The sequence below is a fragment of the Serinus canaria genome, chromosome 7, assembly GCF_022539315.1.
Source record: "Serinus canaria isolate serCan28SL12 chromosome 7, serCan2020, whole genome shotgun sequence".
Taxonomy (NCBI): domain Eukaryota; kingdom Metazoa; phylum Chordata; class Aves; order Passeriformes; family Fringillidae; genus Serinus; species Serinus canaria.
In genome coordinates, this window is record NC_066321.1 from 10,987,761 (window position 1) to 11,055,112 (window position 67,352).

General features: G+C 43.1%; 1 protein-coding gene across 5 annotated transcripts; it reads right to left on the reverse strand.

Annotated features, from left to right (window-relative positions):
- Positions 1 to 6,574: 6,574 nt before the first annotated feature.
- Positions 6,575 to 58,473, reverse strand: SLC15A2 (solute carrier family 15 member 2). 5 transcript variants are annotated; one of them, XM_018911350.3, is made up of 23 exons: positions 58,176 to 58,473; positions 44,903 to 44,949; positions 41,921 to 42,008; positions 41,177 to 41,318; positions 39,275 to 39,367; positions 38,087 to 38,186; positions 32,962 to 33,052; positions 30,856 to 30,933; positions 28,171 to 28,253; positions 27,163 to 27,249; positions 26,758 to 26,847; positions 26,375 to 26,419; positions 24,106 to 24,138; positions 22,952 to 23,040; positions 21,084 to 21,165; positions 19,011 to 19,136; positions 18,483 to 18,647; positions 15,837 to 15,883; positions 13,648 to 13,758; positions 12,489 to 12,585; positions 9,898 to 10,044; positions 8,755 to 9,117; positions 6,575 to 7,897 (listed from the first exon to the last, which is right to left on the reverse strand). In XM_018911350.3, the coding sequence occupies exons 1-23, from the start codon at positions 58,240 to 58,242 to the stop codon at positions 7,721 to 7,723; spliced, it is 2,448 nt and encodes an 815-aa protein (XP_018766895.3). In that variant the 5' UTR covers positions 58,243 to 58,473; the 3' UTR covers positions 6,575 to 7,720. The 5 variants fall into 5 exon arrangements, 4 of the variants coding, with proteins under 4 accessions (XP_018766895.3, XP_009086087.3, XP_018766894.3 ...); XR_007778020.1 differs by lacking the exon at positions 58,176 to 58,473 and having other exon boundaries at positions 7,714 to 7,897; positions 8,755 to 8,859; positions 9,029 to 9,117; positions 44,903 to 45,035; XM_009087839.4 differs by lacking the exon at positions 58,176 to 58,473 and having other exon boundaries at positions 8,755 to 8,859; positions 44,903 to 45,035.
- Positions 58,474 to 67,352: the final 8,879 nt, after the last annotated feature.

Sequence of the window (67,352 nt, forward strand, 5' to 3'; positions counted from 1 at the left end):
CAAGGGAGAAACAAAGAAATCCTCCAGTAGGGATGTAAAGAGCTCTGCTGGCACCATTAGTGGAGAGGGATTCTTCATGGCACTATCAAAGTTTTGGTGGAAGATGGATAAAACATCTATCTGAAAACAGTCAAGGCCATTTATTTATTTTATACAGAGAATGCAGGTGGTCTAGGACAACCTTTGGGGAGAAAATGTAAAGAAAAACAGAGATATTAGCTCCAGAAGGAAATTCACAACCAGCAGACAGCAAAGGGTAGAACACAAACATTACCCAGGCTGGCTAATTGCCACAAAAGGACAGACTGGTTAAAAACATGTCAAATCCTTGGTCTCATGAGGAGTGCTCTTTGGAGAGATGGAGGACCTGAATTTGAAGAGAGCTTCCAGGAAGGTGCTTGTGGGTGGGCAGAGTGGGAAAGCCCAAACCTTCCCTTGCTCCAAGTAATGAGATGGGGGACTGCACAACTCCTTGGCCATCCCCAAAATAAGAGGGCACTAATGGTACTAGCTATGGTGAGAAAGAAGCAGGAACACACAAAATAAATACCCTCTATGGAAAGAGGGAACTGTCTTCTTGCTCTGCAGATTTTGGGCTGTACAACGTGTCAGGAAGCACATCTGGCACTGACAGCCCGTGGCTGGCCCACACCGGTCTGGCCAGTGCTGGACCTGGGAGCTGCAGCCCCCAGAGAGGCATCAGAGCATCCACTGAGCTCAGGGCACAGCAGGAGCTGGACTGCATGGCCTCACATGGGGGGAGCCACTGTGACTGACAGCACTTTGTCTTTTTGAAAGACAGTAGCTCCTGGTGTCTGGTGGATTCCTGCTGGCCTGTTACACCTCCAACTTGGGCAGGAAAAATCCATATTGGTACAGCACCTTTGAGAGGTTTGAAGGTGCTTGGAAAGTGTTTTGATGCACAGGTTAAACAGAGAAAGAGCCTGAACACAGGCTCCCAGCAGCTCCAAACAGACTTGGGTAGAGTCAGAGCTTCAAGCAAATTCACTTCCATTTGAAGAAACTTTATTTGTGAGTGGTACACAAACACAGCAAGGTCTGGGAGATGCCAGTTATTACCCAAGACCTGGTCACTGGGGATGGACAAGCAGACCAAGAAGGAGCAGAAAGTGCCCTGCCAGGATGCAGCTTGCTGCTTCTCTACCACAAGATTCAGAAGCTGAAGCCTGGCAGCACATGGTAATACACAGTGATAGGACAGGGCTCTCAGCAAAACACTGACACTGACTTTTAAAAGGTCAAGCCTGGAATGGCCACAGAGCCAGCCCCACTGACACCAGAAGGCAAGGGTGACAGAGGTGCTGCCCCTTTCCACCAGCTGCTGTTTCCATGCTGATGGCAGGTCTGTGATTGCAAAGGCAGCCCATTGACCACACAGTGGTCACTGCTGAGATGGACACAGCCTGTGTGGCTTTCTCTCACTTCTGTGCAAGAGACTCTCAAACTGGCTGCAGGGCAGGGCCATAAATAATGTGTAAATAGGCTGGGGCCACAGGATGGATGCTCCAGGGCTGGTGACAGCAGTGTGTCGGTCCAGAAGTCCCTGTGGCTTGACTTGGCACAACACAAGGTCTGACTATGGGCAACTAACCATGCACAGGACAGGTGGGAGGGAGATGCTGCACAGTCCCTGTCAGTGCTCTGAACTGATTTGCCTACAGAAGATGTGTCAGGGCATACAAAGCTGTGACAAAAAGCCAGAGGCAAAGCAGCCAGGGCAGATGCTGTTACCACCCAGACATTTGGCTTGGCGTGGTCTCTGCCCAGACACAGTTCTTCTGTGGGTCAGCAGCTTTTCTGGGTTCAGGAAAGTGGGCAGCATTGTCCAGGGCAGCTCCCAAACAAACACACTCTTGCTGCCAGCAAAGAGGCTGCATGAGTCGAAGAATAAGCAAGGTGCTAGGGCTGGCAAAGTCATCAGGGACAAATGACTTGTGGGGAGGGAAGATCAGCATGTGGGACTGAGGGGGCTGACTGCTAGCAAAAGGAGTCATTTGGAGCTAACTTGGGAGTCTGCAACAAGAGGAGAACCAAGCTGCAGCTTGGAAAGGGTACATAGCAAATCAGTTCAGCTTCTTTCCTTACACACATGGGTAGATCCAACAGGACAGGCCAAGCAGACTGTACAACGTATGCAATGACAAAAAATAATCTAAAGAGAAATGCTTGTTTGATTTGTGTATCTTCATCTTGGTTGCCAGTTGTCACATTGGTGGATTCCAGCTACAGCTCCTCATTGCTCTGAATTGCTAAATTCAGGTTTACATTTTTACTTTCTGTAAGCACATTAGAATTTTAATTAAGCACTAAGTCAGTGTTTTAGCAGGGTTTTGAGACTTTAGCTATTTATCTTGTTGATTACAGTTCTCTCAGGTCCTTAGTTGTGGCCTAAATTTAGAGCAATTCTGACTGACTGAGCCCTGCAGGATAACTGCTACAACTATTCATTAAAAATGAAGAGATCAGAGCTGATCAGCAGACTGTGGGAGCCTGCTGTGTGGCTGCTTTGCATCCTGACAGTCTTCTGATCTACAGGTGCTAGGGCCAGGTTAATGCTGATCTGCTGGCAAAACACAGCATGAAAGACTTTGAGAAGATGCAGCAGCTCCTTGATGCAAAGCTCAATAAGAAACTCTTTCCTTCCTTGCTGTCCACCTGAGATGGTGAGGAAGGAGGGATTTTAAGCAAAGCAATTATTTTCTTTCCTGCAATTTCCATTAGGCAACATGAGCCCTTCTCAAGGCAAAATGTTTGTGTCCCCCTTTTTTGTCTCTCTGGGGAGAACTTTGCAGGACATGAATGAGGGTCCCTGCTTTACAGAGCACATGGGAAGCTCCCTCAAGGAAGCAGTGCCACAGTTCATGTTTAGCCAGCTTCATGTGGAACTTCAGGGCTTTTTTCCTAAATTGCTGGAGAATTCTAAAGGCCCCACATCTACTAGTACATGAGAGGTTTATCACACACATGAACATGAAAGACTAGCTATCAACAGCCAGTGAATCCAGCTATCAACATGCAAAACCCTGGCCAGATCTGTCAACATCTGGGACCAGACACATCTCTTAAATGCTGTTTTAAAATTGAATCATAATAACAAATGTAGTGATAATGAAATGCAGAGTCTGGGACCATCCAAAATTCAGCAGCTGTGGTATTTGCCATGCACTGATCTCCCAGATTTAAGCAGCTTGTGCTAGAAAGTGGTTCTTGTAGTTCAGAAAAGAAATTCAATGAAGAGTAAAAAAGAGATTATCCTTCTGTGTATGACCCTGGCTAAAACTTGTTAACCACCCCTAATTGTAGATCTCCCTCCTGTGCTAACCACATCTGTAATAACATTCAGCTGTTTGCTCTGTTTCAATGGTTAAGCCAAGGTGGTGGCTCCCAGGGATGGTGGGGACGTTGTTGGGGTAAAGCCACCTGCTCCTCTGCTCAGTGCAGACCCACCAGTGCTGGTCTTCATGCTGGTTTTTGCAGTACTCTGGAATGCCAAACTCATTTTCAAACCATCGGTGACCATCTCCCTCAACAGCCCTTCACCACCAGCTAGGAGAGTGCTCTTCTGAATTCATCCACTTTTTAATCATCTGAGCTTTTCTCTTCTCTCATCTCATGTTCTCTGCAATTAGTTCAATGTAACTTCAGCTGGTCATTGAGGAATTGGGAAGACCTTGACCAAACAGCCCTTTCTTTCCTCCCTGCCCATCAGTCTGCAGTTTCCTTGCCTCAGGCCAAAGCCAAGTGAAAACTTTTTCTTTAACTCGCTTACATTTCCCTTTCACAATGAAACTCACATCTAGGTCACTGCTCAGTAAACCACAATTTCCACCAGGGCCAGCCCTGCCTCAGTCTAATTTTCCAGACCCCATTTGAGTATCTAGAGAGGAACCAGCTCCTGACCTAGCCAGGCTCCTGCTTCCCAGTCAGTGGTGACAACACAGACCAGCTGCATTCAAGTCAGTCCTATGCAGCCCTCCCGGGGCTCATCTTCTAGAATTCTGGGATTGTGGTGAAAGAAAGATGGAAGAAAGGAGAGATACAAGCCCCTTGAGCTGCAAGAGAACTTGCTACCTAAAGGCATTTGACTGCCTCAGAAAAAGGTAAATTTAAGGAACCAACAGCAAAGATGTTATTTTGCTGAGTCTGAAATCTCATTTTTATACTTATCTCATGCAAAACTGGAAATAACACTGGTCACACTTACAACCTGCTAAGGGGAAAATTTGCAACAGCCAGTGCAAATGAATTTTCTGCATAAAGATCTTCCTCAGAAAGCACCTTTCAGAGAAACAGATAAGCACACATACTTGCAGAGCAAAGCCAAACTCCTGCAATCTCCATGAAGGTTTGTGCAGCAACACATCCACAGTCCCCCACCACCTCTTCCCTGTCCCTCAGCTGGAGAGGATAGGTCAGTTGGAGTGAGCTTTCCCTAATCTGTGCCAAGGAAAACCTCACCAACAGCTGAGAGTCTTCAGTGACAGGTGAAGCTGGACAGGCAGCAGGATGCTATTTCTCTATAGAGGTTCATTCTGCTTTACAGATGCTATCACTACTTTGTATCCTCCCTGTGATTCTAAAGCAAAGAATTGTGAGGAATAAAGAATATTTTTCTAAAATTTGGTATGAAGAGCTGAGCCTGGCCTCCTCTCTGACGTGACCATATGGAGGAAAAACCCAGAGAACTCCTTACTCCATGGAATCAAGTCCCAAACCTTTGATCCAGTCTTGAGTCCTTTTGAAAGTGATGCAAGGCCTCCAAGGATGGAGTTGTGGCTCTAAAACTGGAGAAATGCTAGGCTCAATGTGCTACTTTTCACCTTCTCCAGCTACAGAAGGGGCAGCTCATTGTTAGAGCCCCCAGCCCACTCCTGGCTGGTTGTGAGCATACCAGTGGAAATCCCTTCAAACTGCTGGTGCATTCCAAATATATGGGTCCAATTTAGCAAAGCTACAACAGCAGCTGAAGCAGTGGGGAAGGATCATACCAGCAACCAAGCAGGCAGATCAGAGAAGGGAAAAGCTTCCAATAGGTGATGATGAGCAGGTGGGAAGAAGTAACCAGTTCATCTCTGAGAGAAATGTGAACAGAACCTCACAGTCCCCCCAGCAATTCCTGGGAGGGGCTGCAGGAACAGCCCCCAGCCTCATGTTAATGCTTTATTATAGCATTGCCTTCCTGTTCATAATCTTCCCAACTGTGAATTGCAATTTTTCCTTCCCCCAGCATTATGGTGACGGTTTGGAACACGGAAATGTTTGGAAAGGGGCAATTTGGCATCAGGAGTCTAAAAAGCAGATACAGATGACATCCTAAATGTATCTTTTATGAGTTTGGAACGATTCCTTTAAATTAAGCTCAGAGTCTGTGACAGCTTCTGGTAGTGTCGCCAATAAGGAAATAAAACAAAAAAAAAAAAAAAAAAACCAAAAAAAAAAAATCAAGAGATTCTCAAGCATATGTAGTCTTAGAGATCTAGATACCTTGCTTTCCCTCCTGCAACTTTGAACTGCTTACCAAGGCTTCCCAAGGAAAGTGCTTCAATAATTTTAATTTGTCTCTACACCACATATGCCCTCGAACCCCAACATACTTTTAAATTCAAGGCTTATAAAAAATTAAATGCTCCAATAATTCTAAATTGTGTTTGTTCAGTGTTACTGGAGCCTGGCCATTCCTTCAGTTTGGGGATTTTTGTTTTGTTTGCAGTGGGTGGAGGAAGAAATGCTTTCTATTAGTGCTTCAAATTGGAAGCCAGTCAAACAGCATCACAGCAGAGTGATTCAGCAGTCTCTGAGCTGGTTCACAGTGTGTCATAAAATGGGATTAGGAAAACAACAATGCTTGGAGGAGAAAGAACCCACACAAAGAATCACAGCAGGAGAACAATACCAGAAAGAACAGAGGGGAATAATCCTCACTTGGCTTCTGAGAAGCAGGTTGGATGACCTAATTGGTGGCTTTCAATGCCCTTCATTCTGCACGGAGTTGCAGGGTTCAGCTGCCCGGATCCAGCCACCACAGCTTAATAAATGTCTCTGCATGGACTGAACCGCCCCAAGTGTTCCTGCGTGCACATGTGCAGCCTCCTCTCATTTATCTGATGAGACCATGGTCCCCCTCTGGCACAACCCCAGATGCTACTTCACAGCAGGCAGGAGCTCTTGCAGAGCTAGTGGTGAAGTCCATGCCCACTTAGGACTGGAAGCAGAGGAGCAATCTTAGGCTATGAGTTAGAAACCAAAAAGCTGTGTTTTGTTAGTGTTACTCAAGAAGATACACACACACTGGCAGCACACTAAAGGAGCTGAGGTGGTGTCAAACTAAGTGTATTTCCTAGCACTGTCCTGAACAGGAATTAAATTAAACATGTATTTTGTGATCTTCTGAATCCAAGTATCAGCAACCACCTATGGCCAATGTCTAGATGGAAGAGGAAAGCATAATTTAAAACCTGTCCTCTGCAAACCTGAAGATCCTATTGACAACCTTGTTTTGAATTAGGCCATACCTGTTACAACTGTGGCCTTGAAGTGACAGAGGAAGGCAGGGACTCTCTCAGGAGTTTTACTAGATCAGCAGTGGTTGGATTACTCCTATGCAGAACATGAAATCACAGCTTCACGCAATTGAGGAAAATCAGACAATTATATCACAATTCCAATAAAATTGCTATATCCAGAGTCTGGTAGAGACAGAAAAACAAGGAGGAAAAAGAAAAATCTCATATGCCATGGTCTCCTCTTGTAGACTGAGAAAATGATAAACTGCATCCTCGTAAATAACTCCCTGCAGGATGCCTGGAATTTTATAGAAACTACTGCAACTTGTCTCCCAGTGGGGAATAACTGAGACATGAGATAAGAAATCAGCTATATCCTAACTTGCAGTGACAGGTGCTGTAAAAGGAAATGCCCAATAAAGGCTTAATGTATAGGAAAATGGCAAATAACTGTCTGGAATTTTGAAATAAGAAAGCATAAAGCAATTCTCTAATCATGTGTAATCAAAGAACATCATCAGTTGCTAAAAACTTCTAGGGGGGAAAATGGGAGAGGTGGTAGCATGCTTGTCTTCATCAGTAGTGTTTTGGGAATATTTTATCCTGCAGAATTTAATTCCCTGTTATTACTTCTGAGTCTGAAGGTGAAAATCATAAATCAGAACCATTCATAACATGCAATAATGGGATGAAATACTCATAAGGAGAGTTACATGATGAAATCCTTTGGGATTGTGTGTAACCCTTACAGTCCTTGATGATAGCATTAAAAATCCTTCTGTCACTAACATCTATTCTTCTCTAATTCCTATATTAGTTTTTCCTCTTTCTTCTCTCATAACATTTCCAGATTTTTGTGTCATATGGCATTCCTTCCACCCTTCCTCCCTGCTGCCCTAAATATATGTTTAAGGCAAAATCATAGGAAAGCATTCTATGCTTAAAAAGATGGGCAGGTTTTAAACTACATGTAATTACTAATAAGGGCTTTTAATACCTGAGGTGCTTTCCCAGGGAGTTTTGTTCTGATTTCAGGACCCCCATTGTTTTTATAGAGGGCCATTTGGTCCTATTTATAAGGTGGTTACATTTTGAGTAACAAAGACTGCAATGCTCTAAAATAAAATAACGCTGTCCCCATCCTTCTTTCACCTTCTCCTAAGTGAGTTTAAAAAAAAAATCCAACCCATGATGTGTTAGAGCTTTGTTTTCTGAGTAACAAGACCAATCATGTTTCCTCTGCTTGAGGTCTCTCTCTTCTCTTCCTTTTCTTCTAGGTCCTCTGGATCCACACTGACATAGAAATATCCCATGATGGAGAAAATAATGCACACAGCAAAGAGGAGAACAGTGAACAAGACAAATTCAGCCCACTAGGAAAGAAAAAAGAACAGCAGGTCAGGAGACCCCAGACTCTCAGTCTGGAGGATATCTCTGCACTTTCAAGTGCTTTTTAAAGAGCTGGGTGAAAATTACTTCTTAGTTTCCAAAATGGCTCACAAGATAGAAACTTTCTCATCCTGTTTTTCTGATAAATGCTTGTACACATAATGTAATTATGTGTACAATGTAATGTAATGTAAAATACGTGATACCTCTTGAAACAAAACAGATTGAGTTGGTTTCATTAAATCTTTTCTTACAAATCTGACTGGAACAGACCCACCTGGGCTTTTTGTCTACAAGATTCTTTTGGGAGAGGCAGATTCATGCTGGCCAGAAATAAGCCCAAGTCCACACCTTCATGGCATCATCCCAGAAGTTTTACAGCCAGAATTAAACTACCTCTGCACCACGACTTCCCCCTGTCAGCCTGACATCTCAGGGATGCCACAGGCAGCCTGGCAGGATTCCCCAAGTGAGACCCCTGAGGAAGAGCTGCGTGCCCACTGCTCTCGTTTCTGGGGAGCACTCAAGGTGTGGCTGCCACTGTGTCCAGGCTCCGGGTCCAGACACAGCCAGCTTGCCTAGAGCTGAGCTACAGCAGCATTACCAGCACAGGCCTGGTACTTCCAGCCCTTGGAGTGCCAGGGAGGGCCAGTGCTCTCCAGAGGAGCTCCACTGAGGGCCCCACAGAGAGGGGCTGGGGGACGGCTCAGAGTGAGCTGCTGTCAACTCAGGTGCAGGAGCCTGGGGCTGGGCAGAGAAGCTGTGCACCAGGACGTGGCCATCCAGAAGCACCAGAAGCCTGTTGTAAAGCATGACCTCTGTTTTAAGAGCCAAACCATACCTGTGCCATTGGTGCAGCCTCGGCAACAATGAGCACAAAGGTATTCCCCACAGCCACGGTGAGCAGCCAGCCTGCCTGCAGCACTGACTTCATGCTGGCTGGAGACTGAAAAGAGGAGAAGGGCCTGATCAGTGGGAATCGTGCTGTGCCCTTCCGCCCTGCTTCACCCTCTGGAGTCCTGCCCACTATAGGTGTCACTGGGCACAGCCTAAGGAGGAGATGGGGGAATTTTCTCTGTGTGGCGTGGTTAATCTCAACATCTGCATACAAGGACCTTTCAAAACATGGACAGGAGGACACATGAAGAAGCAGGAGGTGCTGTTGTTGCAGAGCTGAATCCGGGTTTTCCCCAACCTGCAGCATCTGAAATGGTACAACCAGGACGTCCAAGGAGCCACACAAGCCCTGCAGCTTGGAGTCTGGTGCCATGTGGCTGTATACCTTTGAAAAAGAGACTGGATCTTCATGTTAGCAAATTTCCTGCTGAGGACAAATTTTTCACATCCCATTACAGATCATCCCACTGCATTAATCATCCTCATTAATAAACATCTGCACCTTACTCCAGGGATAGATTTGAGCAGCTTCAGTAGCTGTTTGACCATGTAATGTCTCAGTCCTCTCTTCTCATCAACCTCCCCAGACAACAATCAAATCATCCCTTGCAGGTTCATTACCCCTTGCTCCCTTGTCACAACCTTGCATGTTTAGACCCTTTCAGTTTCTCAATTTAAAGCAGGTGCCAAGTCCTCATGCCACCCTGTAGCCCTTGAGATACCTTGCCTTTATATCACTGAAAAATACATAGCACAAAATACTTCACTAGGAGAAAACCCTGATATTAAAATATTCAGAGTTTTCCCATTAACTATCCAGTTCTGTTCTGTCTTCTCAGGTTTACCAGAAAAGGATATTTCCAAGTATCACTGAGAACAGGTACCTTCAGAATATGAATTAATTTAGCTTGAGGGCACCCAGCAAGCTGTGTTACAATCCCACTTTCAGCTGAAGGATAGATAACATTGTTAATGTCATGTCAAAGGAGGTATGACGAGTCAATGACAGATGCAGAAATAAATCTTGAAGTCTAATTGTAAGGTCCTTATCTTTAAGTGGAGTACCTGAGAACAGGAGAAGGTGTACCTGAGAATAGGAGAAGGCCAGACCTGTAATGGAGAACATCACCTCCCCAGCAGATATCAGTAAATATTGTGGTAACTGCCAGGCCATATGGACATTGTTGGCTTTGATATCTTCTGACTTCCACGTCTCAACAGCACCTCCAGAAATCTAACAGGAAAATAAAGGCACTGATTAGCTGCTAAAAGATTAGATCTTAGCCTGGACAACAGCAGCACATTCACCAAAAAACAAAGTTTTAAGCAAAGGTGGAAAAAAAGTCCTGCCTTTCAAGCTAACTATGGCTCCCAACCCTGCCATTTCCCAGCTTGTTGGGAATGACTCCTGCTGCACAGGGCAGAGAGAGCAGGATGGAAGCATTCCAGCTCATTTAGATACCACAAGAATTCCCTAAATTATTGCAAACCAACAAGTTGTCTTCTGTAGTGGGGCCTGGAAAAGCCTGTGAGGTGCCAGTGCAGAGACTGTGACCTGGTGCTGTCCCCAGGGTCAAAAAAGGATGAGAGGGTAAGTGCTCATTGCATCCATGTGGTCACTGCTCCCATCTTATCAGCACTGTACAACTTCCCTATGATATCACTGACACCCAAACAAATTCAGGTCAGGAATGCCAAGAGTAGCAAAGACTGCTCCATATTAGATCAATTCAGATAGTTATGGAAGCTGTATTCCTAATTATTTTTCTTTTCCCAGGTGTAATTAATACTGCCCGTGATGCACAGAGGCTCAGAGGCTGAGAGAGATTTGACTAGAAGCCAGGAAAACACTAGATTGAAATGACTTCAGGCAGAAAGCCCTGTGTTTAAGGAGAGTACTTGGGAAAATACAAGGGATGTTTACGAGATGTTCCTAATCACCAATCATTGCCAGGGAGGCAAATCAAGAGACTGTATTTCATCAGGCTAAAAGGGGTGAGAAGAGTGCTTTGCATTGCTCTTTAGCCCATAAAGAAATGTCACAAGCACCATGCTGTAACTGCACACTGAGGAAGGCTGAGAAGGCAGCATCCCCATGATTTAAGTTTCACAGTTCAGCTACATTAGCAGACTAATATATTGTATTCTTGGTTCTTCTATATGGCACTCCTGGCAGAGGAGCAGGGCTCAGTACAAATCACTGCAATAATTAAAAGTGATCTTGGCCTCAAGCAAACTAACTCTCTAACAGAAAGCAGAAACCACAGAGAGAGAGATGGAAAAACTGAGGATGAAAAATATTAAAGTACTAGCACAGGCTTCAGAAGGGCTGAGGCATAGAGCCACCCTGAGCAGCCAGGGCTATAGCAGGGACTTATGCAGATGGGACCACAAACTGGAATCCTTGGCACAGTGACATGGGACACATTTACCTCAGCTGGCCCTGTTACCAGAGGCTCTGGGGCAATTTTCTTAGTGTTATATTTTTAATGAAACTCCTCTATCTGGTTTCTCATCTGGTGAAAGAGGCTTGCAGCCATGGAAGAGGGGTCTGGCCAACATCACTTCAAGTGTGTGTGTTTTATGTACATAAATCTCTGCACTCACAGATGGCAGCATCTGCTTGTTCCCTCCAGGGCTGTACATCCCACTCCAGCTACTGGAATTGGAAAAAAAAATGCCAGGTGCTTCATGGCTATATTTTTCCCCCAACGTATTTGGACTCTGCAGACAAGAACAGCTCCCATTAATTGCCCAACAGGGAGATGCTACTGCCAGGGAGTAGTTGACAACACTTTGCTCTGCTCATCACAACACAGCAGCCAAAGTCCCAGAGGGCAGCTTAGCAGTGTGTCCTGTCAGACCCAGTTTGTCCATGTGCCTTTGTGGTGGAAAGGTTAAAATGGGAACTAAGCTGATCACGTTCATCTCCGTGGCTCCAGCCAGCTGGACCAGGGTTGAAGCAGTGTGGCTGAGAGGTTGGCAGGCAGGGAAAGGAATCCACCCTCTCAGAAGTGCTCAGACCTCATGAGGGCTAGGCTGTTCATAAAACTAAGCCTTGACTTTGTACTAGGCTCCAAATTAGCTGTACAGACAGTGAGAGGAGGAAACAGATGTACAACCTCACCAACCTCCTCTCTCAAGACTTTGTCCCTCTTCCCCCTATGCATAAAATTCAAAATCTTGGAAGATCAGACTTTAGCTCAGTAAGCTAAATGTGAGGATAGAGCAGACTGTTTCTGCACACTGGTTTTTTTGAGTGTGAGGCACCATCAGCTACAATATTTTAAAGACCACAAGCAGAGCCAGCTCTTGGCAGGTGGTAATAACTCTTTGCAGTGCTCTGGGTCAATGTTAACTGCTCAAGGATGGCATGAGACCAGCACAAATCACAGATCACATGATTTTCTATGGAGGATTTCTATCAAGGAAAAGATTTTACTTCTTTTTAACCCATGCAATCTGACATGATCATAGTGTAAGGTGGAACAAATACACACCCACCTTTCTTATGTAGGTACCAAAACTTTTTACAATCCCTTTGATAACAGACTGCCTTCAGAGGGCTACTGCCCAGAGATCAGAGAGTGGACAAAGCAAGTAAGAGTCACCAACACAGGAACAAAAGCACTACCAGAGAGTAGAAGAGGAGTGTGTTACCATCATAGGAACACTTACATTAGTTATCACAACGGTGTATGAGGCACCGAAGTCAAGCAGCCCCAGCTCCAGGGGGAACTCTCCTGTTTCAGTCATGCATTTTCCATTATTATATCTAGATAAAAGGATGAAGGACAATATTTCCCAGTTAGTTCCACAAACAAAGAACACAGAGCAGAGCTATCAAACACACCTGGAGCAGGGAGGATGCAAGATGTAAAAATGCAGTAGTGTTTGCATCAGACAATCACTGGAGTTCTTGCTATCTTATCCTTCCAGAAGCACTTAGACACTGAATGGAATTCACCTAATGACCCAGGTCATTGCTAACATTTGCTCTGTCTTAGTGCTGATGTAATTTTTTTCCACCCCTTAGGTTTATTTTCCTCCCTGAAATTTTGCTGCATTTCTTCAGGAAATGTAGGCCAGACAAGTACTCAACAGGGACCCAGAGATGGGGACCCAGAAGCAACTTTGTTTCCTTTCAATAGAGCAAATTAGCCTTCATATTTGTTCTTCTGATTTTGGATGTGTGAGATGGCACAGAGGCTCACTAGCATTGCCACAATGGCTGCTGCATCCTACTAAATTGCAGCAATAAATATTTTGGATGGAGCTGATGCAGAGAAAAGCCACGAAGCTTGTTTTGAAACATTGGAAATGCTAGAAATACCCTACAAGAGCCAACTCCAGTGCTGCCAAACCAAGGCCATATGGAGCCCCTGTCTAACAAGCCCAGCCTGCAAAGCCATGTAATGCTACTTGATGTTACCAGCCCACATACTAACACTTGGTAGCATGGAATATGAACTGGCCTTTCCCTGAGAGCACCCTAACACCAGGAGCTTGGGCCTGAGAGAGTAACAAAATAAAGCAGGCACTAAATGGCAGAGGACACTTTACCATGTCCCACCTTACTCCACTGGCAGATGCACAGGAATGGCCAGTCTCTTCCCTCCAGACCTCCACATAATGTGAATAAAAACTTCTGCACACATGAGTGGCCTGGAGCACCTGCTCTGCACTGAGTTGATAATTCTGCTTTTTATAAACATCTGCCCCACAACCACATGCCAAGCCAATAGCAATGCAAGTTTTGCTATTAGCCTGAGAAAAGTCTCTTTGTACCCAAGGAAATGTCTCAGCAAGGACCTTCAGCTCGGGAAGAGAGACTTACATATCCCTCTCCAGCAGTGAGTACTCAGAAGCACTGTAGTTTTTCTGAACAGCAATGAACCTTTTGCTATTGATGGTGAGGTTGACATCTTGGTTCAAAGCATTAATGAATCTGCAAAGAAACCATATTTCATTGACGTGTCAGACAGGGCAGAAGCATAATAGCAGACACTTCAGAAGTTTGCATACTCTCCCAAAGCATTCTGTAATTCCATAAGTTAATGAGAGTCTCTTCTGCAAGTTACCCAAATTTGTTTGATTCATTGCCTAGTTTTTCAATATAAGATTATTTTACCTGTTGCATAAGTTTACCCTCTTTCTTTTCTATGAAAAGCGACCCTCACATTTTGTGGTCTAGAATCTTCTGGCAATCCAGTCTCAGAGACCAAAAAAGATTGCACCAAATTCTGAGAAGGCCATGAAGATGATCAGAGGGCTGGGGCACCTCTCCTGTGAAGACAGGGTGAGAGAACTGGGGCTGTTCAGCCTGGAGAAGAGAAAGCTGCAGGGAGACCTCAGAGCACCTTCCAATACCTGAAGAGGTCCTACAAGAGAGCTGGAGAGGGACTTCTTATATGGGTATGGAGTTATAGGACAAGGGGGAATGCCTTTAAACTGAAAGAGGGTAAGGGTTAAATCATTCTATTTTTTAGGAATAATCTCTTCATTATGAAGGTGGTGAGACACTGGAACAGGTTGCCCACAAAAGTTGTGCATGCCTCATCCCTGGAAATGTTCAAGGCCAGTTGGATCGGGCTTTGAGCAGCCTGGTCTAGTGGGAGGTGTCCCTGTCCATGGCAGGGGTGTTGGTACAAAGAGATCTCAAGGTCCCTTCCAAGCCAGACCATTCTGTGACACTATGGTGACTGATCCATGGCTGTGTGAGGGGACAGAGTCTCATTCTACCACAGGAAACTCTGAAGTTGTGCATCCTGATAAGCAGGTTCACCATGCTGGCAAAGAGCTTCTACCAGTGGCAAGGAGTTTTCTAGCATAATAAGATATCTTCATCAAAATTAAAACTTATATGGGAGCAGGTTGTTTGGTGTCTTTTTCATGGAGAAAGGACAGTTTCCTTCTGGCAATTCAAAAATTGATAGTAAAACCAAATGCTTTTCATTTGACCTATGTTTTAAGATATTTTGGTTTTCAGTTCTTTAAATGGGGGTGAAATCCCTGAAGTGAGTCAAGTGCTTAACAAAGGTAAATTTTTAGTGCAAAAATAGTTTCTTTCTAGTGAAACTTCTTTAAAAATTCTTAAATGGAAAGTCTGGGTATTTGGTCAAAAATCTCCACAAGAAAATATTTAAAAAAATAATTCTGACTGAATCAAGTCTTCAAGGTATTTAATCAGTAGAAACCTTCACAAGTAAAGGGCTATGAAGAGATACTGCTCTCCTAGTTTGTCTACACAGGCTTTCTGATAAAGGGGTTAGACACTGATTTTAAGGTTTTTGTTTGGTTGTTTTTTTGATTTTGTGGTGGGTTCATTGTGTTGTTTTGGTTTTTTTTTTTTCTAATTTCACCTTGCCCAAATCCTCTAGAAAGTCTAGCTGGAATCATGTTTTTTTGGGGTTTTGGGGGAGTTTTTTGGGTTTTGTTTGGTTTTGTTTTGGTGGTCTGTTTTGTTTTTTGAAGTTTTTTTGCCAAATTTGCATCTTCTGCACCTCTGCAGCCAGCACAAACCAGAACAGGAGTGTTCATGGACTAAGTGGAGTAGCTCAAATTAGGAAGAGTGCACTAAGCAGAGCCCAATGCCCAGCTGAATTGTTTATGAGGATGTAAAATTGTTGCTGCATCCAGTTTAGTAGACACTTGTGCATGAGTTTGGGTGAACATCATAGATTGGCCAATTTGCAATGGACATAGCAACAGCTCCTATCCAAATTGCTGTTTCCCTTTCATCAGTGAGATGAATTTGCCACTTTTCCAAGGAAGAAGCTCTTTTATGTTGCCATCACAGCCCAGACTACCCTAGGCAGTGAGCAGCAATAGTTCTCAGCTCTGCATGGCATGTGTGGGAGGTGACACTCTGTCAAGCCTCCACAGCTGACACCCAAGTCTTGCATGAGAAGTGTGGACTGGATTCCAATCCAAGAACATCTGGGCTATGTTACATACAGATGCATTAGACAAAAGCACTTTCCCTCACCCAACCACCGCCAAATCCTCAAAAAAAGCCATTCCTACCTAACAGCTGCCAAACCATTTTCTGGCTTTGCTTCCAAGTCTGTAATCTAAAGAGAGGAAGAAAAAAAAAACATCAAACATATTTATTAATGCTGCCTTACAATGTGTGGCAGACAATAGTGGTGTCTGCAGAGTTACACATGTGCTGCAAAATCTGTGGAAATTGACTGGACTCTCACATAAGCTTTACATCAGGCCACAGCTGGGGAGCCCTGGTACAATGAAGCCAATGGCAAAATTTCATCTCCTCCAAGGACTTGAGATCATACCTTTTCTCCTCATGTCTTCTGTAACAAAGGCTACTGAGTTTCAGCCAGTCACCCTTCTACTGAGGCATGTAGCACTCTCCAAAAAAAAGTATTTTTATTGATCTTGAGATAGCAAGAGAGCATTATTCACATTAGCATCTTTCAGTGAGTTACAATTAAACTTGAGTGCCTTACTCCTACAAAATCTGCAAATGCCTAACTTTCAGCCTGTGATTCTTGTCATATTCACAGACTTCACAGAAATCTAAAGCTGTGAGGAACTGCTAGGTTACTATACTGGTGATCATGCATCACTCATGCTTTCCCTGATCTTCAGTACTCAAGAGATTAAACTGTTGCAATATGCAGGCAGAGAGTAGGAGAAACCAACATGCTTGTTTGTGCTCACAAACAGATCCCTGCAATGGCCATCTGGATGGGCACACTGGGGAGTGAGAGTCTCTCTCCTGGAGACCACAGCTAGAACAACAGCTAGATAGTTAATCTACACTCATTTGGAGAAGCCTGTTTGGTGTACAATGCTGAAAAAACACAGTTAAGACACAGCCCTGCCCTGGAGGTTGTATGCCACAAAAAAAGAACACAAAGCAAAGCTCTTGGCTGGTAGAAATCCAGAGCTGTGCCATGTGCACTGAAGATGGCAGGGCAATTTCAATTTGCACTGCCCACAGATAGAACCCAGGCAAGCCAAAAGGGACTTTAGAAACTGGCTCTCTCAAAATTTTCTGGCCCTTTCTCCACACTTTTTTTCCTGATGCAAACCCCTGAGTTTCTGAGACCAGGGATCCAGAATTTCAGTATATTTATTAATGTCTATTCTACTTCAGAGTAATATGCTACCCACAAATAACATATGCCCTAAATAATAAATAGCCACAGCGTATAATAAATGTCAGAGCAATAAATAATAAATGGCAACATAATTTTTTTTCCATGAGAGACACATGGGGATGAATACTCTCGTTCGTTGCAGACAGACCAGCCATACTATTACTCGTTTTCACTGATGATCCCCAGAGCTCTCAAATTCATTTCCTGCCTACTCAACAGCCCACAAAGGAGAAGAAACCAATTTGACATAGGATCCTTCCAGGAAAGCACTCCCACCTGAGTGAGTGGGCCAAACCCAGCAGTGAGGGAGGTAATTCGAGGGTGAGCCCTGCAACACAGCAGTGATGCTGGCACCGCTTTCCTTGTGTTGCAATGCTGGAAAAGTATCATTTATCACACTGTCTTCCACATCTCCCTTATCTAGAGCTGTGAATGACAGGTCAATAGCATCACCCAACAGCACAGCTGCATCCCAGCACATGAGAGCCTGCCTGTGCCAGGGTGGGCAATAATTTAAGCACAGTCCTGACAGCTGGGGCAGCATAGATATACTGGAGCTCTGAGATTGCTGTGCTCCAAACCTGTTGAAGGCTTTTGCTTCCTAAAGACTGTATGAAAATCACAAGTATCCATTTCCTAAAGAAACAACACAGAGCTTTCAGGGTCACAGGGAAACTTTGTGTGATACTGAGCCCCAGACTCCAAATCATAAAGTCTGATCATTAGCAAAACACCTTGATGCTATGACAGAATAAATTCTTTAAATTAATTTCAAAAAAGTTATATGGTTTCTACTATATAATCTTGAATGCTTGTTGTGGCTACCCTGCAAGGTAAAAGGCTCAGGAACTGCAAAGAGAAGAGATATTTTAGCATGAGGACAGATTCTGATGGCATTTACACCCCTGCCACAATGTGCAATACCCCTAGGAATTTCAAGAGAGCTTCTTAGGATACAGCTATTCATAAAATATATCAGAATCTGCCCTACACATCCCATATGCCCCTCTCTGATTGTTGCAGAAATACACAAAAGTCCAAATACAGCCAGCTCTGCGGCAGAGCCTGAAATGAGCTTAATCATTTATTCTGTTCAGCAAAATAAATGGGCCTTCTGTGCTTTTTCACTAAACACTTGCAATAACTAATCGCAGAATCATTCCTCTGATGCTTTTATTCCATGGCCAGCCCTAGAGCCTCTTTACATCTTTGCTTTATAGAGCCATCTTTGGGGGAAAACCCCTGGCTCTGTTTCCCCAGCTTTCTCCAGCTCTGCTGCCTAGCAGGCATGACTCTGCTCTCCCACTGCAGCACTCAGTGGATTAAAGTGTGCCCAGAAACTCTCAGATGCCACAACACCTCTATTAATCAACCAGCAGAAATGTGTACAGATCCAGTGCCTCTAGCTAAGAAGTGAGTTTTAGACCATCTGAGAGCAATCAGACAGACATTGCAACTGAGCAAATGAATTAATGAGCCTATTACCCCATTGTAGCATCACAGCCATTGAATTAATACTGTATTTACACTTCACTCCCACACTCACTAAGCGGCTTGATAGGCTTCCTTGTGCCTCAAAAACAATTAAGCTGTATACTGATTTTTCCTTCACGGTGTAGTTAAAAGCAAGAGTCAATCCTTGATGTTGCAGGGTGAAGTGAAGGCTCTGTTGCTCTCCATTCAATATTAATTTTGAGTACTCAGCTGGGTTCTGTGGAAGAAAATAAACTTGGTTACACTTTCTTCAGATAAGAAAGGATTTGTATTTTCCTACCAGGTGCAACACTATCCCTTCTTTAAGGGAGACTGTAATCCTGTTATCCTCTATTCCTAATTACAGGTGAATGTAAGGTGTATCCTTTGCTGGGGAAATTCTTCTCCAAACGTTCAATTTCTGTTTCATATAACAGAGATATTATGCTTCATTTGTAAAGCTATTCCTATGCACTTCTAAGGCAATGGAGCAGAACAAGCTTTTGCATCTGTGGGCTTTATTAGAAAAAGCTTGTAAAAAACTCCATCCTTTCTTCAATGACATGCAAGTCAGGCCCTTCAGCCCCAAGTATAGGCTTACCTGAAAAGACTCCACAGGCTGCTGAAATAGGTCCTTGTCTTGGATTGTCACTTGAACAGGGTTCTTTGCCAAATTCAGGACCCGAATTAAACTTTCTTTTGGGACAAGACGAGGCATATCAGTTTCCTAATTAAAGTAAAAGGCTTTAAGTGCCATCTGTATGCTTTATTAGCACTTTAATAGATCTTCATTTTTAGCCATAATAGTCTTCCTCTCTGTAATGACATTTTTCCATCCCTTCCTCAACAGAAGTTGCACTCAGAGAAAACTGAACATAAATCATTTTTAGGGAGGTTTCCTCATAGTAGCTCAATGGCTAACCCATCATTCCTCCCAAAAATTGCTCTTCACACCACTAAGTGTACAGACTACACACCTACTGAGGAGGTAGAACAATGTCACAGCTTTCATTATACAGCTTCCTCGTGCCTGGATTTAACCAATTGCCACATCAGAATGGAAAAATTTGTGCTTAGCTTTCAAAAGCAGTGACCAGAATAATTATTTCCCACCGCAGTCAGTGACTGGGAAAAGATCAGACCAGAAGTTAAGTAGTTTTGAAAATCCCAGTCCAGCTTCATGTCTGTAATCAGTGCTTTTGCATTACTGGACCTTGCTATCTATACAGCTGACTGTATAGATATTATTCTTTGTTTACTGAGAGAGGTAAGCTGATGCCTCCAGCACTGAGGTATCTCCTTCTGTCAGGAATCATTTCCTAGAAAGAGTACATCAATCAGTGTCAGCCTTGTACTACCTGCAGAGCTAATATTTTTTTTAATTTCTCTTTTTTTCTCATTTTATTTTCAAGTAGCTGCAAGCAATACTGCACAGCTATTTATTTTTCTTCTATCTTCTCTGATAATTTGGGAATTGCAGGCAAGGCATTTTGAACCTAATTGCGTGGGGAGACAAACTGCCAAAGAAGTCAGAATGAACTGATTTCCTTGTATCCACATGCTTCTCTGGACCAACAGGCCTGTTAATATTATCCAGCAAATTCCATTACTGTAGCTTTTCATTTCTGCTACCCAGAGTCAAGTGAAGGTGGACCATCTTACACTCCTCTTTGCTAGATCCTAAAGTGGCCTTTAGGGTAAAATTTTCATGCACAGGCAGGGGGAACCTCTAACTCTCCTTGCCTCTGTCCAGAGGAGTCACCCCCTGCCAGAGCAAACTGTGATGCTTGGCCAGAGATTCTGGTGGTGGAAATGAGAGCATTTCTTTGCTCACATAAAGAGATCAGAAAAAAGACCTGAACCCACACAGTCTCATTTCAGTGGGAGGCTCGTTAGGGGATTCACCTGAGGAACCAGCAGATGTTAATCCAGGGCTGTGAGCCAGCCACTCTAACAGAAGGTTTTAAGTATACATAGAAGCTTTAAAAATTAATCCTATAGTAACTTTGGTGAGACAAAGGTCAGCCAAAGTCTACACAATGCTGCTCATGAGCCAGAAACAAACAGTACAAATCTGCAGGAGCTAACATGGAATTTATAAGAGATGTGCTGCCATCCTCTCTGGAGATGCCTGGCAGTCCCTGAAGCCTGTGTCAGCATTCACCTGCCTATCCAGAGAAACACTTTGGCTTGTAAAAAAAAAACCCATCCCCATCATAAAGCAGAAAAGTGATTAAATTTTAATATTTTAAAACAATTAAATAAAAAAAACCAAAACCACCACACACACACAAAAGACCCCAAACAGAAAAGTATAGGCAAGCTACAGCAAGAAATAGGAGAGAGAACAGACTACCTTTTGGAAATTAATCACTAGCATTAACTAGATGTCTGTCAAGCACTTTGACGATGGAAATCTAGAATATAGACCAATAAAGATGACCAGCACAGCAAAACTGCAAAGACTAGAAAGAAAGACATAGAGACAAAGAGAGGGAAAAGTAGACAAGGTAAGAATTACCATTAGCAGCTGGATCAGTATGCTCAATTGTAAAGAAAACATTACAAATTTTGATCAAGGAGCACAATGGCTCAAAGGATTATCTACCAGACATCACTAATAACAGCCCATGGAAAGAAAGTATTTCTGAGGAATGCCTTGTGCTTTACTTACATTTATTTTGACTTCTATAACAGCTGCAAGTCCAAACGCCAACCCTGCAAGGATCATACCTGTTGCCATTTTCCTAATAGGTCTATGAAGCAAATGAAAGAGGTGCCATTAAGGAAAAAAAAAAGTAATTTAAACTATAGAATACTATTCCTCAGAGTCAAAGATGTGCCAAAACCATGTAATAAACTGACCAACAGGTGGCACTCAGGATGACAGGCTGTTTAAATTGCCAATCTCTTAACTTAAAACTATTTTACTATTAACTATTTAACTATTCAACTATTGAACTTAAAACTATTTTACTATTCTGCATGAGGCCGGCACTGAGGCCAATTGGAACTGATATGCTGTGAAAAGAAGTTCCTTCCTTGCAAGTTTCATATTATCTTTTTCCCAGCTCTTCTAGTGGGAATATCTCATGACATTATGTTAATCCATCATGTTGGAAGGAGCACCAGAAATGATGTATCTTCAAGTCCCTTTTGGGAAAGGCAAAAGACAAGTAACATTCTATTTAGCAGTGGGAATGAGGACTAGAAAAATGTGTAGTTTATGTCATCAATGTTTCTGACCATCTGGGGCATCATTCTGGGTTATTCCTCATGCCAATACATTTACATTTCTAGGAAATAAAGAGCTTTCTTCTAAACTCAAGGCAAAGCTAGTGCAACTTTACCAGAATTATGTGAGAAAATCTGATATAAATCAGAATAATACATGTCCAGAACAGCAGATTCAAACTGAGTATTGAGTTGTTGAGATTTGAGACAAATCTGGTTCTAGATTCAGTCATCTCCACTCTTTGTAACGGTCTTAGTCCTGGCATTTAATCCTGGTTGGTGCTTGAGTTTGTGCTGCTGGGTAAACTACTCTGTGATCTGGTCATCAGGCAGGAAGTTTTCTGCCAAGTCAAGGCACAGTCCAGGTCATGGGTTCACAGTGGTTATCAGGGAGAAGCACAGCCTCTGATGTGTATCCTCCAAAAGGGGCACCACTGCAGGGCTGGACAATATTTTTGATATGTCTTCAGGTGCAAGTAATTCATCATGGTGGGGAAGGACCAGCAGGGTGAAGGGAAAGCTTCTGAGGCACCTTCAACCCCCATTTTATGGGGTTCTGTCTGTCCAGCATTTTAGTTTGGATTAGGAACATGCTTTTAAAACCAGTCACCCCACTCATTACCCTTTCCCATGCTATGGCTCACATGCAGAAGTGGTGCTGGGGCATAGAAATTTGTGGTCTTTCAGTTAAAATTCCACTGACAAAGGCACTCCAAGAGTGCACATAATGTACTCCCACTGCTACAGGGCATCAGTCCACAGAGGCAGAATATAGATACTCTGAAGTTAATTCACACAAATTGCATAAAGTGGGTGTCATAAACAACCTGAGGTCTGCTCCTATTACACTGCACTTCTTGCTAACATAGACTAAGGATAAAATGCTTGGCTTATGTGGAAATCTCCTTATGCACTCACTGCTTCAGATCCTAACCAGCATGGGACCATGAATTGGTCCCATTGGATCCCATGGGGACTTTTCAGGGAGGGAATTATTTAGGCATGACCTGGGAAACAAGGTGGAAAACATGAAGATCAAATTCAAAGTGAGACTACTCATATCTGCTTTTGGAAAAATCTGTACAGAGCAGAATCCAACATCACTGAGTTTTACCCTCTGGCATTTCCATGAGGAAACGACCCACTTCCTTCTGTGGAAGAGGGTGATGCAGACTCTTGGGACTGAAGTATATTCAAGTATTGGGAAAGGTGAATGGAAAATTGTGTTTCTCTTCCTTAAAAGCTATTCTGCACACTTACAGCAGAAGAAAAAGCACAGATGTATCTGCATTGTCCCCAAGTACTTACGTGAAATTCAATTTGCACATGTTTATCAGGGGGTAGAGCCCAAGGTCAAATATTGGGATGAAGACAAGAATAAGAAGTGGATTTAAGAACTGCAATACAAAAGAATGGGAGTTCAGTGGCTAGAAAGCAACTTTTACTAATTAAACCCATAAAGCACTGTCCTCCAGAAATAATTTCATTACAGAAGGGACATGGACAAACACTTAAAACCTTCTTTTGAAATATAATCACAGTTTGCACTTAACAGCTTCTCCTATTAAGTTTTCACAGGCATGAATACATTTTGTTCATATTCTCCCCTCCAAGAGGCAAGCAAGCATCTCTGGCCCAGTTTCCCTGGAGAGAGAACTAAAACATGATGTTTTTAAAGAGTACAAAGCCCACTGACAATAGAGACAGGTGACCTTTGGAGCTGTGGTGGGACCTTACAACAAATCAGCAACGATGGAAACATCTTGGGACTCCAGCAGAATCCCAGAGGAACAGGCACAATTCTGTGAAATTGGCAATTTCTCACACTTCAACATAACTGAGTAATCCCCCAGGAACAAAATTTCTCCTGGTAAGGGCACAGTTTGTCTGCCAGCCAGAAGTGGCAAAGCAAGAAAATAGAGAGCAATGAAGAACAAGCAGGGAGAAATGTTGTTTCTGTTCCAAAGGAAGATTTTAGGGAACAGAACAGCTTTGAATTTCTCCAGTGCTATTCACCATAAGAATTGTAATCAACTGTGACAACACAGCACCATCTTGCTTTCATGTTTTCATCCCCCCTGCAGAAAGGGAGGAACCAAACATACTTCAAGAACAATGTTCATCCCAGGACAGGAGCCTGTTAAAAGGAGATACAGGTTGCATTCTCCACATGCCAGCACTAGCTCAAGAATTATTATGGTGGTATGTTTACCCACACCTCTGCACTGTTCTGCAGGAGTCAACTTCTGCATTAGGACATCCTCAGGGTCTTCTGAACCCCAAGCTTGCAAAGCAGCCTGTGAACAATAAGACAGAGGCCACACCACAGCAACCAGAAGGAGCATTGCTATTATCTTGAAAAGGAGCAGAGAATGGCCACTGATCCCATGAGAAAAATATAAATGAGAGAAAAGAAGAAGATACATTCTAAGGGTTATTTCCTACCCTGTAATATCTTTTACCTGCATTTGGTCAGGCTGAAGGACATATATTCCCTGAAACAAAAAGATATTCCAAGTGATTCATAAACACTGTAACAAATCAGTGCATATGGTAAATAAGTAATCGGTCCCAGAGAGGCCTTTGCAGCCAAGGTGGTTTCCTCAAATGCTTTATGTTGGCTTTAGCAGCTGATATTGTGCTCTTGACACTTTTTGTCTGAGGACACAGTGTTTAATAAGATCATTTTGCAAAAGGAAGCTGCACTCAATCCTTGATATTTGGCAGCTGTGACACAGCTTGTGACAGGTACTGAGGCTCATCTTTCAGGCAGGCTGAGCCATGAACTAGGTGAGAGGAGAAGGATGGGGGTGTTAGTGTCCCAGCTGGGAGGCAGGCTTAGAGCTTCTTTCCTCCCTGCTTCTATGAAGTGAAAAGCCCCAATCCTATAAGTGAGGGTTCCCAAACTTCAGGACCCTGTGATTTCTCCCAAGTTCCCAAAAGAATAATAGAAAACCATCCTTGAGCCAGTGGGCTGCACAAACATCTCTTTCCACCCCCCATCTGCATCTAAGAGGCTTTGGACAATGGCAGCTTCTAGGTTTGAGGCAAGAATCCTCAAGGCTGTAAGAGGTGCCTCACACTTGCATCACTATCCCAGCCCCCCCCAAACAGGCAAGGGCAACAGGAATGGATGGATGGAGGGATCCCAGACTCCAAAAGGAACCATGGACCTGTCTCCAGGGAGGGACTGGTGGTTTTCTGAACTCTATTAAATGCTTTTCATTTGAAATTAAGATGAAGATGGTGGGGAGGAGGGGGTCAGGGTGGGGGGAAGAGTGCAGAAGGGAAGAAATTAGGAAGGAAATAATAATTTCCAAGAAAATGCTGAAGGGGGGGGGGTTGTCGCCTGTCTGCCAGTCCTGTCCTGAGGTGAGTCTAGACTGGCTGCCCATCTCTGCCCACAGCTGCTTCCTAGGAGAGTGGAAAAAAAACAGGCAAATACCCCCCCCCCCCCGTTACTTGGCACACACTATAGAAATGTGTCATTAGGAAATGAGCCTGCAAATGCTTCATCTGACACTAAATCATTCCCTGCCTGACTCCAGACTTCCTAGCTAAGGCCTTGTCCACTGAACTGAAAGTCACAGAGTATTATTAATATGAACTCAAACAAGCCTAAGGGTGGGATCATTCCAATGTTGCAGTTAATTTTCACCTTCTTGAGGTGGGGCAGCTCACAAGGGGAGAGAGAGGAGACTGAAATAAAAGCCAAGGAGCTATCCAAGGTGGTGTGACAAAAAAAAGCCTTGAATCTATCTTTCCTCACCTGGGAGAGGCCAGTAGTGACTCCTGGAGATACTTAGCTCTCCTGCTAATGGATGACTAAGTACATGTGAGCAAAACACCAGAAAACTAATCTTTTAGATATAAATCACATAGACTGCATGGACTTTGTTCTGTCTTTCGGAGGTGGATAAATATTACCCAAGGTGTAGTCTTTTTCATGCCTCATTTGAACTAATTAAGCCTAATGAGTATCACATATTGAGAGCACAATTTTTAACAGGAGTGACATAGAAGGTCTCAAATTTGGGCCTTAAGTCAATTTTAAACTGGAAAATGGACATTTACAATCCTAGATTTTGATGTGAGCATCTGCAGGCAAGATCTAGATGGCCTGTTAAAACATATATGTCTAAACAGATCTAGTTGGCCTGTTAAAACACATATGGGGCTGAAAAACAGCCCAGTGTGGGGACACCTTTGGGCAGATAGCTGATCTACATTTATCTGCTACTGTAGCCATTCACACCTTTGAAGACCTTTATGGAAACTAGCTAATTAATCCCTATCACATCTTTAACCTATACACAAGATTCCTGCTGCTTTTGAGAGGCTTCAATAATGTATCACCAAGTGATCCAGTGCAGAAATGTACAACAGCTCTAGTCACACCTTAAAAGGGCTGAGTGACTTGTCTGCCTTCCATGGAGGCAGCAAGCTGAAAATCCTACCTGCTCTAGGTCACAGGGCTACTGGCTACCAGTAGGTCAGCACCCCTGACCTGGTAGGCTGCTGATGGCTCCCCAGCCCTCACTTCTAGCTGAGATGAGCTGTGATGAACTGAACATGGCTGCATGAACAGAGCCTCTGGCTTCTGATCACCAAAAATGAGACTCACCCAGATTCACCAAGCAGACGCTCTTAGTACTGCAAGACTCCAGTTAATAAGCAAGAGCAGGGATGTTACTACTAGTCTTACCAGCCCTGATGACATTAAGTACTTACAAAATCAGCATTCATTTTTGTGGCTTGCAAAGTCCACCTGGATCCCTAAAGAGAAAACAGACAGCAGTGAAGGTTTCAAGATGTTCTATGGGGCTAGAAAACATGGGGACAGAGAAGATGACAGTGATGGAGGTCTTATTTCCCATCTATTCCTTCCCTTCCCTGTAACACCTGTCATCAGGCAGGGCACATTTTCCCCTCTCATCCTCCTGTGCCAGACACCTGACAGGACTCTCAAGGGCTGACCAAGAGTGATGGTAGAAGGCCCTGGACGCTTAGTAGGACTGTGGCCTGCTGTGTCCCCAGGATGCATTCATGTTACCCCAAAAGGACAGAGGTGACAACCAAGGCTGGCAGGCAGAGCTGTACCCACTGTACTGTACCTGCTGATCAAACAGGGCCCAGAACATTGGCAGTGGTATGAAGAGGAAGAGAACACGAGTCACCATTTTAACCTCCCCAATCAGCTGTTTCTAAAAGGGAACAGGCAAAAACGTAAGGTAGGGGTGTAAAGGCAACAGGTGATTCAAGCCACAAAGCACAAGTTCTGTTTCTTTCTGCATGGCAGTTCTTCATTGCACTTCCTTGTGACATTGGAAATGTTTGCATTTCTACATTTCAGCACAGCACCTAAACTGTCCATTAAGGGTCAGGAGAGTACAGATGTGGGAAGGGACAGGAAAATGCATGTGAGGAATGGTGTGGCCACGTTAGTCCTACTCTCTCCCCTGTCTGTCTGCCTATCTCCCCCTTCCCACTCCAAACCTACCAGGTAGAGCATTACTCACTGAGTATTTTTCTGAAGCCCAGTCCAGCCAGTGATCTCTCTTTGGAATCTCACGGGAGCGGTTTTTCAGCCGGTTTTTAATAGCAAACTAGAGAGAAAAATGGGTGAGTAACTCACTCCAGAACACTGAGGAGGGTGGGTTGCTGGATACCTCGAAAATCTCAGATTGGAGGCTTTATAATGAATGGTCTGCAGGGAAGTTTCTATGACACCGGATGATTAAAGGTATGAAGGGGGAATGAATCATAGAATCACTGAATCTTAGAATATCCTGAGTTGGAAGGGACCCACAAGGGTCACTGAAGTCCAGCTCCTGGCCTGTTTATGCTATGTGCTCCAGTCACTGAACACACTGACAAAAAAAGCAGACCTCACTTAGAAATCCTGTCTTTAAGATCCTGCCTGTTTCCCCAAGGTAAATTTGGCACTAGGACTGACCTAGATAAAGAGAAAACATCTGCTGTTAGCAACAGCTTCCTGAAATAGAAACATCATTATCCACCTAATAAGAAGAGAGTATTTTTCATATACTGTATTCAGCTCACACACCATGAAAAACAATTTATAAGGCTCTAATGCAACTTCAGCAAGTGTCTCTTGCATTTACATGAACATGCTGAATGTCCATAATGTGAATGTGTGCTATTACTGTCTGCTGAACTGATAAAGTTCAGGAAAATTATTCAACTGAAAAAAAAAGGGAGTCATATATCTGATACTCTCTGAGTTTCTGAATTTTCCTTTTACTTCAGTTTGCACCAGCATCTGCCACTTGTGGTTCTACTACATGGACATCAACGGAACAGTTCGTGGAGCTAAGGGAAAACAATTGAAATGATGAAAAAATAACCTAGGATCTAAATGTGTTTCTAAATCCTTAGAGCTCATCAGCAAGACATCCCAAAGCAGCAGAGAAAAGAATTCCAAAAATCACCACCCCTATCCTTTTGCACCTTTTTGTCCTGCAGCCTCTGACTCACACATGAAAAAGAAAATTACACATACTTACACCGATGCATTTGCACACTTGCAGCAAGACATTTCCTTGTGGTGGTGTTTTTCTGTACAGTCCACTTCCAGCAATGAACACAACTGAAAAAAAATATTATTACCCAAATGGGGATTCACATGGCTGAAGCTCAGTCCTGCACTGGCTTCTGGGATGGATCACCCACCCCTGTATTCAACAGAAATGCTCTGCCCTTGGGGCACACAGGATTACACTTCTAACTAAAATATACAGGAGTCCTTTAATGCCTGTAGATGGAAGAAAATGCAACATCCTACAAGAGGCAGTGTGCTCCCTAGAAAGTCACCACTGTCCTAATATCTGCTCTGGCACAATAGGCACCTCCACATCTGATTCACTCTGGAAACCAAAACTTTGAAAATTCACTTTGTTTATGCTTTTTGTAGACTAAACTTATAGTACAATCCACACTGAATTGCTGCACCTGATGTTGGAAATCAACCCTCACCGACTGGAAACCTGTGAGGATTAATCCAGATACAACACAGGCTCTGTGCACTTGCATCTCACACACATTTCAGTAGAAACTGCCCGAAGATCCCTGCCTCACACAGAGACGTTAACAGAAATTACCTCCATTTAGGGTTTCCACAAAGGGATATACAATTTAAGATACTGTTTTATCCTGGTTTTTTCCCTCAAAGCACAAAGAATATCAGAATGAGACTTCAAAATCCTGTCAGAGATGGAGTTATCTGATTGTGTATCATTTCTCCTGTTCTTTGAGAGTCTTCGAGGACACTGAATTCCAAAGAGATTAGTGGGGAGAAACACCTTAAAACTGAGCATGAAATCCATGTAATTAACTAACCTGAACTTTTAAAACTAACCCAATAATCTGGGTCAGTCCACAGGCAGTGGAGAATAGCAGATACTTCTGTCCTAACACAGGAAGCCTGAGACACTACAGGGAACACACCTTTGCTTTTACCTGACTATGAAGACCTTTAGCATCCAGGTTTGACTTGCAGAACTTGAGAGACATCTGAAGTCAGTTTAGGTGAGTAGCACTTTGCATTTGTGCAAACTCATCCAGAGTGGGTAGCTGCACTACCTAATTTTTAGCATTTCCCTGTGAAGATGTTGGTGCTTTTAAAAACGTGATCCATGAGGTTTGCTGAAATACCTTTTGATGATGCCATTTACTCCTTTGGGAGCTGATGTTCCTGCATTAGGTTTAGAATTTGGAATTAAATGGTATCAATCTACCCCATCCTTCAGGAACAGTAGCAGCCCAGAAAATCTCTCTCTAAATCTGCCTCTAAACCTATCCTTGCTTTCCATCAACACAGGGAGAGGGCCAGTCAGGGCGAAAAGGGTATTTTCTCCAGTTCTGCATGCTACTCACATAGTCAAATATATCACTTCCCAGAGCATTTTAGCATGTTACAAAAGAACAGAGAGCTGCTTTGCCAAGCTGGACATGGAATCTGGCAGCAGGACACTAGCTAAAAACAAATTTCCACCGATGCCTTCACTGAAACTGCAACATTTACACATTCATTCTCCCCTGGGCAACTACTGCTCTGCTAGAAACATTCAGCACAGCATGGTGCACACTGTGGGGCACTAAACTGATAGGAACAGACCACAGGGGAAAATAGAACCTTCTCAGGCCCGTGACCATGCACTTTTTTGAAAATAATTGCTGCAATGTTAGCTGTGTCCTGATGACATTTCTTCAGTTTCCTGATTCTTCTCCCCAATGGAGATTTGAGGGGAAACAGCAACATTCACATTCTCTGGAGGACAAACTTTTCATATCCCAGATGCTGCAGTGAAATCACACAACTGCTTGGTCTCCAAGTGAAGGTAACAAGCTGAATAAGTCACCCCATGCTGTGTCAAGAGCTCACACATGCAGTATAATAAGGGACTTGCTCTTCTCAGAGCTTGCAGCTGTGAAACTAAAGCTGATGGGTGTCCTCTGTGCTGGCTACCAAGGAGTAACATTAAAAAGGGGGAGATTGTTGAATGTTTTATAAAGGTTGAAGAAGAAATCTTGACAAGTACATTAATGGGGGTAAGATGCAAGCATTAAAAAGAACAGGGACTGTGGCTGTCTCCTGACACTTGGATAATAAGGATTTTTTATTGCAACGTAATAATAAGTTGTCACTGCACTTGTGGGAATTACTTCAGCCAAGCAAAGTAAGACAGCTCAGAACAAACTAACATCTCATCTAGCTCCTTCTGCAGCACACAGATTCAGGAGCAGAAGTCTGAGCCATTGAAGATGGCCTTGAGCTGCAGGAAGCTCATGGAAAGGTTAGAAGTGTCATGTTAAGCTTCCCTTCTATAAGCTGGGGATCTCTAAGGACTGCTCAGATTGCAGTTCAAAGGCCATGTCTGCTCATAGGCAAAGCTGCAAGCCATCAGGAGAATCATTTTGGTGCCTTCCTTTGCATTAGAGCAAAGCAATTATACTGTGAAACATCCATGAGACCACCCCCTTAACAGTATCACAATAAAAGATTACAGTAAAACCATACTCAGCCCACCATCAATCAACTACTGCTATTTACTGCTGTTCTGAACTAGGAATTGTTAAGTGACCTTGAACACTTTCATTTCCCATCACAGTATCCATCCAGAATTAGTGCATTTTCTCATCTATCCATGGACTCAAAACTGGTAACTCCTTTTACCACAATTTCCACTCACCAAGTGCCAACACCATCAGTGCTGCTGGGACACCAAAAGCCAGTGCATAACAATCCTCTCCAAAACATTTCACATCCCCTGGAAAAGAAGTCAGAAATAAAAGCAGCTCATTACATCTAGACTTATGTTACTGGGGGTTTTGATTTGATTCCCTAAATCAGTCACTTCCCCTGGTTTTAAATCTTCTTTGCTGGTGTTTGACACTGTGAATCGAATCTCCTTGAAACAGTTGTCCTCCCTTGATGAAGACAATTTGGAAGCAGGGTTAGTGTCTGCCAGCAAAAGCAGCTGATAATGGAATATTGATGCAAACAGTTGAAGGGAGGGGGCAGACAAATAGGTATAAAGAAGTACTAGGAACTGTAATTGGGAAATAAAAGCACAACATTTCAAATAACCTGAAGCCATTCTGTATTTGACTAGATCTAAATAACCAGTACTGTGCTGCGTCAGTCTTGAATGTAAAACCTGAATCTGTTTTCACAGCGACCTACAGTAGACAAAGTGGGAGCCCAGGATAAGCCCTAGAACTCCAGTTCCCTGTGTCACCACCTCCAATCTCACTGGGGCAGCTTGCTCCAAATGTCAGGTCTTGCAGCAACCCATTAGGAAACCAGGTGTGTTACAGCATGGGTTGCACCAATCTGAGCTCTGGGTCACTGAAACCTGTGCCTCTTGGACCAGGTCAGTTCTTGCACTGTGCTCTGGCTGCAAACAGCAAACCAGCAGTGGGCTCTGTGTTTGAATGCCAGGGGCTGGACAGTACTGCATTCTCACATGAATAATGACAAAATGGCTAAAGTAAGCCAACAGAATTAACAGGAGACCAATCCATGAAGCCCTCAGCTGCTCCTGTTTGTTGTAGTTGGAAAATCACAGCTGCACAACTGTGTGCATGCATAGCATTTATTTACTTATTTTCAGCAAATTAGCTAAAATCTAACAAAGCTGAGAGCATGGGCTCTCTGGGCACACTGAAATTTTAGGGTGTTAAATGACTTGGACTTCTCTACCTAAAAGTATATATTTAGTATTTGTACCTAATGTCTACAAACTGCATTTCCTGCTCTTCCAAGAAAAGATTTCACACTTAGCAAGAATATTACTCTTTCCCCATCCTCTCCAGTTCCATGTTGCAACTAGCTTATACTGGCTCATGTTTTGATGCTTCAAGGGATTGGATTTTCATCTGCCCACTGATTACTTTAAGCAAAAACCCTTCCCAACTGAATGCTGACCCAGAGACACCAAAGAATGAACAAATAAGAAATGCAGCATTTGTCTTTGTCCCTGTGCATGGTGTAAACATGAGACAAGAGCCTGTTTAAATGACACTCCAAACAAAGAGAGCTTTCTGGAAGCCATGGAATGGAATGGAAAAAAAGGAAACTAAATGTGAAGACTACCTTGTCCCTGTCCCCATCACCTATGGCCTGCTGCTCTGCCCCTGTGCCCATATTTAGAGTGTGCCAATCCCTTTGGCTTCGAAGCGCTACAATACAATGAAGTAAGTGCAGCAAGGCTTGGGGACTAAAAAGGGTTTTGCAATCAGGCTGGAATATAAAGTAGTTCTTAAATGGGGCATAGGCCTGTGCTTTGTCTTCAAGGCTAGTTGCTCAGGGCAGCAATCTTGCAAGCAGATCCACGCAGACAAGCCTGAGTGCCAGGACAGAGCCCTCCAGAAGTCAGCAACACCCCGTGGGAGGGAGAAGGTAGGACTTTAAATCCAGCCCTGCTAAGTTTTTCAGCCCTGATACTGCACAGGAAAGCAGAATTCATTTCCCATCCATAGTTTACCTGAAGCCAAGTTCTTCACTGGCAATGGGGAATAGATGACCATATAGGTCCTTCCACCTTTCATGTTTTAATTCTGTAGTTCAGGCTGGTTTTGAAATACAACCAGGAATATAATTTCTGTGAGTTGTCTGCCTGTATCATAAATCTGTTATGCTGCTACAGCAGGATTAACAAGGTGTAAATGCAATATACTGCCCACTCCACAGATAATATCATTTCTGCCATTCTGTTGTCATAAGAGTCTAACTATGCACAGCAGAGTAGTTAGAGGGCAGCTAATTTATTGCTTTATTCTAAATCCACACTGACCTCTTAATACAGGAGTTACAAACGTGGAGATCAAACTTCCAGCATTAATGGATAAATAGAAGATGGAAAAAAACTTGCTTCTCTCTGAGGTCTAAAACAAGAGAAGACAATGTCAATGTCATGGCTAATACACAGCATTGGGCTTGCAAATTGAACACTATCAATTCTCTCGTTAGGAAGGCTGGGTAAATATTGTCACAAAGTGCATAAAATGTTAAGCAAACAAGCTTGTGTTCAGGTGATGGTAAATGCTCACACAAATCAGCTCACATTACTCAAGAAGTGCTTTGGGGCTTTTTGGCATTTCAGAGGAAAAGCTGCTGCTGCTTTGAGAGTGTTGTGAGACTGGAAGGAGGGGAAAGCATTTACTTATTCAGAACAAGTAGCATGATTCAGATCCTTTGTCACCTAATTCAATCCAATTTGGCATGGTTTGACAAGCTCATAATTTCTTTCCATTTCTGAGCTCTTTTTTTTTCCCCCTCCTCTCCTGTGTAGAAATAGAAAAAGAAACCTGTATATTTTAAGGAACTGGTAATCACAGCATAGACGAAAGAGTGCCAGCAATTGAGAAGTATCCATCAAAGAAGAGACCAAGGTGATGCCAATCAACCTCACACTAATAGGATAAATTAAATCTAGGGGAGCAAATTCAAGAGCCTGATGAGGGATAACTCTAAGAGAAAGAGTTTTGAATTTAACCTAAGCTGTAACTTACTGTAGTTTATAGAGTCAAAGGATTCCTGCTGATCTTCTTTCTTCTTGCATAATTCATAATTTGGAAGGAATCAAGAATTTGATGCAGAGTTTGGTCCTTTGTGCAGGAGTAATGTGTGTGTGTAGTCTCTCCTTGCTTGTGGGAGGGACATACATACACAGTCACAGGTGTGCTGTATACGGTGTTAACCTCCTCCCTAGCCTGGGTGGGCCAGCAGAGAGGGGAAACAAAAGCAGGTTACCTGACCCACCCCGTGCTCTTGTGTATCAGCAGCTCTGGGACACCTGAACTGATAAAGGTAGAGGGGAAAATTGCATCAGACATTGCATGGTGCCCAACAGAGAGCTTCCCAGGACACCTTGAGCCTCATCTCTGTGACCTGAACATCATTTGAATGCAAAGCTTTAACTTAGCTGAGTGCTAGAAAACTCCTCAGGGACTGTTCTGTCTCCTTTCCTTCTAATGTGTCCTGCTTCCGTCTGCTCCCTGAGACAACAAGATTCACAAGGCTAGAGAACTGGAGAAAGCGTGAAGAATTGCAGGCAGCTAGAAGAGGACAGCTGTAAAGTAATGAATCCTGAGCTCCAAAAATATAACAAAACTTCCTGTAACTGATGGTGCAGCCAACAGGAAATACTGCTACTTCATATGGCAAGAAGCCTCTTCTCACAGGGGATTACTACAGGGAAGAAAGGGAGGTGGGAGACTCTGAAAGGGCTTCTCTTCATGCCCCCTTGTAAAGTAGGTGCTGAGAAGGTCAGGGTGAGAGGCCCATCACCTCCCACTGCCACCCACCAAGGAGTCTGGGGGTCTCCTTACTTGGATTAAGGGCTTTCTGCCATGACCCAGCACAGTTAGGAAGACCCCATCAACTGAGCTTTTGGCTTTTACACAATTGTATTTCCTAGAGTGTTCAAGGCTGACCCATACATTCCCCTTAAATTATTTATCCTAAACTAAAGGATTTGAAAGCCTTATAAAAATCATCTCAATGGCATGTTCTCATGGTTAATAGAAAACAGCAGTGGGTCTTACTATCTGTTATATTCCTTTCCCTTGCTGGTGGTTTTGAGAATCCAGAACTTTCTACTGCTAAACTAGTAAAATTATATTTTCTTTTTCATTCTACCTTTGTGACTAGTTATTTTTCATCATAGAGAAAACTAGAGAGATTAGTAGCCTCAGCAGTCTTCCCCATTCCTGGATAGTTCTCACATGACTTGTTGAGGTGGTGCAATAGAACCCTCACAGTCTTGCCCTCTTCTTGCCAAATTGTCATGGCATGTCTCTAACCTTTGATATCTGAGCAAATCAGAATTTCTGAGAGCTGTGATAAACTCAAGCATGCAGCTCTTGACATGATAAAGTCTAGAGCAACAATTACCAAAACAATGTGATAGTAAGAGAAGAGGATAGCGATGCATAAAGAATTTGGAGCATCTTATTTCACACATTTTCAGATTTTAGTGATGGAAAGAAAAAGGGTCAGAGAAAAGCTGAAATAACTACAAAAATAATGACCCAGCAGCTTGCAAATTATACTGATTGGAATAAAGAATTTAGTCCCTATTGTCTTAATCTTTAGAGCAGACACATTAACAACATGATTTGGATTAGCTAATTTGAGAAAAGGTACTGTACATGATAATCCTGATCTCCTTGGCAACCAGAAAATAAAGAAACAAAGAAAAGCTACTTAGCACCTTAAACACCATATTGCTTGAAAGCAGCTTTGGTCCCTAATTAATATGTGCAGCAGCTTCACCTTCATATAACATATTGTAAATATAATTTTGTTCAGGCATTTTTAACTTGGACTTCTAATCCCGTAGACAAAGGCATTTGGAAATCTCCTGCAGATAAATCTGTTTTCCCTATCTGACCTCCCGCCAAATTAGTCCCCATCACTGTCTGTAGTAATGCCATTCTCAATGTGGCAGATCCAAGACTATTACGCTCCTGAAGTACTTAAAAGAGAATCAGATTGATGTGGTGCATTTACCTCAAAACATAAACCTCTCTCTAGGAATAGCAGGGGTAATTTAGTTATTTATACACAAATAAATACACAAATAAAGAACTTATACACAAATAAAGAACTACCTCATCCCAAGTTTTCAGACAAAACAAATAAGCCCATGCACTTAAGGACTCCGATGAAGTTTATTGGTGTCCTGAAAATTAAGGGGGAATCAAATGCTTCATTTCATAGTGAATTTTTAAAATTTATTTCAGCCTACCTGGAGTGGAAGAAAATAAAACATAAGACCCCTCGAACACCACTCCAGAGGAAAGAAATATTCCGTTTGGCCTCAAACCTTTCATTCCTTACAAAATCAAAACTTCTCATTCCAATTCTGATGACTTAAACTTCCTATCACATAGCATAAAACATTTGCTTCTTCTGAAAGGCCAAGTCATTTCAAAATGGTAAAATAGAAAACTTTCTATTTTGAAAAGAACGTTTGAAAAAGAACGAATAGAGTAGAACACATTGTTCTTATTAGAATGCTTTTTACAGTTTTCTTTCTCTAAATTAGTTTTTCTTGAAGGTAGCACACAGGTGAATGTTTGAGCCTTTGTATTTGATAAATTTGTTGGAGAGATGTAGTCTGAATGCTAGAGAATGAGTACAGGCCCACACAACCACAGGCAGTTCAGGTTTTCTCTCTGTAATGCAGCTGTGGTTGTAAAGTTGGAATAAGAATATGTATGTGCCTATGAGGGGTGCTGAGATTCATTAACTGAAGTCTATGAAACACTCTGAAGATAAGTGTTACATATTATCATACTGTAATTAGGTGGTAATTGAAAGATGCTGGATAAACACTATTAATCATTAATATTCATAGAAGTAGCACTTGTGTAAAGGCTGCTGTTGGACCTCTTGGAATTCTTTTGGGACAGCAATTGGTGCAGCAAGCCAGGATGTCCATGCACTGGGATGCATGCAGCTCTTCCAGAGCATGTGTGCTATGCTGCCAGCCTGATTTAGTCAGAGTTGTGCCAGCTGGGGAGGCTGGTGAGCAGCAGAGCATTGCTGATCCCCTTTCTGCCACATCCCCTAAAGCACATGACAGCATGTAGACATGCCTGCAGGAGGATCTGCTTTGGACAAGTGACCACAGAACATACCATGTTTTTACTTCTTCATTTCAGCATCACTCAGTTCATGTGCAAAAAGCACAACTCTTCCCAAAATTTTAAATTTAGTCTATATCATTTCATTACATGTTGACTTCATTCTGGGGTATTGCAAAAGACAAGGAGAAAACTGCCCTACTGGGCTCCTTGTCCAAGGGGCCAACTCTTATCTAAATTTACCAGTGCTTTTCCTGACACACTATTAGTCTAATGTCCTTCTTTAATGCCTCCATTGATGGGAATTTCCATCTCACAAAGGCCCTAGTATTTTCCAGTGTTTCTCTAGATCTATTTCTGGAAAAAAATTCACACTGTCAGTCCTAAATAATCCTCCTTGAGTTTAAGCCTACTCACCACAGACCCCAACACTTATTTTCTTTTCTGTAGCAGCAGCCTTCTACATATTTGAGGACTTATGCCCTGCAAACAACTTGGTGATTTGAATACTTGTCATTGAGAAAAAAGAGATTTTTATTTGTGTGTTAGGTCAACATAAATCTATTTAACTTAGAGTCAATTGAAAAATTTAGCATTTTGCCTGAGGATTAGCACTTCCTGACCTGCTTTGCTTCCTTAAGAAGTACCTTATCCCTGGTTTAGCCCCTGTTCTGAATAATGGGAGTTTGAGATTAGTGCAGATGAGAGGCTAAGCACTCATGACAGAGAATGAGGACACAAAGCACCTGGACTACAATTCTCAGGACAGACAGCACAAACACAGCTAAACAGAAACATTTTCTCAACTCTTCAGAACTTTCCGTTCTGGAATATCCAGAAAACATTCTGGCATTACTTGCAAAAGACTAGAATTTCCTACAGTTCTTTCTGAATAACATCTGAGAAACAGACTATGACTGATTTGAGGAAAAAATCCCACAGAAACATAGGCCGGTGATACAGTCTTTTCTTTCATTTGCCATATTCCACTGCAGTGCATTATAATCACCCTTGTTAAGCTGTGATATATACAGTTCTGTGATATGCAAGACAGGATTTTTCAAGTACTCTGATGTCCAATCAACATTTAGATGATTTGATGCAATTATGACCTATCCTTTTCAGTATCAATCCTCTTCTGCAGTCATTTTGCCTTCGTGAAGTATCTAGATTCTCTCAAGTCCTATGCAAACCATCCTACCTCATGCCTTACAGTGTCTTTTCCAGCAAACTGGCCTTATTCTAGCACAACAGGATTTTGATCACATAAACATCCTCACAAAGTAAGCAGGCACTGCAGATTTTAGGAAAGAAAAGAAGTCTTACATGTTCCTCTTCAAACTGGTCCCCACCAAATGCAGAGACACAGGGCTTGATACCTCCCGTTCCAAGGGCGATCAAAAACAGACCAACCATAGACAGGACCCTTCATGCAAGAACAAAAATATCACCATTGCAAAACCTTTCCAGAGCTTATTGAGAGCATTTTAGTGTCACCCAACCACGATTCCTCTGAGAATGTTGTCTTTTGCACGCAGGTAATGATGATGAGCTAGACAAACAAACAAATTAAGTATCCTAATAATTTGAAAAACAAATTAATTATACTAATTTCTGCATTCCGTATCAGTCAATTAACCAAACTGGTTTTGTCAGTTTCTTGTTGTTCTGAGGTCCAATGGACATATAGGAGATCAAATAACTGTGGAATTATTTTTACTTATATGACAACAAAAGGTGTCAGAGATCAAATGAGAAAAAGAAAAAAAAAAAGAAAAAGGGGAATACTTTTTGCAGCCTTGTAGCCTGGGTAAGAGCAGACAAACTGTTTGAATTAAGCTTATTCTTGTGTGCTTTCTACTTCCCAGTGGTTTTCAAAATGCCATTGTTGGCCTGACAGATTATGTCTCTAGGGAACAAGAGTATCAGGACTGACCAGGTCTGGGACAAAAAAAAACTGTTCTGTAAACAACAAGTGCTCCTGCCTGCATGTGCATATTTTTTGAGCCATGACTACACAGACAAAACCAGCTTGGTGGTTTCAGAGACACTACTCTGACAAGCCTATCAGTTCAGAATCTAGAGGGTTGTATCCTGTGGAAGAAACAGACCCTTCCCCTGTCATCAGAAAATGTATTTCCGTTTTGTGTTCCCATGCACATGAGGGAACCTTGCTGAGCTGGGCAGCTGTGCTGATGAAATGAGCAGGCTCCAGGAAGGAACCTGGTGCAGGCAGTTGGATACAGGAGACCAAACCAGTAGCATGGTAGAGCAGAGAGGGGTGATCCCAATGCCTGTGCCAAAGGAGTTAGAGTCTGTGTGGTGACTTCCAACTCCACCTGGAAAGCTCACCCACTAGGTCCACCCTTCTGCTCTTACTCAGACATCCCTAACCCTTCCCTGATGAAAGTAATCTATGCACAGCCCCCAAAATGCTGGTCTGATGGAGAAAAAACAAATTACAGACTTGGGTAAACTACCATCTACAGCCATGTGGCTTCAAGGGCTACTTACACATGAACTGCCTGGTTGCCCAGGGATGGAATGGCACCCACTGACTTTATCAGATGGCCAACAACATACACAATGGAGAGGTAGATGATCGTCCTGTGAGGAAAGCAAACAGCAGTGACTGAAGGTGCTGGGTGATGTACAAGCTGAAAACAGAGTGTGCCCATGGGCCCTGATATAGGAGCTCTACTTGGCTGGCATACAAGGAACTGGTTTGCTCTACCAGTGTTACAGTGGGCAGCTGTAATTCCTTTGTGTCAAGGAATAGACATGCAAATGGGTTCAGATTAAGGAGGGATAGCCCCTGCTTTATTTGTAGACATTACTGAGCAGAATACATGAAAAGTGTTCCAGCCTTGTCATGCATGGAAGACTGCAAAGAGAAGAGCACTGTTCAGGCCCAGTTCAGTTTCCAGATTACTAATAACTGGCATTTTGTAGGATGTGCATAAGTGAATCCCTTGACTGGAAGGGATGTCTAGAGACTGTTGCCCACATTCAACCTAACCAACAAACCTGAATTAGGAGTGTGGTTTCCTCATTGTAAGTCTGTTTTGGGTCCCAAGTATCTCTGAAAAACTGAGCTCATCTATCTGCCTCCCATGCATGGTGAGGGAGAAGAAGAAATACGAGCAGGATGATCAGACTCTTGAGTGTATTCTATTCCTTCACCACCCTCTAGATTAAGATAAATCTATGTATTCTTGTGCTGAAGACACATACACAGGTGAATCAAAGGACTTGTAAGGACAGAAGCACTAGAAGAAGTCCTATGAGCTTTGAGCATGGAAGAGGTCCCTGATGCACTCAAACCCTGGTTGCAACAGCTAATTTAGCAGCACATCAGATCATTCCTAAAAGCCCCTCTAATCTGTTATATTGGCTAAGGTCTAGCTACTCCAGCAAAAGCCACTTCCCATTAAATTATAGGGATTACTCCAAGGAAGGTCTCTTGCCTAACACATGAGCATCTGTATAAGGATTTACCTTCTCACAAAATCATGCTGCAAGATAAACATCCTCAAAACTAATGGACATTGCTATGTGACCTTAAATAATAAATTTAATAAACCCATTGTTTTTTGGTTGTTTTTTTTCATTCAAATGGACAAGAAAATTACTAAAACTGAGTGCAGAGAAAAAAAGACACTGACAGCTCCTTAAGAACTTTCTTCTGGATAGGCATATGGCAGCTGTTTATTTCCTATAGAGACACTTCTGCCAGATAGGCTTAGTCTTAGAGAGAAAAGTTCAGCTGCACTTCATCACCCTGACAGCCAAGACTTCTCAGACAATGAAAAAACAGTGCCAAGCAAATAAAGTCCTATATCGAGCTGCTCATCACCACCCTGGGGCAGATGTTTGCTCCACAGCTTATCATCAGAAGGGAAGACTGCCTAAGGACTCTTACTTAGGAAGAGTCTACCTGGTTATGCGCTGATGGAGATGATTTGAGAGAACACAGGTTTCTCAGGCATAAAAGTGGGTGTGCTGATACATTACCCATGCTGTGAGAAGTGTAAGGAAGTACATGACAGTTAATGATATTTCATCTGAATCTGAGATCTACACGATGACATTGCTTTCTCACTATCTTTGAATCCTTCTCAGAAGCAGACCTCAGCAAACTGAAGGTTAATTGCCCTACACCTCAGCTTCCTGAAGTCAGGTAGGAAAGGACAGTGGAGGAAAAGGGTTATTGTAACATTTAATTTGTCCCAACTTTGTCGCCTATTGGCCTTTGGGTGTTAGACAAGCACAGAACAGCATGAGCAAACAGATCAACTCTGTCAAAAGAGAGGAGATGACCTTCACAAGTGTGTCTTTGCTGCACTCTGAGCTAGCTAGCTCACACATAGCACTGTCCTTGCATGCTGACTGAATTAGAGAGAGGTCTTCACTTACTTGTATTTGCCCAGCCACGAGTCTGCCATGATGGCTCCAATGACAGGTGTGAAATAACACAATGCAGAGAAGGCATGGTACACAGCAGTGGAGAGATTCTCATCCCAGTGGAAGAAGCTTAAGAAATATAGTGTCAGAACAGCTAAAAAGAAACAAAACAAAAAAAATATCATATCAGATAATTAATGTGTATATCTGCAGGTAAGCAAGATCTTGGTGGCAAGAAAACTACTGATTTGTCAAGCAACTGAGCAGTGCTGGGGAAAGATTTGTGCTTCCAGACCTGTTCCTCATAATCTCTGACACAGGAGAAGCTAAAATGAGATATATGAGTATCTGACAACCTTTGCTCATAAACATTTATGTTTAGCTGAAAAATGTATTTTCTAGCTTATCTTACCCTAACCTGTAGTTCTGTTTATGCTCTTTTTCTATTTACAGATTAGGTGCCTGTAAGATTCAATTCCCAAACATACTGATTGCACATCAACTATGAAAGACATCACACAGTAGAAAACCAGGTTTGACATAGAGAATTGTACAATAATTTAGACTGCAAGGTACATTTGGAGCCCTCTAGTCCCAACTTCTTCTCATCTTAGATACAGCAACAATGTTAGGATACACTGTTCATATGTGCATTCCAAAATATCAATTAACTTTGAAAGACAGCTGAATACCACACCCAGCAGAGCTCAGAAACATCAATCCAGCTTGTGGATGGGAAAGTCACAGGCCACATACCTCTCATGCCATAGTAGGAGAAGCGCTCACAGAACTCGTTCACCACAATGAAGGCAATGCTCAGGGGGTAGTTGGAGCCACAGAGTTTCTGTGGGAGACAAACAAGAACATATCAACTGTCAAAGCCTTCACCCTAGCAACATATTCCCACAGTGTCTGGGGGGTGGAGAGGAGTCCAGTCCAAAACCAAGTGCCCACAGCTGCTTGACTGGCCTGTGAGCTGGACTCAAAGGAGAGAGTGGACCTCATGGTACTCTTGCTTTGATTAAGGCTTCCCAGTGAATCAGCCTGGCTGACATGAGCCCAGTAAGGGCAGCCATGGGGATTCATGGGCAGTCAGCAGCCCACTATGCTTGTAGCTCCAGGAACTCCACTGGAAGGGTTCTACCAACTCTCTACAGCAATGCTAAAATATCACTGATACCAAAAAAATACCTTTGGATGCCTTTTCTTCCACACTCCATATAAAGCTACCACCCTGCCCCAAAACTGCTCCCTCTTCTAGTACCAGACCTTGCCTCAGAAACTGGGAGACCTCAGGGATCTTCTGTCTGCTTCTGTGTGCAAAGCTGCTACCTCTCTCAATCTCTGCTCCTCACTTGTGCTGAGCTGTGACACCCCTCACTGAAGCAGAGCATCAGATCTCTGTTTGACACTCCCTCAGGCATGGCATCCATTTCATATTCCAAGATTGCTGGCAGAGCTATGGATAATTCAATTTATTAATCAGAACTTTAAAAAAAGCCAGTGATGAGACTGTCAAACCTGTCTAAGTGTGACCACTCTTCCACTAAGCCTGACTTTACTGCAGCTAACATCAGCACTTCCCAAGTGAAATACAAAGCATTAAACAGATGAGTCTTGGCATGACCCTGTGTGGGCCTCTGTCCCTCTTGCTACCCCACCGTGGTCTGAGCTAAGCAGCTTTCAGATTCCAGCTGCTTAGTGGCTCCACTGCCTCACAACAGGAAAGCAGGTTTGCACAGCACTGCCCAGCCTCTGCCAATTAGCAGGAGAGGGGCTGGGCATGGCTTTGGTGAGGAATCTGGGGGGAGTGTGAGATTAACAGATGCAACTATACTTATAGATTTAAACAGCCATGGTATGGGCCAGTGAAGTGAGATGAACTCTTCACATGCATTTCTGTGCCTCATGTCAGAAATAATGAATTCCTGTGTTTCTTCCCAGAGTCCCAAATGCAAGTAAAGTACCAAAATAGATGTGTTTATTCAGGTTTATTTTACTACCAAGAGACCTAAGCTTATTTGGATTCCCAAAGCAATGGCATCAAGTTAGAAGAGTACAGTTTAATGACACTGTCTTCCTCAACTTTATGAAAGAGCAACAAAACAGACAGAAAATCAAAACTCCACAACTCCCACCTCCCTCCTACTTTCCATTACTTAATCCTCTAAAGACAAATATTTTTGTCTATTTTTTATATATAATATATATGTATAGATTTTTCTCACCAAATATGGGCTGCCTTTTTGTAAGAAACCCTTCTTACTCTACTAGAGTAAACACATAATTATCCATTTAATTTATTATTTAATCTGAAACAATTGTACTCAGCAATATGGCTTGTAAGAAAGAGTGGGCTCCCTTGGAAACTGCACTGGGGCCTCCTGCTTTTAGCCTAAAAATGGTGGCATATATAAGGGGCAGGGGCAAGGAGAGAAAGGAGAGCAGGGGGCAGTGACTTCCCAGCTAAACCTTCCCAAGTGCCTGAGCCACCACCCTGAGTAAGTGTTTACAAACACAGAGCAACGACTTACAAGCAGGGGCACTTCCATCTGGCTTGTGTGTCATGAGATGGCGTCAGCATGTGCAGAAACCCTCATGTATTGTCTCCACTGTATCACTGACCTGCCTGTGGCCTGCCTGGACATCCAAAAGTGGGAAGCTTTCATCCATGTGGAGAGCTAGATGCAGTTTGCTCGCTTTCGCAGAGAAGGACCGTGCTCAGAAAACAGCCCCAGCAAAAGCAAAGAGGTTAAGCCTGGATTCATGAACACACAGATAGTCTGCAGTGCTTAGCTCCCACAGCAAGCCTGGGATCTGTGGGATTATGGATCTCTTAAAGATACTGTGGAAGTTGATAGACTGTGTCTTTGGAAAAAAGAAAGTTCATTTAAAGTACCCACTACAGGAGACGTTTGTTTTCAGCTCTCCTTCTTGCTGACTAATGGAAAAACAGGATAAAGATTAATATTTCCCAGGAGCTCTGGATACCCAATAGTTAATGTCTGCACAGTAATTAAAGTTGAGTTAAACAGTCGGTTTACTAATGACATGACTGTGAGTTTTAAGACCAAGTATTACATGTTATCCTGCAAGTCAAAGCAGCTACAACATAAGCCAAATTCTTCCTGAATCCTATGCAGTGAACAGTTTTTAGGGGCCAAGCACTCAACAAGAATTAGCCTGAAAACCTGCACAAATATCAAAGCTGCAAGGCAGCAACACATGTACCTGACTTGGGCTTTAAATCAGAGGCAAAGATGTAAACTCATGGCTCTGGCACTGCAGTTGGGCTCTGTAACACTCACCAGTGGCCTGTCCTCAATCCCTGTTTTTCCTTCTGCTTTTCATCATCTGGGTATCTTTCCCTGGTGGGTTTCATCAAACTAAACAGAGTTCAGCTCCCTCCCTCCTTTGCACAACAGCCCCATCCACTTCAGAGATCTAACTTCTTTCCCACAAGGAAAGTAGTGTTCAGGGAAAAGGCAATAAAAACCTTTACCCTTTTCCCCAAACATTCAGACAGTCTGTGCTTTCCCTTTAAGCTGCACTTTCTTAACTTAATCAGGTTAGTGGAGGGATTTTTGCCTTGAGTTGTTAAGGCTTATTTCAACCCTCTGCAAGAAAGGGTGTTTGTCTCTAGCCAGAGCACAACAGAGGAGAGAACAGAGAGATCTTGCAATGTTTAAAACAAGCTGAGCAGAAAGCAAAGCAAAGGAAACCAGCAGCAACACTTACCGGAGATTTTTTCTGAAGAGGGAAATCTCCTTTGGGGGGATCATCTCCTGCAGAAATAAAAGTGAACAAAGTTTCCTTGGATTCGTTTCTCTGAAAAGCGTTCATCTCCCCTCTCGCCTTGTCTCCCACCATGCTATGTGGCTGTGGTGAGTTGACTGGGAAGATTTCCAACCTCAGGCACGAAGTTTGATTCAGTTTGAGTTAACCCTAATTGAGCACATTTGTGCAGCCAGGGCAGAAAGGGGAGGGAGATGCTACCAGGAAAGACAGCTCCAGAGTTCAAGAGGAGTCAGGGAACACAGCCTAAATCAGTAACAGGTTGGGGCTGTCAGCACTTTGTGGCACAGACCTCCCTGTTGTTTGGCATGCCCCCAGCTATTTTACGTGCACCAGCCCAGCATGGTGCTGGATGCTGCACAGATGTGAGCTGAATTAAAATCCCAGGTTCCAGATATACCTCCTGCCTGTGGATTTAGAAGCAGAGTGTGCATCTCCCTCCCAGTGTGGTAATGACAGGTTTACTCTGCAGGGATCTCATTTCACTGTAAAGCCACACATTCCAAGACATAACTACTAAAATGTTCATCACACCAAACCCTTGGACACTGGATGTCACAGATGCCTGCACTGTGTTAAATAATTTCTTTGCTACTGCAGGAGTGAAGTGACCCACAGCAATTCCCTAGAATAACCTTGCCTTTTCCCATGGGACAATTTAATCAAGTAGGCACAGCCAGCATCTAAAAAGAAGCCCCAACACTTCTCTCTCTCACTTTCTATTATCCAGTAGACGACTTTGGGGCTCCATGTGTGACAAGTGCAGCCCATCTCTGCTGGGAGTCCCTGGATTCCCCCTGCAGCTATCTGGGCTCAGCTCCCTGCAAGTACACTGCTGTTCCTCCTTCCATGCCCTTTCCATGGCAATAGCGGAGCTGCTCATCTGCATTCTTCCAGTGCCAGTTGCAATTGCAGAGCAAAACTCACAACCTTCCCATAAACTATCCTCAGTGCCTGTGGCTCTGCTGTATCCTCAGCGCAGTGCAGAGGTTTCTTCTTCCTCTCACACTTGGCTTCTTTAAAAGGCAAATGTTCAAAGAATTTTCCCAAATATTTCTCCCTTCTCTTATCAGTAATGCCCAAACCACATCCAGATTCCACAGCTGGTGCAAGGAATCTCCATAAACTAGTCCTTAATGAAAGCACTGATTTGCTGACAGTGTTTGGTTATCACAAGAACCAGGTCTGCAGCTGATGAACCAGGAAAGAGGCCTTTGGCCACACCACAGATCCTTAATCTGGTTTCAGTTATTGCTAACAAGACATGAACGCTTACACAAGAGAATGAGATGTGATGGACTGCACAGAAGAAGTACAATTACAATCCATCATGTACTCTGGCATTGCTTCCTCTGAAAATCCCCAGAGATCCCATCTCACTCCTGCTAACTGGGCAGCTAAACACGGGGTCAGCTGGGCAGCTGACTTGGAAGCCAAACTTCAGATGGTGACAGAAAGTTCTATCCCTTCCTTGTTTCTTTTTTCTTCTACAGCAGCGGCAAAGCAAGAGTTTGGTACCTCCTCTGTACTGCCACAAACCAGCTCCTTGTCTTCAGCCCTCCCAGTGACCTACACACATGCACAACCTTGCTTTTCACCTGGGTGCAGCCTCCAGAGAGCTCAGGTTTATCAAGCCCTTTTCATGGGCATGAGTGCTCAAAAGCAGACCCAGTGTTGGGGACAGAACAGGTCTTGTTCACATGGGTTCTGTCCCTGCACACCACATTGGCACCTACTCGAGTTCTGCAAGTCTGACCCCATGCTAGAAGCAGCAGAAATATTTCTGAGCCCTCTGCTGGCATCTCATGCCCCAGGTATTTCTATACAGCTCCCAGTGGAAACCTGCTGCATTCTACAATACACAGGCAAGCAGAGCAAACACAGCAGCAGAGTTACTAAAAGAATAATAAAAAAAGAAGGCAGGAAAGGTTTCTCCATCCCTTGCACAGTGCTACCATGCTGCTGCAGTGTGATGCCTTAACATTTTCAGCCTCCTGCAGCTATATTTCTTTTCCTCTGTGTATATACAGCCCTGTGTGTCACATAAGCTAATTTTTTTTTTTTTTTTTAATACTAGCATGAAAAACTCTATCAGTCAGTAGGATTAACATACTACTAGTCTAATACACTGCAGAGCTGTTTAGGCCACTAGCTGCCAGAAGGTCTTCTCAGACAGAAAGGAAGAAAAGGAATTTAAATGTCTGGCAATAAATGGTAACTTGTAGCAAATAGCAAAAAACAAGTTTAAGATAATAGATTTGCAAGCACCTCAGATACAAATATAGAATGATACTTGATAGAAGGAGACCTGTGTGACTGGACTGAAAATCAGGAAGGAATTGTACCACAAATGGAAATCAGGTGGCATTTCTGAAGACAGGTATAGACAAACAGATCAAACAGAGTGGTAGAAGTGTGCCTGCAAAGCTAAAGCACAAAATGAACCTCAGCTAGCAAGGGGGCATAAAAGGCAATAAGAAAAGGTGTTAGAAATGCTGTCAATATTGGAGAAAGAGGAAGGAAAATGAAAAGCTGTTATTTAAACCAGAAAACAATCATCCAGAGAAGCCAGGAAACTTGTGTCCTTTTTGTTATTTTTACTAAAAGATTAAATTGCAACAAGGTTTGCAACACCTTTGAAATTAACCAGTAGGAGTTTGTGTGAAATGAGACAAAAACTGCTTAAATAATATTTGGATATCTCAAATGTGCTCAGATCATCAGAGCCTGAGGAAATTCACCTTCAAGTGCTGAATACCATATTGAGCCACTTCCCTTATGAAGGGCAAAAGCAGAACAAGCATCACCGCTGCCTTTAAAAAAGCAGATTGTTCCTCCAGGAGTGTTCCTCCATAGCAAGAGAGATACTTGATCAGATAATCCCTTCTAAGCACCAAAAGGAGAATAAGGATTACAAAACAGCCATTTCAGATTGGAAAAAATGCTCCCAAACCAGACTGTTTTATTCTTTGGTAAGTGGAGTAACAGCTAGAGCAGCTCTGTATGTGATTTATCCTAACTGTAGCGCCTCTGATTTCTCACTGGGGAATAGGGTTCATATGAAATGCTCATAATAGTGGACAACTGGGAAATCCCTCTAAGAGTATCAATGATTTTCCATCACATTAGGAAAGCATGAAATATGCAGATCCTCAGCTTTTCCATGAGCAAAGAAAACTTCAGTACAGCCAGCATGGTGCTTGTTTGTACTTGAAACCAGGGTGAAGAAGCCTGGGAGACAACTGGGTATGAACCCAAAATGGTGTTGCAAAATGGGAGAAACCATTTTACAACTCTGGAATGAAAATGATGAAATTTGGGAAAGAATACCAAATGCCACTCCTTTCCATTGACAGGAAAAACAGCCAGAGAGATGGACTATAATCCATTTTTGTTGAGGATAAGATGAGAGAAATAACTTTTTTCAGTAAAGAATATCTGGGGCTCCTTTTTCCAATTTCCCTCTCAGTGAGGACAGATGAGCACTGAAACAGAGATGGCGTGGCAATGTCTGTTATATAAGAGTGCATTAGGGACTACAGAAATATCAGGTCCTGTTCCAGAGCAGGCATATAGAGGAGGTGCCCTCCTGAGTTTCCGTGAAAATCTTGTGCCAAACAACCTCACCTGAAAAGCGTGAAAGCAAGGACTACTTTCTGTAAGATTTCCTCTTTTCTGAATTATCCCTTATGCAACTGGGGAGTCTGTAGGATGTTTACATTTGTGAGCTACCAGATGCCTTGCATAGCCAGAAGTTCCCATTATTACATTTTGCTATGACTTTCAGTTCATAATTTAATTTTTTTCTGGTTCCCAAATCCTCAGAAAGAGAATCTCCACTTTTACGTTGCTTTTACAATCTTCTCATTCTCACTGCTCCCTGCTGCAGTACTGTCCACCTTAATCTGTTTATACTCAACTAATCTCTTCATTTTTACCCGCATTCATCTCATGGTACAATCCCTTCCTATTTTTCAGCTCAGCCACACTTGTCTTTTAATAATGAGTCTTATTTTTAATTCATATACAATGGCCGTACTTTTATAGCCCTTTTGCCATATATGTATTTCTCTCCTCTTTCTCTGTTTCTGAGATAAGGTTTTAAGAAACTAGATGAATGTGTGGCAGCAACACTTTGGGCTTAATGACCAGACCCTGGAAGGACGTGATAACCTCTGGAGGTCTCTTCTGGCTTATTTTCTCCAATTCTTTGATCACAAGAAAGAGCAGGGCTTAACTGATTTATACAGATCAAGAGTGGCTTCCATTGCCTGCAGACTTCTCCCAAACTTCAAAGTAATTTAAGAAAATGATGTATCAAATCATTTGAACAACCAGGAAAATATGCCAGAAGCCTTCCAACCCACATCTCTCCTCTTTTCACCAGCCATTACAGACTTAAAATTGTGAAGGTATTTAGAGCAATACCACTAACAATATCAAGTACCTAATCTGCATTTAAGAACCTGTCATCTGATCACAAGTTAACCTGCAACAATTAGAGAAACTTCTCATCCCTCCTCGTGCTTTTTTGCCCTCAGTTCCTCCTACTATCAGCAATAAGAAATCTTTAAACACTTCCTCACCAGCTCGGGTTTCCTTTGCAGGCTGTGGTGTGCAGTCCCCCTCTGCCATTCCGTGCCTTGGATGTGCCCAGCTCTGCTGTGCCTGAAGATGAACCTCGTTAAGCAATCCCGGCTCTCTTTCACCCTGCTGTTAATGTTTCACTTCTCAACAGCAGTCCTTTGGCCACCAATAAAATAGTTAAACTTCCATTTATTCTGATCTGAAGTCATCTCTGCTCAGCTCTCAAGTGTCATAGGGAATCTGCCTTTCTTGAATACAGCCTCTGAGGCTGCATGGCACCTTTCATGGATGTTCACGATCAATCAGTTCACACTGCAGCTACACTATCTTTCAATAAAATTACTACTTCTGGTTGAGGATAGGGACTGGCTATGTGACTAGACAGGATCTACAGCTGGCCATAAATCCAAATTTTTGACACTGTACACCAGCTACAGAGTCATCTTAACTATACATGTCTTTCACTATCATAGAATCACAGAACAGTTAGGGCTGGAGGAGACCTTCAAAGTCCATCCATTCCAACTCCTCTGCAATAAGCAGGGACATCTTCAACTAGATCAGGTTGCTCAGAACCTGACTGTGAATGTTTCCAGGGCTGGGACACCTAGTGAGAAGATTACAGTTTTGAGAAGACATGGGATTTCACCAATCTTTGATAGACTGGCTTCAGTTCCCAGTTCCTCACATATCACACAGGAAAGCAGATATAAGATTTATAACATTGACAAGCTGTTCCCCAAGACCCTTTTTCACCTTCAAGCCATGAACTGCCTGAAGGAGAATCAATAATTTTTCTACTGCACTTCCACTGTTTACTCCTTTCTGCTTTCCCCCATAACTGCCTCTAAACTGTTGTGACTTTCTTTCAGAGAGGCATTAGGGAAACTCTTCTGCAGGGGAAAACCCCAAATATTTTCTGCAGACACAGAAGTAGTTTAGAGTGAGTTCAGCAGTAGAGTAAAATGGGGTCTCCATCACCCAACATCACGGTCCTGAAACCATCTGCATCCTTCTCCTTTTTATTACACTCAAGTCCCACCAGCTTCAAGGTCCTGTATCTATCATCATCAACTCAAGATGAAGTCAAGGCTACAAACAGGCAGTTAGTTCCTGATGAACTCTGCTATTAGCTGGACATAGGATGACCAGTGGAACTGGGGAGGAGGACTAGAAAGATGCACTAAGGAAACACTGAGAGACACCTGAATTTAAGAGTGAAGAGAAGCACACGACAATACCTACAATGTGCAATAGTGACAAGCCTAAGCTGATCACAATCAAACTCCAAAATGAAATGAGGAATAAATTCCTACATATGATGATTCATTTGATAGAGCAACAAGGGATGCAAAGCCTGAAGTGAAAGATGAAGAACAGCATGAACAACTCATAAAAAGATGATAGCAAATCGTGAGGGGCTTGTGAAAGGAGGACTGAAGCAAAACTTTAATAATGGCTAAAAAAGAGCAGGCTGTGCACAGAAGAAATATTAAAGAAAAGATAGATGGTAAGAGGAATTTAAATCTATAATGTAGGAAGTATGGCCAGGATCCAGGGAGTGTTATTCTTATTATAAGAAGATACAGCATAGATAAGTACAAAGCACAGCATGGCAAAGCCAGCAGCATGAGACTCTGGGCAAGCACTGTGAAAAACAAGCAGAAAAGACATATGAGCACTACAGGCCAGACAATGCAACAGAGAAGAAAAGCTGGAGGGAGAATAGTTTTTGGGAAAAATAAAAGGCTTCACTTGGTAATGCTTGTGACTTATATTAGAAGATTTGGGCAGCAAGAGACAAGGAACACATAAGGAAGGGCTTTTATTTCTGAACAGTTATTTAAGACGCTATTGTAGCAAGGAAAAATTAGGATTTTTCTCTTCATTGAAGAGAATGTTCAAGCAAAACACATGAGAGCATGAGAGAGCTTAGACAGGAAATGAAGAAAACACAGCACAAACAAAATACAACCATGAATTTAAATTACTTTCTAGGCTCTCAAGTTGAGAGCATCACAAAACCATTGAAAAAAAATTGGAAGTTGGTTCCGGAATAAGTCTTGTGGTCTTTCAGAACAGACCACTGATTAACAGCAAGTGAACACCAAGGAAAGCTATATATTGCAGAGAAAATCAGGGATAATTTAACTGTTCAGGTTGTCAGTAAGGAAATGGGCTACAGGACCTCTTGAATTATTTTTCAGCTATTTTCCCCTCCACTTCTAAGATGTACTTGTTGCTATGGTATAAGGTACCATGCACTGACTGGTAGCACTGGTTTCAATAAGTTCAAGACACAGAGAAAATGTACATACAGGTGCTCCAGGCAATGGAAACATGTCCAGTCTCTGGGATGTTTCTATGTTCTGCCCTTCCTGATAGTCCTTTGTTCCTCCTTTATAGAAATTTCAGGCATTTTAGCAATGCTGCCCACTGCTTAGAGACAGTTCCTCGTTGAAACAATAGCTACTTTTAATGATCATATAAGTATGTAAAGTCAGCAACAGAGAGACTGCTCTGGAAAAAAACAAATGCAGAAAAGGAGAGCCAAGATAGGCATGGAAGTGCTTGTGAGCTCAATTGCTGTTTGTCTGTCTTGGCTGCAAGTGATCACTTCTGACTGTCACAAGGTGTGCTGGTCCCTCGGCACCCGTGCCACACCTGCTGGTACTGAGACACCTTTCTGTCTCACGCTCAACTCAGGCTCTCTGTTCAAAACTTCTGAATATCAGAGAAAGCCTGAAAACAGAAAAATCTAAACATTTACCCAGTCCACTTGCCTGAAGCTGAGGGTGGGTCATCCCCTTCCTGGTGTGAGAAGGTGGGAGGTACTTCCCTGCAGCTGGAAGAAAGATGTATGTGGTGAGGCAGAACTTTGGAAAACACCTGAGGACCATTTGGTGTCCCAAGAACATTTTCTCCCTGGTGGTTTCAGAAGCAGAATCTCACACAGTACCTTTCAGCAGCAGATATCTCAGGGCATCTCACTGAGCAGATATCAGTATCTCCATTTCAAAAAGGAGCAAAAGAAGGAAGAAACATCCTGATGAAGGTAGACTCCTCTAAAACCTCTTGCATGCCAGCCCAGCAGTCTCTCCGTTAAGCTGCCCCGCCTGCAGCATTATCAGAACAAGTGCGAAACAGCTACTGATTTATTGTGCCACAGGACACAATAAATGAGGGACAGCTCAGCCACTGAAGACATCACAGCCTGTAGCAGCCTGAGGAATGCTGAAATACAGTTGCATCCAGTGTCTCAGCCACCCCGCGGGTGCATTGCCAGTGCTCACTACCAGCCTCTGGGACAGATACTGCCTTGGGAATTTCTCTTTCTGCACTGATCTCTCAGCTGACCAGTAGCTCTCTTCTGGTGGTGTGTCCCACTCCCTCTCCCACCCTGCTCTTGAGTAAAATGCTGCTTTTACTGGCTTCAGTGAGGCAGTTGCAACTGAGAAACCAGAAATCCTATAACCACTCTGTTCCTCAGAGCCAGCTCACAGGGATGCCTGGAACTGGGTGGGGGGTGTCTGTTGGGCAGTAAAGGAGGGGCTACAGGATGTGACAGGAGGACCCTGGGGTTTGGTTCTGACAACATTGTCAGTCCCTTGAGCACCTATTTCAAGTTTCCTAACCTTAACTGCACTGCCTATAAAACAAGCATCAAGCAGCATAATCTCCTGTACATCTGGGGCAAGTGGTTTCATTCATAAATCTGGCTACTGGACTAAGAAAATCTCAGAGAAGGCAGGGATTCCAGTTTTTCCAATTTTTTTTCCATACACACACAGTAAACAGCCTGTTTGTTATTCTCTGCAAATTTTCCTGTGTCAGGAGACATAATGCACTGCACAATTTCAAATCTTTGCCATCACAGAGAGGGTATTCTCACCATAACCCAGCACACAGCTGATTTTTTAGCTGTGGTTTAAGTCAGATTGCAATTGTGTAATCAGTATTTCATCAAGGCAAGCTGCCAGGGACAGAGAAGATGTAAATCCCAAAAATATATCTGTTCTGATGAAAAAAACCTTCCTGATTTAATCCACAGAGATCTCAGCTCTCTGACAGTGGCCCCTCCCAGATGCAAGCACTGACAGATATGATACAACCTTCTGCATTCTAGGGTCTTCATTCCCACTGAGATGTTAATCAGATCATCCCCACCCAGCTTCCTCTACAACCACACCAAGGGCCAGGCAGATTAGAGGCTTGTCCAAGATTCATTAACTCTGGTTCCCTGCATTTTCATAACGAGTTTGCAGTGCCATCCATTCTTTTCAGCCTCCCCCCGCAGTGACCAGGGGGATCAATTTGCTAACACAGTGAGTGGGAGCAGCTCTGACCAGCTCCAGGGGAAAGCAGAGTCATGTGGGTTTTCCCTGCATCAGGTCCCAGAGGAACTGGCACAGAATTGGAGATATTTTTGCTTTTTTTAATGTTGATCTAACCATAGGGTCTCCAGGGACCCTAACACTTTGTAGCACAATTCTTTCTGTTCTGGCCATCCTGTGCCCAGGGCAGTCTATTCTCCACTGGCACTCATGACAAATCCCCTCAGAGTTTGGCAGGGATAAGGGTTATAATTTTATAGAAGGAAGAATTCATCTGTGAACTCTTCATCCTTATGCTAACTCCCTTTTTTCATAGGAGATGAGTGGCATCTGATCCACCTGACATCAGTGGGACCAGGAGTGTTCAGCCTTCCCTTGATGCCACCCCAGAGCACATGTTGTCTTCCTCCTGCTCAACCATCTTTCTTCCAAATCTCCAGTCTCATTACCTTAACTGGAGCACATCTTCTGCCTATGACTGAATACTGAATTAGGCATTTGCTTTAATCCTCCTCCTCCTCTACTCCCAGCCTGTCTCCTTCCTCCTGGGATCTTGCATGGGGCTATGCCCACCACACAACAGCTGAGTTCTGCATCACACATCTGCGAACACTCTGTGTGCTTCTCTTGTGCAAAGAGCAACCCTGAAAAGGGAAATGAAAAGGAAATGCTTTTTCCATAGGCACACAAAAACCACTCTGGTGTTCTCCAGCTTGTGGCCACCCAGAAGCCACAGAGAAGTGCAGAATGCACTGGGCAGCAGCATGGCACATACCCAAGCAGCAGGCAATGGTGTATATGAATACATCCACTGCAGTCTCACCTGTGGTGTGTCACAAGTGGGGCTGGTGTTTCTACCCCAGCTGGTGCACAGTGCTGCTGGGGATACACTGGTACAGGCTTTCCACCTCCTGTGCCCACAGTTGCCTTTGCTGTCTGGCATTCAGTCGTTACATGTCTCCAAGTACTCCTTAGTAAATAGAGGAGACCACACTGTCAGAGAAATCCATTAGTGACAACATTTAATAATAACTTTGATAAATCCATGCCAAAAAATGCAAACACCTTTTCCACAACCTCCAGCTACGCCTATGGTACATGAGAAGGTCTAGCCATGCCAATCCTTTAAGATGCAGACAGCCACTTGAGTGAATTGAATACATTCAATTGCCTTCAAAGAACCTTTGAGTGCTCAGCAACTTGCAGGAGATTTGTTTATAGAAATAATCACTTTCAGAAGAAAAGTGTACATGGCACTTTTCCCTCTATCTCCCATTCAGTTTTACCTCTAACAATAAATCACAAGAGACTCAACATGGAATGGCTTGGCATTGTATTCATCTAGAAATATTTCTTTCCTGTATAAACTCAGATTAATACTAATTCTCTCCAAGATAAAGGCAGCTAGAAATAATTTGAGGACATAAAACCAGTTTTCAGCATTCCTGACACTTCCCATTGTTAACAAACAGATGATCTTATAATGGTAAAGTCAGAGGAATAATTCCTCTCTTATACAAGGTCTGATTGACTAGACATGACAGATGGTGTTTTTATTACTTTCTGTTCTAAAAGAGGCCTCATCTAATGCAGTCCAAGCTGTGTTACGAGTCTTAACCTCTCAGATAAGCAAACCCTGTTTCATCAGGTTAATGGATCCTTACTTGATTCAGGAAGGCAATTTTCCTTAAAGTTATTCTAATCAAGTACTCAGAGTCCAAATTGTCCTGCCTGATTGACTGCCAGCAACAGGTAAATCTCTCTACTAAAAACCATATTTATTTTCAAAGCGGGAAAGCAAGTTATTATTATTATTACAGAACCAATTCTATCCTGTATTCAGGGGCTTCTCCTATGCTGGATTTTACTGCAGTTGCAGAATTAAAGACAAAAGTTAATGGAGCCTTTCTCTCAATAGTTTTGTTAAATAACAGGCAGGGAAGGAAAATTAGAGAGGTGGCCTGCTGTCTATTGATACCCCCTCAATTAACTGTCCCTATGGCAATAACATCTGACCCTAATCAGCACAGAACTCTTCAAGCAGACTCACTCTAACTTGTCTTCCTGCATCTGCCCCCAAATTGAGGGCTGCCAGCTCCAGCAGCTTTGCCACTAGGCTGAGAAGCAAGAGAGGACATTCCAGTTTCTAAAAGAAAAGCTGTGAAGGAAAAGCAGTGCCTGAAGGATGCTCCCTGTAAGTCCCATCTCCTGTATGGCATTTGGCTGCACAGGTGGTTTGGTGGCACAGCTGCATGGGGGCACAGTGGCAGCACACACGAGATAAGGATGGCAGTGCCCTGCTGCCTCTTTGCTGACTCTGGACACTCCAGCCACTCTGGGGCTGACCAGGCTGCTTACAGAAGCAGATGGGAGGCCTGACCTCTCCTACTCTCTTCCACCTACTGCAAGACTGGTCTAGCAACTGAGCCCTTGTAAGGACAAGGAGAAGAGCAACCACCTGAAGGCTGTGCAGAAAACACACAGAACACATTGAATTACTGCATAGAAACAAGAATTGCATCCACAGCTTCTGAAAGATCATTCAGTCAGTGCTCAATGCACATATTAGCTTTTCACACAGCCTCACAAGCAGAATTGGTAGCCCTGATGCCCCATCAGACATTCAATATTGGATTTCCACCTCCAGAAAATCTGACCCCCAGGAGCCTTGGCTGGAGTTTGCAGAGCAGGCAAAGTGAGCTTCGTAACAAAAAAAAATAGTTCCTTTGCAATTTTCAAGGAAGCTGAGCTGCTCTCCTTACAGCTCTGCTGAAGTTATTGATGCCTCAAATGAAACAATCATTCTCAATAATTCTTATTTACCAGCCACCAGACTTTTAGGGTTTTGTCATGCAGAGAATTGCATTGTTATATTAAGGCAGGCATCTTAAAAACAGTGATTATTCTGCAGGAATGATAAAGCTATGGATAGCAGGTGAAAATGCTGTGCTTGAATCAGAGACTCCTAAGCCACAAATTCAGGAAGTATGGCTTGGCTCAGGCTCAAGGATCAGAAGTTTCCAAGCTTCTTCAAATGTCTCTGTTTCAGGTCCTGTCATGTAGCCTGTCACATTTAAAACATAGCACACTTCAGGAGAGGCAGCCTTTTAAAACAGTACTCTCCTTGAATATCATTGTGGGGTTGATTTCAGACACCTTTGGACTCAGAGCAATCACCACTGCTAATTGTTCAGATGGGGGATCAATAGAGAGGCATAACTTAAAAGCCTGTTATTTGTGGAGACAGCCTCAGGGGACAGCTCTGGAACTGTCCCCACAGTTAAACAATCCCAGAAGAAGTAGGCATCCATCCCTGTTAATTACTGATGGGAAGTAAGGCATCAGAGCAGGAGGAGGAAAAGATGAGACCTTGACTCTTACTAGGTCTCCTCTGCTACACCAGTTTTGTAAATGAGCAGTGTATGGTGTAGAGAACTTGTCCCTGGGCCTGATGCAAACCCCCATAAATCAAGTGAATAGACCATAAGCAAATTTCCCTCTCCCATCCAGTTTTCAGTGTCTAGGAACAGCTGACTCCAGCTGCTTTGGAACTGTAAAGTGGCTCCACAGGTATTGGATAAGCTCCCCCAGTAGTTTCTCATTGCCTTTATTGAGTGTTGGGTCAGACACCACACACAGAAGTGTCTGTGATCAATGAACCCATGCTTTGCTAGTTCTCTGCACAAGAACTTATTCACAGTTAATCCAAACCAACTTCATTCATGAAACTGGCTGGAAATCTCATCAGAACAGGCTTTGCAGAGAGATTTCTGACACTCGCTTCAAGCACCAGCAGAAAATAGAGCAAAAGAGACTCCAACTTCCTCTGAGTATTTTGTCAGATCTGAAGATGGCTGATTAATTCATAAAAACTAATGGCAGCTTGCTCATTTTCCACCTTTTGCTTTCCTTTCCCCCGATAAACAGGGGTGTTTTTTTCTTAGGCTTATATGTTTTTCAGAAGAATTTGTCACATAGTTTCTGCAAACCATTTCAGGTACTTAACAGCATTAGTGATCTGTACAAACAGGACAGTACAATACAGACACAACAGGACAGTAGGATACCTTATTTGCTTCCCAGATTTCCACCTGGATGAGCACATATCTTACAAAACAGGTTTGCAATGCAGATTTGCACAACCCTCATTCTGAAGCTCTTGCATGGATATTTTGGACAATTGCCTCCAAACAGCCCACTCCCACCAACATTTCACACACGAGGTCTGTCTGCTTGAGCGCTCCCATCCAGGGAACATGTGAAGAACAGGAACACAATCCAAGCACGCTACTTACGGAAATCTCTGTGGAGAGTCTCACACAAAGGTGTCGGTGGAGTGTCCCCAGATGGAGGGATTTCCATGGAGAAAGCAGTGAGTGGTCCAGTGCAAAAGAAGAGCACTATAACCTGTTTAAGCTTCAGGACGTGTCCGAGATAAATGCAGGGTATGAAGTTATTTCTTCTTGTACTCACAGCAGCACTTGTATTCCATGGTAACGTACAGAGAACAAATGGCAAAACAAACTCTTGGCCTCACAGGAACATTGTTCTGTTTGTTGTCCCTGGAGACTTTCAGTTAATCTTCTTCTGTGGGTTTGGCCAGAGAAATGTACTGGTGAACCTCCCCTCTCTGTTTTCTCTATGCAAACTTAAAACTTCTTGAGGATTCATTAACTCTTTACTTCATCATTTCATGTATTTCAGATAGTGTTTTGTATTTTCTGCATCACTTAGGGGTTTTTTTAAGTGCAGAGTTATTGGTGAGGTCCCTCCCAATGTTCCAGAGCAGGGCTCAAAATAAATAGCTGGTCATACAGAGAGGATAGACAGCTAAAACAGGTACATTGGACCTAGCTTGGCCAGACCTCTCTCAGCCCTAGAGTTTTCTCCTTTTTTCACATTCCCTGTTGGGGAATGGAAAGCAACTCAAAGGGTTTAACTATATAAGGCCAACTTATCAAAACTGATCAGTAAGCAGAATTGATGCCATATGCTTTCCAAGAGCTCATATTCAGCTTAATGCCTAAAATTAGATTTAGGCTTTGGTGACTGACAAGCAACTTCTCCAAAAGGCAGTCCTCCTGTGAGCGCTGAACATTTCTCAGGCAACCCCAATTTCTACTCATGCAAGAATTATTTTGCCATTGAAGTCCAGGTTGCAGTGAAATAGGAGCAAGCCAGGCAGGTAGACCCATGTTCCTAAGGCAAAGTAACCCGGAGTGTTTTAACTGAGAAAAAAAAAGAAGTTTTCTCTTGCTTCAGTCTTGCCTTCATAATCTACTGCAAAGCTGTAATTTGCTGCTCCTGAGAGCTGGCGTGCAGAACAACAGAGCCTGACACAGGTGGCTGACCAGCCATCCACCCAAGCACCCCATGCCTCATCTCCACAGCACCCAAACACCTCAAATGCACCAGCAGCTTCCCCCTGGTTCAGGCCCAGAGCTCCAGAAAATACAATAATCTCCGTCCAAACACTCAGGTTGCTGAACCACCTGTGGCATGTTAGTTGTGAAATAAAGATGACTGATGAGCAGCGTACAGATCATTTTAGAGGAGATAAACCAGATGTTCAAGATACTTGTGGCAGAATTCAGAGGACATGATAAAATGCCATTGCATTCCTTGAGATTAAAGGCCTGATTCTCCTCTCACCTAGGTTCTGCATTGCCTGTGAAGCCAAACCTGTAGTAAAATGGCTTGATAGGAAGAATCTCCTCCTTGAATATTAGCAGGACTGCACTGGAGTGAGAATATCTGGGTCGCAGACTTCAGTAGCCTCTGGCAGCCCAGGGAACCCAGCTCATTCCCACGGTGAGGACCCTGCCAATCCTTGGAGTATGAGGGCTTCCAGGCTTCCCAGCATAGAGACAGGAGCCTGGAAGCCCCAAAACAAGGTTGTTGTTTCCACTGCTGCTTCTGGCAGGGAATCCCAGACTTCTGGGGTCTCCTACACACCTAGATAGGCCCCAGTTTTATCATGCCATGTGTACAGCCCTTTAGACTGCAGTACAAGCATCCAAGCCTCATATGGCTGGGTCATGGATACAGAGCCCCCCTCAGAGACAGCAGAGAGAGGAAATGAGGTACATAAAGGCTGGAATTCAGGCACTAATGGCTGTGAGGTCACCAAGGAGAAAGAAGGGAAGCAAAACAACATGAAGGGAGCTCAATTCGCCATAAAAATCATAGACAGCAATCCAAAATCTTTGTAAAAGATTCCTTCTACCTCAGAGTTCATGCACAGGAAGAAATCTGTCAAGGCAAACATGCCCCAAAAAACGACCATCTGGGAAATGTTGAGGCAGTTCTGCCCAGTCCCATCAGCACATTAATATGTCAGGTCAGTGAAAACAGGGCTGGACAACACTTTAGTTTATAAAAAGGTCAAGGCTATTTTCAACCAGCTGCACTTGGTATGTGGAGCAAATCCAGCTCATCACATTTGTCTGCCCCTAATGCTCCATCCCTATGGGATTTCAGAATAGCTGCTTTGACCAGAGTCAGTAAAAGCAAATAAATGTGTGTTTTTAAAAAGGGTTGTGTAGGAAACGTGCCATGTGTAAGTCCAGAATAAACAGGAGCCTGTAGAAAAATTGTGTCTGGTGGTTGCCACATAGAAATAAAAGCTGGGAATGAATCACATGGGACAACCAAGGAAGGAAGAAATTACCATAACTGAGCCCAAAGAGAGTCTCCTCTCTGCAGTCTCACACTGCAGTGGGAGTGAGGGTGAGAGGGATCTAGCTACAAGCCTGAGCAGTGAGCGTGAGACCAGGGATGCTGCCTCTCGACTTGTCTGGGGGCAGAATCACTGCCAGGTGCTCTCATGACTTTCTGTTGTACACTGGTGCTACCCACAGCCAGGGAGACAAACAGGAACCAGCTCATCCTGCCCATCCCCATGTCAGCGAAAAAACAGGGATTCAGTGCAGAAAACTGACACCTAGGCACAGACACCTTCTTCAAGCCCCTCGTAGCACCAGGGTGGAAGATGGATCATTACTAATAAAAACAGAATGTTTTGCTTTCAAAATTATCTCAGGGAGTCAGCATCTGCTGGAGCAAAAAGCCTATTTCATGAAAATTTAGCAGGGGAATAATTTAATGGAGCTCAGATAAAAAGCAGTCACCTGGAACTCAGATTTAGAAGAAATTGCCTTTTTTTCCCCCCAAATTACTGGTTTGGAGGTTAAATAAGGAATATTCATCTGATTTCACTTTCCTCACACATTCTCCCTGATGGCTGCACTAATGAACTCTAAACTGAATGGCAAAATGCTTTCAGTCCATCTCCCAAGGAGCAAATTCTTTATTAAAAACTAATGATTCTCCTTTTCAAAATTAGCATCTGCAAGTTTGGGGGCAAATTCAAACCTGGTAGAAAAAGAAGCAATTCCCTTTGCAATGATTAGGACTTCCTCCTTCTCACAAAAATCCCAAGGGCCTCTTAACTTGACTGTCTTGATTAAAGAGGGGCTTGGCTTTAATTGGGTAATCGCTGTGGTTTGTAACTCTTGGTTACAGCAGAGATTCTTGGCCAGGTAGGGTTGCTTCCCTTGCACCTCACGTCAACCCTCCTCAGGTGAACTGTTCAAACATTTACAGGTGTCACATATCATCAAAATACATATGAATATGTGCCTATCCAGACCGTTTACTGTGCCAGCATCATCCTGCCCGGCACCAGATCATGCACCACAATGATGTTGTAGTCAAGTAGCTACAAGACCTAGTATGAGGTGAGACTTAGCTGAGGACACAGCTCAGTAACATGCATTTTCTTGAAGCCCTTTAGAGGGTTCTGGAATCAAATGCCAGTGGATGAGAAGCTAATGTTAGGACTGCAGAGCTTCATGATGTTCATCTCTATTTGCTGCCTCATGCTCAAATGATCTCTAAATGCTTTGTGAGGCTTCTTACACCGATTTCCTGACTCAAACCAAAGACAGAATTACCAGCATTTAAAACTGAGCTAGAAGACAGGAAAAACTAGTTTTCAGGTTAATTTTAGATCCAGTGGTAACCTCTTTGACATCATTTATCATAGAGGAGATAAATTCCCTGACTTTGCACCTCAAAAGCTCTTTCTAATTTAATCAAGCAGATTTACATTACACCAACTGATTTCTTTTCTAAGCAGAAAGTAGGCATTCACTTAAACCAGTGAAAAAAATATGGGCTTGCAGGGAAAGGAAATGAAAAGATTGTCTTTATATACGAAATCAGAGAGAGAATGAAATTTCAGCATTATTCAAATATGTAATTTCAAAGATTTTAGTTGTTGTAGATAAAAAATCTGCAAACACATCATAAAAGCTTTGAACAATTGAAACAAAACATGTCAAAAATATTTTGACTGACTCAAGCCATATTTTTCATGTTTTCATTCTTTTCAAAATACAGGCAGTTTGTTCCGCCTCAGGATAGGAAGATTTTCTAAATTTCAGACATTCTGGTGAGGTGGAAATCTGCGTCTTTAAGTCTCTAAGACTGTTAAATTTCCAGATCTTCTAGAGACAGACAACTGCATTGCCAGTGTACACTCCTTCCACTTCTGCACCTCACTAATGTAGGGCTGGCCCAGACAAACCACATGCAGTGAGGCAGGGTAGTGCCAGTGAGTGACCACACCAATTTACACTGCCTCTTCAGTGAACATGGCTCGTTTTCCACTCAGCCAAGGTCAAGCTCTGGAATTGTGGTTGCTTTAGGGAAGGGCAGGGCAAAAAGAGTGGCTATTTGCCACCTGCATTGGCCAAATCTGCCCTACCTGTGCACCCCATGCAGCCCTGCCTCGTTGCAGCAGACTCTCAGATACCTCAGCTATGTGCTGGCTGCCAGAGCCAATGAATCTGAAGACAAGGGCACCCAAAAAACTGCCTGTGTGACAGCTATTGTGACTCTGCTGGACACTGTGGATTCAGGTGGTTTTAAATGGGAAAGGAGCCCAACTCTTTCGAGCTGAAAGCTCAAAGGCAACCACGCCAAGGCAGAGCCATTACAAAATTCTGCTCTACAGCCGTGCTGTTGGAGTACTTGGTCACTTGCCCTTTACAACACATCCTAGTGTTGCAGAGATTTGCCAGATGCTGATCAGCCCCATTCATGCAGAACAGATGATTCTGGCCATGCCAATGAAAGCTGTGGCAGATGAATTGGGTGACTGCCTGAGGCAGCTGGTTTTCCTGTGCAAGCCAGAGAGGGGCAGCAGATCTGCCCAAATGGCAGGATGGCCAAATAGCTTAGATGGCAGAGTAAAGCAGCTCCTCTTCTCTGAGGCTGGACGGATAGCCTGGAGAGAGGTAAGTCTGCATCACTTAACACCTTGCTGCAGGACAAGTAACAAAGGGCTTTCTTAGGCAAGAGTCATTGAAAGCACTAGGCTCCCTACCTGTTAACAAGATAAAGAAAAACCTTTGGGATCATTGGCTTGGACTGCACAGCTGTATCTGCCAGTAAAAGCTGTGTGTGCAGCACCTTCTGCTCTACTGTATTTTTGGCCCCTACCCTACCCTGGCAGGTAGCAAAAATGAAAGTAATTTGACATGTGATGAACCAAAGTGAGCCAGAAATGGGAAGGCAAAAGAAAGCCAAAACCAAGACAAAGGATGGGCTTACACAAAGCACCAGAGCCAAGCACCTGCCCCAAAGGATATGATACAAAAGGTCAATCCTAGCACTGAGTTGTCCATGAAATAAATATTCTTTGGCTTCAGGGCACACAACAGAAACTCAATGAACCTTTTGCTCCCAGCATGCAGCCATAGAGTGCTTGTCCTCTGAGTCACTCAAGAACCATGGTGATGGGCTATCAGCTGACAGATGGATTTGCCTCTCTGTTCTTCAATATGTGAAAGGTCACTGATACACAGATTCTCCTTCCCTGGTCTTTTTCCTTCCTGTTAGCTGTGGAAGTCTCCATGCTCATTCTAGCCCTGATGCCTAGGGTAATCAGCCCTGCATTTCCCCACTGGTAACAAAGTACAGTTGCACTCATTTTCAGCACCAATCCAGCAGCCCATCTAAAATGAGCTACTGATTCCATTTCACTTCCCAAGAAAAAATCAAGCAGATATCAAAGCCATGCCCATGTGTCATTGACTGCAGAAAATATGAGCTAAGAGTGGAGACACAGCTCTCCAGGACAAAGCAAACCAGACTGCTACACCCATCTTATTATTTCTGGGAGAACCATTTGACTAAGCAACTAAAGAAGGTACAGGCTCTGCTCAAGGAATTCGCTCTGCAAATTTTATCAGGCCTGAGAAGCCAGATTATTGCTGAATCCACCCCTATTGGTTGAAAAGGAGGCTGTTTCTATCACAGGATCTGAACTTGCTCTGTTAAGAACTAATTTATGAGGAATCTTGCGTTCTGGCAAACATAGAAGGCTTAACATTTAAAAAGTCTGAGAAGCCATCACAAAGCCATCTCTTGAAACACTCTCATGGCCCTTCAGGCAAGGAGCAGTCAACCTGAGCTGAATTATTGTCATCTTGCTAGTTATAAAAAAAAGAAAGGACCAGAGATAAAAAGGCCAACAATAATGTAATGCATGTCACCACCTTCAGTTAATGCTGCACTGAATCTGGCACCACCATTTCTCTCCTTTTGCTCAAAAACTGGAATGATAGCACTTTGCAACCAAAATTCATGAGTTTACAGAACAGCACTCAGATGGGAGTCAAACACAGGGCAGTGACTCCTGTCTGAGATGGGGCATCCTCAGGACCACAACATTTTCTGCTGTGCAGCCATTCACACAGAACAGCTGTCCCTAGTCAGGCATGAGCAACACATCGCATGGAGCATCCAAACTGCGTTAGGAGTGGTCTTGGTTCAGAAGAGGACAGCAAGGTACTATCCAGATATTAAAGCAGCAGAAAGGATCATAGTTAACATGTCTTTCTAGATATTCAAGTGAACAGATTCTCCTCGGAGTCAACAGGAATTACAGTCCTGATATAAGGAAAGGGGTGATTTTCAGATCAACCACAAACATAAATCCATCCAGAGTTTATACGGAGAGGGTTGACTGGCCTCCTGTGGCTGACCCAGACTCCTTTGGCTGGACTTAGAAAACAACAAAAACAAAAGTTCCACCTTGGAAGCAATGCAAGTGAGAGCAATCACCATGTTACTTGTCAGAGCCAGTGCAGCTTGGAAATAGTCATGTGGAGCAACAAGCATGTCCTTGACAGGAGCACTCATGAAATTTTAGCCCAGAAATATCTCATTGATTTATTTCAACTTTTTAAAGCAACATTGTCAGGAGAATGGAAGAATAAAACTGACTGCCCTACATTTTTAGTACTGCTTGAGAGGATCCAACCCAGAGCAGCATTTGTCACTGTATCACACACAAAGGTGCAAAGCCACTTCCCTGGCCTTCCTCACTTCTCCTATACATACAAGGCAGACCAGGGCTCAGGGATAAAGACAAGGCACATCTGAGGGAGCCTGGGTCTGACACAGGAGCAAGTCCTCAACCTCACACAATATGATTCCTCTTTCAGACACTATTCATCCACTGCTTGTGTCTCATACTGCAGAAATGTTTCCCCATCATTCTCCCTTCCAAATTCCCTGACACATCCATACAGAAAACACCCCACTGGATTTTGAACGCCCCCCATAATTTTTTTCTTTTTCAGCTGCCTGCCAGCCCCAGCAGAGCAGGGCTGCCCATTTGCAGAAATCAGCACTCTAATCCACTGACCTTTTCAACATTGTACAGGATTGTCTATTTCTTATCACCATAACCTATTTTAAGTAATCTTCTAGATGTTCAGTTCATTCTTCTGCTTGCCTAAGGAAATATAAAAATTTACACCTATTGTAAAAGCATGAATAAAAGCTGATTGAGGAAAGTGGAGACAATAATGTGCCCATAATACTAACAAGCTCACTTGCACTGCATTTCTCTTTAAAGCAAGATTTGTCTGATTATCAACAGGGTTTTGATTTAGACTGCTGCTGAAATTACCACTGTAAAAGTAAACCTGCTTTTATTGCATAAGTACAGAGAACAGTTATGTACTGTTTAAACCTTTATGTCTGTTGCTGGGGGTGATCAATCTCCTAATTATCAAGCCAAAAAGGGTTCTATGACAAAAAATGATCTATTTAGTGCACTTGGGATATTTTTTGAAGAGGTTAACATCTAAACAATAAAAATCAACTAACTTTTTTTAAGAATAGAAATCAGCAAAATTGGTAACAGAATCAGGTTAAGAACACATGCCATTATTAGATCAGGTTGTTTGACAAAGCCAAGTGAGGGCAGTGCTCTAGAATGTAAGATTCACATTAACTTTCCAGTTCTGAGCAGACTTATCATGTGACTGCAGCTATATTTTGGGTTTGGTGAATGTTTTTTGCACTGATATTGTGCAATTTTTCTAAATATAACAGTGAGAGTATGAACTACATGCCCTAGCAAGGGTCAGTCACCTTCAGTGATGACTATATGCATTTTGGTTACTCTTTACACAGTTCTCTGGTAACCTGAAACTCAAGATGTAGAACACAAGTTTTCTTTGGCAGCAGTGTCACCCTTCTAACATTCATGCATGCCTAATCTCAATTCTCTAATGAATCAAAAAGAGCAAAGAAGGAAGAAGTTTGTGTGCATTCTACGCGGGCTTTGCTCTGTACACTATAATAACAAATAAACCAGCAAGAAAACATTTCATATGAGCAAGCAGAGAGTTGCTTGGATCTTCCAGTGTCCAGATCCCATCAATTTCTGCTAAGTGGAGACCATTAAAACTGAAAATGTATCTAGAGGTATTCTTCTTTTGGTTTCAGCACATTCCGTATCGATTCAGTCCTTGCTCAGTGTTGCAACTGCTCAACAAGAACAGCAAGATCTGCTCTGGCCATTGTAAACACTGTGCCTTTGTGACTATTTCTCCTTCAGCTAAAATCAGAGTGGCTGGACTATGGGCTTTTTCAGCCCTGCACAGCTCACAATCAGATCAGCTGCAGCTCCTCTTCAGGGCTATACTCTGGTCAGCAAGGACAGGGAGTTGGCAGCAGGACTAGAGGGCAACCTGAAAAATACCAGTTGGAGTCACTTTTGTGGATCATTTACAGAAAACACATTTAAAAATGAAAAGCACATTTAGCTGAAGAACATTTCATCAGTCACAAAGTCACTTGAATGCATTGACAAGGAACACTTTGGAGAGCACTCAGGATCCAGTTCTTTTCAGTACAGCTTCATTTTGAGATTTGTGTAGACTTGCTTTCCAGTGGGGTGATGTTGCTGGGTAGGAGCATTGGTTTGAGAGTGACTGATAACTCTAGTGGTGCAGGCTGGGTGGGAAGGCTGCATGCTTGAAATGAGCATCACAGGGACAGAGTTTCAGACTGCCATTGTAGATCAGATTTTCTCTGAGAGAAACTCATTGGCTAAAACATTTCCAAAAAGTGAAACCATGACTGATCAGAGAGATTTTTAAGATAAC

Bases quoted from the DNA above. Each gene is read 5' to 3' on its own strand.
- SLC15A2 (XM_018911349.3), bottom strand. From the start codon at position 45,034: ATGGTGGGAGACAAGGCGAGAGGGGAGATGAACGCTTTTCAGAGAAAC. The intron at 26,420-26,757 runs GTACAGTACAGT...TTTTCTCTTTAG, and splicing joins GGGCCCTGTTTGATCAGCAG to GGATCCAGGTGGACTTTGCA. The intron at 23,041-24,105 runs GTAAAAGATATT...TTTGTATTGCAG, and splicing joins TTCAGCCTGACCAAATGCAG to TTCTTAAATCCACTTCTTAT.